The 71,896-nt window shown below is 37.0% G+C and overlaps 1 protein-coding gene, 3 long non-coding RNA genes and 1 gene segment (V, D, J or C); 2 read left to right on the top strand and 3 right to left on the bottom strand.

The window, feature by feature from the left end:
- Positions 1–15,259: 15,259 nt before the first annotated feature.
- LOC311087190 lies at positions 15,260–16,494 on the bottom strand. The gene is made up of 3 exons (XR_014607182.1): positions 16,438–16,494; positions 15,693–16,307; positions 15,260–15,541 (listed from the first exon to the last, which is right to left on the bottom strand). It is a non-coding gene; the product is annotated as an uncharacterized lncRNA (long non-coding RNA).
- Positions 16,495–22,369: 5,875 nt separating this feature from the next.
- Positions 22,370–25,786, top strand: LOC311087085 (uncharacterized protein; the record flags this gene model as incomplete). Its single annotated transcript, XM_084120331.1, has 12 exons — positions 22,370–22,443; positions 22,957–23,087; positions 23,331–23,510; positions 23,596–23,688; positions 23,903–23,968; positions 24,436–24,501; positions 24,590–24,682; positions 24,778–24,825; positions 24,901–24,978; positions 25,063–25,125; positions 25,382–25,432; positions 25,521–25,786. 12 exons carry the CDS (start codon positions 22,370–22,372, stop codon positions 25,754–25,756), a joined length of 1,179 nt encoding a protein of 392 aa, XP_083976457.1. The 3' UTR covers positions 25,757–25,786.
- A 6,215-nt stretch (positions 25,787–32,001) lies between these two features.
- Positions 32,002–33,650, bottom strand: LOC311087208 (T cell receptor alpha variable 13-1-like). The segment is given in 4 exons: positions 33,354–33,650; positions 32,908–33,240; positions 32,573–32,724; positions 32,002–32,420 (listed from the first exon to the last, which is right to left on the bottom strand).
- A 4,157-nt stretch (positions 33,651–37,807) lies between these two features.
- LOC311087452 lies at positions 37,808–42,348 on the top strand. Its single transcript, XR_014607287.1, has 3 exons — positions 37,808–38,061; positions 41,224–41,258; positions 41,591–42,348. It is a non-coding gene; the product is annotated as an uncharacterized lncRNA (long non-coding RNA).
- A 17,370-nt stretch (positions 42,349–59,718) lies between these two features.
- On the bottom strand, positions 59,719–63,331 carry LOC311087450. Its single transcript, XR_014607285.1, has 3 exons — positions 63,113–63,331; positions 61,170–62,924; positions 59,719–61,007 (listed from the first exon to the last, which is right to left on the bottom strand). It is a non-coding gene; the product is annotated as an uncharacterized lncRNA (long non-coding RNA).
- Positions 63,332–71,896: the final 8,565 nt, after the last annotated feature.

The raw sequence follows: 71,896 nt of genomic DNA, 5'->3' as shown, positions 1-71,896 counted from the left end.
CCCTTTTCTACCCCTTTTCTGATGTGCGTCTGAGAGCAACTCGTTTTGGTGCGGTCTCTTTAAATACAATTGAGACACTTCATACCCCGCCCACACTCGGTATCAACTCCACCCCGTTCGGCCATTTTTGTAGTTTGATAGCAGAGATACGATTATCTAGCGGCACAGAAACTTTTTATTCACACGTTATTAACAAAATGTCAACAACGGAAGACTTGTCCAGCCAGCCTTACATGTTCGAGCCAGAGTCGGAGCAGGAGCGAGATGAAAATGAAGACGACGAACCTGTAGAACGTCTTCATATGGATGTATCGCAATGGTGTGTACTGTATTTACACATGAAACTTTGGTCTTCCGACCTTTTACCACCGTGTCAATTTATTTTGATTAATATGTGCGAGGGAGAGAGAGCAAGACAGCGTCTAGTTTGGAGACGGTGATGTCTTGTTTACACTTTCGCCTGGCTCTGAAGAGAGAGAGTGAGCGCGCGCGCGCGACCGGGTCTCTCTCTCTGCTCGTTCTTTCAGTTAAACATGCGTCCTGTAACAAGCGCAGCAGTTCACATTAAACGGTGTAATGAAGCGTGTGGGTTATACATCCAACAACCGAACATTTTAACTTACCCTCTCGTAACTTCTGCATCCTTTAGCTTGGACTACAAAATTGCAGCGAGAAATAAAAATGGCGGATTGCTCGAAGTGTTGGGCCGGAAGTCAATGTCCTTATTTGGCAGTTCCGCTGCAAATACTGTGACGTAATAGTTCAAAAAATGTCATAGATAACAGAAAAATCGGAACAGGTTGAAAAATATGACCAAAACAGAATATAAAGATATCAACGAAGCACCTGAAGAGAATAATTTCATATTTTCTGTACTTCTAAACACTCCAAATATACAACAAAATGCATTTAAGGGCTAAAAAAGTGCATTTGGCATGATATGTCCCCTTTAACGTGTTGTAATGAATGTGTCTCTCAGTCTTCTGACTGTAGATCTGTTTCCTCTGTACTGCTTTTCTGTTGATATTTCAGGTCTTCAAGTCATGTCTCTTTGAAGACACTTTGAGGAATACTGCGTCCCTGTGGTGAATTTATATATTTCTAACATTTTTATCCAAAGTGACAATGTGAAATAAAATCAAAGCAATAAACCAAAGCAGTAACACAATATACCAGAATACCCTGTCGCATGCTCCCGGAGGAGGTGTGGAGGCTGTTAGGGATATTGCAGTGTTTTAAAGATTGTGACATACAAAAGAAACTAGGGACTATATTTAAAGGGGTCCTATTGTGCTTTTTTACTTTTTCAACCTTAGTTAGTGTGTAATGTTGCTGTTTGATCATAAAAAAGATCTGCAAGGTTACAAAGCTCAAAGTCCACTCCAAAGGGAGAAACTTTATTTTACAGAATTCACTTTCCAAGAAATGAAAGCTTTAGCATAAGTTCTGCCAGGAAGACTCAATTGTTACGTCACTTATTACCTTCTCATCTAACCAATCGTGTTCTAATACTCGTAGTAATTACTCTAGTCAAATTTATCAAAATGGTTGCGATGAACAACAGTAATTCAGTAAGTATTCTACTATATTAAGTTTTTCATTTCCCTTACAGTAACCACACACAGGTGTTTCAACAAGTGTAATTATATTATGTGAATTATAGATTGTGGGTTTGATGTGGCTTGACATCAAAGGGGGAAAATTAATATGAGTTTTTGTACAACTTCACATAGACTTTGTATCACTGGGCTCCAACTCTTAGAGCACAGTAATAGAGAGCTGAATCTGACAGAGTTACTCCGGTAATCTTGAGTTCAGTGGATGAGTGTGATGTAGTCGACTGAAATCGAGGATCAGAGGGGCTCCCACTTGTAGAAGCTGATCGGGCAGCTTTAAATATTAAATACTGAGGTTCACTATTAGCATACTGTCTGTACCAGTAAAGATAAGCTAAACTGCTGCTAGTATCATATGAGCAGCTGAGAGTCACAGTCTCGTCTTCCTTCTTCATTATGAGAGTTTCTTTATTTGGCCCAATCTGGTCTGCGGTCATCACACCTAAAACAATAAAAAGCAAAATCATTTGTAAGTCAATAATTTGGATAATTCGGAATACCACTGTAAGTAATTAAGAGTGATATTGTACCAGAAATTAGAATTAAAATCAGAAAAAGGTGTTTTTCCATGTTTATAGGCTAGATCAGTTGTGTGTTAATTTTCTCTCTGCTCTGAGCTGTAGCTTTGTGTTACTGAGCTTCTGCAGTTTCACTCATAAACACACCGGAACTGCTTTCAGTGTGATGCTCCGCGTCTCATGTTTTTGCTCTGCCATTGCCTAGAGGAAAACTTTTGCAACTGCGATACATTTTTTATATATATATATATTTATTTATCAGATATAGACACAAATATGAATGATTAATGAGCCAATAATAATATTAGTGCTTTGATACAAGATCTTAACATGTCTAGTACTGATCTAGAGTAGAGGTGTATTAAAAAGTATAATTATAATAGTTAGCAAGGTCAATGTCACAAATTTGATAATAGTGACCTAAAAATAGTTATATGAATCTTAAATAATTCTGGGCTGCAGAACACAGTAGTACAATTGTCAGAGGAACTGATCTTGATGTGGAGTCCAATGTCCAAAGGAGGAGCTAATGATCCTGTAATGAGGCTTGATAATGAATATGTGTTGCATATGGTTACCCAAAAGCATTACAAAATGAGAATCAAGTTTAATTTTTCCTCCTAAGAAAATAAAGTCTGCATACTGTTTCTTCTCTCCCTGCATATTTTATTTTGTGTTGTTTTGTTTTTTATAAATGCTGGTAGAAGTTACAATGTGAAATTTTCACTTTCACTTACAGCACATAATAATGACTTTAATGTGAGATGTATTAGCATACAATGCAGTATGCAATATAAAGGAATATACTTTATACTTGACAAGTATTCTGGCTGCTCAGAATAATTGGTGTAGATGCAAAACACAAAACACTTTATTACTTGCATGAAAAGGCAGAAAGCAGAAAGATAGAATGGAGTATCATTGTGTGTGTTTCTTATGGTCTGTCTTAAGTTTAACAATATCTCACCAAATTTCAAAGCTTTAAACCCTCCCTCTTCCAGAGAGCTCTATGAGAGAGCAAATCAGTTTAATGTAATCCACAGTGTCATCACTACTGCAATAGTGAATAGCACCCTCTTGTGGTTACTTACAATCTCTGTCGTATAATATAAATCCACAGATCTCAACCTACAGAATATGATCTGCCTTATTTTGCTCATACTTTGGCTGTTACAGTATTTTAGATACATAAACCATCAGCAGATATTCTCAGTTTAGATGTGTATATGGACACAGCACAAATTTAGGGATTTATTTTTAGTGGTGCTAAAACAGGTGTTCATCTGGTTCTGTATAGTTGGCACAACATAGACAAAAAAGCAAGTTGAACTGTTTAGTCAGTGATTTACATCCTAGAGTACAGTGTGACTAAATATCATTAATAGTATTAAGAAAAATAAGCATACTTTATCATATCACTGCTTCAATAGTTTTCACCTTCACATGTGACCCTGGGCCACAAAACCAGTCACATGGGTCAATTTTGTTTAAATTGAGATTTATACATCATCTGAAAGCCGAATAAATACGCGTTTTATTGATGTATGGTTTGTTAGGATAGGATCATATTTGGCCGAGATACAACTATTTGAAAATCTGTAATCTGAGGGTGCAAAAAAAATCTAAACATTGAGAAAATCGCCATTAAAGTTGTCCATTTATTTTCGCGCTTTTGCGGCATTCATTCACAAAAATAAATGTTTTATATATTTAAAGTTGGAAATCTACAAAATATCTTCATGGAACATGATCTTTACTTAATATCCTAATGATTTTTGGTATAAAAGAAAAATCGATAATTTTGACCCATACAATGTATTGTTGGCTATTGCCACAAATATACCCGTGCGACTTGTGACTGGTTTTGTGATCTAGGGTCACATATTTATTTATATATTATAAATTCATAATCTACCTTTAATTCAGATAGATTTCATGGTAGGAAATTAGTTGTGCACGTTCAGCTGTCAGGTTTTTGTACAGTGTTCTTGTGTTTCCTGTGACTGTGGGCCTCAGAGCACAGTAATACACAGCAGAGTCTGACACACGCACATCTTGGATTGTCAATGGAAATGATTTGGAAGTTGTGTCGAGATCGCTGTTAAATCTATCCTTGAACTGGTTGTCATTAGTACCGAATCTGTTCAGCATGTATTCTGGAAATCCATTCACTTTTTGCTGGTACCAGAAGAGATATGGCGAAACATCAGTGGTTTCATATCGACAGCTGATTGTTACAGCTGCTCCTTCAACAGCAGTTTGAAATGTACTTTGTTCAACACTGTCCTGAGAATCACATCCTGTAATGTATAACATCACTGATGAGGATCTCATATTCATATTAGAGGATTATTACAGAATGTACTGTATATACTTACAGAATTTGACTTACCCCAGAAATATGTGATAAAGAAGGCTACAATTTTGTGCCAGTTTGCCATCACATTAATTGTTAAATAATACTTGTTTGAAACAAAAACTTGTTGAAATCTACAGTAGACTTTTGTTTCAGCCTCTCTTTGATAAGGTTGTACTAACACTGTCACACATGCAGAGAACTTCATGAGTCTGACTGCACCACAGTTCCTGATATTGAATGTCTCCTCCTCCTTAAGAGTTTTTGGTCTGTTTTTGAGACTTTTCAATGTTCTGATGTTTGTTTTCTCAGTCTCTTCACAGTTTTTGGTTGAAACACAGATCCACTATTTTTCTAGAAGATAGAAGATGGAGCACTTAACATTATTGTACTTACAGTAGGTATATGTGAAAAATAAGAGACTTGTACATTAAAAGATTGTATTTAATGTTGCTCAACTATTGTTTTTACTATAATTTAATTACTATGGAGTATTGATTCATTATGGTTTGTCACCAATATATGTCAGAGAAATGTGTTTTTGTATGAGTGTTGAGTGTGTTTGAGTCACAGTGGGCTTCAGAGCACAGTAATACACAGCAGAGTCAGACACACACATCCTGGATTGTCAGAGGAACTGATCTTGATGTGGAGTCCAATGTTGCAGAAAATCTCCCCTTAAATTCATCCTCAGTATTTCCTTTACTAACTGTAGATTCACTCAGAATTAATGTTGGTGATTTGTTTAGTTGTTGTTTGTACCAGAAGAGATAAGCATTTGCAGAACTCGTGAGTGTATAATTACACCATAAAGTCACTTGATTTCCCTCAGCTGAAGTCATTTCTCTTAAAGGCTGATCAACACTGTCCTGTCCCCGGCACACTGGAGGAGATGAAGCATAAATTAACAATCATTTACAGATACTCAAATAAAGTGTAAATGATGAAAGACTGTTCTTACCTAAATCATGTGCCGTAAAGAAAAGAGTAATAATTGCCCATTTTGACATTGTTGCTCTGAGTTGAAGAGTGTGAGAGAGAAACAACTAATGCGACTCCTTATGGAGAATCTCTCTATCCTTAGTAGCTTCTCTTGATTATTTTCAGCAACTGCACAATCACACCAGAATTTAAGAGGTACTTCCCCCTGGTGGTGAATTCATTGAATTAACCACCTCAGTTTTTTGTAACCTTTGGAATAATTTGTGATTATGCAATGTCCCTTTTTTGTACAAATTGTGCATAATATGACATTACTGTAAAAAGCTGTTGCATAGAATACATCTCTATGTATCTAAATTGAGATGTAGTTAGATGAGATGACAGGATAATGTGATTTTCAATCAAACATCTCTTTTTTTTTCTTAGTAGTTTTAGATTCTTCATAAGGTTCAGGCTTATATAAGAATTGGAGAAATAGCACATTCCTCTTACGTTTGCTGAGCTGGACAGTCTACATTACATATTTTCATGCTGCCAGCAAAGGTTTCTTAATTTGTTTTTGTCATTTAATCTTAAAATGTGTTTGTTTATGGTTTGTTATATGTCTACATCTATGATGTTTTTTTTTATCACAAATTTGATTAGGGACTTAAAAAAAATTATTTTTTGTCATAAAACTTCTTGTTTTTTTTATTTTCAAAGTGTGAATAGTCTGCTTCAAGATCTAAATTAATATTTGAATCCCAGATTCACCGCAGGACATGAATGCTGATCCAGTGGCAGTTTTAAACAAGTTATTATCTATTTCATGTTTTTGTATGAGTGTTGAGTGTGTTTGAGTCACAGTGGTCGTCAGAGCACAGTAATACACAGCAGAGTCAGACACACACACATCCTGGATTGTCAGAGGAACTGATCTTGATGTGGAGTCCAATGTTGCAGAAAATCTCTCCTCAAATTCAGGCTCTGTAGTTCCTTTCCCAAAGGAAAATTCACTCAGAATGAATGTCGGTGATCTGTTTGATAGCTGTTTGTACCAGAAGAGATAAGCATTTGTAGCTGTGGTAGAATAATTGCACAGTGACTTGATCTTGTTCATTTGCATTCTTTTCTCTTGAAGACTGTTCAACATTGTCTTGTCCATGGCACACTGGAAAAAAGATTTAACTATTTATAATTTACATATATTGAGTACTGTAACTAAAACAGATACTGAGGTGTAATTGATTGTCTTTCTTACCAAAGTCCTGTGTTGTGAAGAAAAGAGTAATAATAATCAGTTTTTGCATTGCTGAGATAAAGAGATTATTTTAATATATTCTAATGAATGCGTATCTCTGTCTTTACTGTAGCTCTCTGTTTCCTCTCTGCTGCTCTTCTCTTGATATTTCAAGTCTTCAAGTTGGTCCTCACATGCAGAGTTGATGGCACTTTTAAAGGATGCTGCCCCCCAGTGGTGAAATTATGTATCTCTAACACATAACCACTTTATGTATACATTTTGTAGCAGTGGACATACAGACGACACACTTTTTGAAATAATGCCATAGGGCTAGATTTACTAACAGCGTACACTAGCGCAAACCCTCTTTTGGTGTTAAAAAACGTCAGGATTTCCTAAGACATGCAGTGAAAAATTAGCAAAGAAAGGGTGTGGACAGTTATTTTTGCAGCTGACCTCATTGCATGTGCAGGGTTGCCAACTTTGGGACTTTGGCTGGGGTGAGACTCTGTAAAACATCAGTGTGCACGCGTAACCCTAACCCTAATTTTAAAAACATCAGTCCTTGTTTACTTAGTATAAACCCTGATTTATGAAAAAAAAAGTTTTTTCAAAATGTACAATTAATTTATTGATTGCACTATAAAAATAAATAAAGATAGAGGTGATTAAATAACAAACATGTAAAACAACAACATCAAAACAATAAAAAATCTCAAAACAAAAGGGACACATAATAGTTACTCCACCTCCCCAGAAAACCACAACACACAAGTTTCACACATTAGGCCTGTTGTGCCACAGTGGCAGTTTGGCGGGTGGAGACGAACGGGATTTCGAAAAGAGGACACATAGGAAATTACGCCCGTGAGTGAAAGGCTTACCTGCTTTTCCTTGATTGTCATCCAAACTTTAAAACGCGCATCAGTGGCTCCGACTCCGAACCTATGCTCTGAACCCGGTTTTCAGCGAATCAACGATCAGAATACTGCTGTGAGAACGTTGAAGGCAGATATTACAGCTGTGGGCCTTAAACTCCTCTACTGTAATTAATACGCAGTGGTCTAGTCATCAACAGAAAATTTACGAATTGAGAGGGGAGAAAAATGGATTTTGGTGTGACATTTCTTGCGTGTGCGTGAGAGCGTGAGATTGATGCTGAAAGCGTGAGTGTCACGCCAGATGCGTGAGAGTTGGCAACCCTGCATGTGCTTTTAGGGGAGCTTTCCTTTCAGACGCAAAATGTGGGGAGAGCATTTAAATAAATCATGCAAGGTGATTTACTAAAGCGAATTCAAAAAACGAGAGGGAAAAAATATCGGGATAGCTTTTCCCAGGTGGAAAGAGCTAATGAAGGAGAAAGACTTTGAAAGGGACGCTGAAGTTGCCTGCTTTCTTCTCGACAGGTAAGTCAATGTTACGGCCTAAATTACAAGCTTTTTTTTCATTGCTTGGTTGTGTAATTCATTATATAGGCAGCATAACAGTAGAACATATAGTTAAACTCGATGACGTGCTATTGTAAGACATGTAGCTTATTGGTACATAACGGCTACCGTAGTTGCAACACGCATTTGAAAAGCGAGGCGCTAGACAGCACTATTCATTTGAATGCAAAATACAATTTCACCGCTAGATGGGAGAAATTCCTATACAGTGTACCTTTAAATTTGCGCATTGTCTGTAAATCACCCCGGAACTTTCCAGTCTCATATCCTCTTTAATAGAATTGTGGTCTAATTGGCCTTGTTTAGTAAATCTGCCCTTTTCAAAAGAGTCATTTGTCATGGGTTGGGTGTAGTTAAGTCCAAGGATAATGCATGATGCAGGATGAACAACAATAATAGACTTTTAATAAACACAAAGAGTGATAGCATAGCCTACACATAGCTATGTAACTTTAACAATGAACTGGAGACCCAGAGGGCTTAGGAGGATGGCATTGGCAATCGAAGAAACAGGAAAAGGTGAGAACAAATGAGAAAACCACGACAACTAATGAATGACTCAAACACAGGCAAATACAGACAATGAAATCTAAGACTAGAAACTAAACGGGTTCGACATGGGCGTCGGAAAAAAAAAAGTGGGTGGGTCCTCCCCCAGAAAAATGTTACTGGAGTAAATACCATTTCATGTATTCTGGTGCCTTTTAATTAAAACAAGTAAACTAAACTCCACGTCACGTCGGGCGGTCCTTTCCTCCACGTCGTGCATTAAATGCACAGCTATCCGTGGATTATCCCGCTAATACCATGGTCATTTGCCAGCAATGACAACTTAAAGCTGTAATTGATGTTTGCGACGCAGTATTTGACTGAAGGGTACAACGGGCGGTTACTTTCGTCAGTTGCAGCTCGTTGAGAAATATAATGTAGCGATTCAGCGGAAATGGAGTTTAGGGAATTCCTCAAGTGGAATGGATTTGACTGACGGCGAACAGACAAATGCGAAATAGAGAAATTTGAAATAGAGACGGTAAAAGTAAGTGGGTCCAATATCATTGGTCTTAAAAAGTGGGTGGGTCTTGTCCCACCCATATACAATGGTTCCGACGCCCATGGGGTTCGACTTAAAGCAGCACTGCGTAGAACGATCGGTGTATGACCTCAAAGTACCGCGAGAGCGTTTCAAAAGCATACAGAGCCGTCTGCTCTCTTATCGCTCTCGCGGTACTTTGATGTCACACACCAATCAGTCTTTCCAGCGACCGCTTCAAGTCAAACACACCTAGAACATGACTGTGACATCATGCTGTTGGCAATCGGTTGAGGAAATACAGAGAAATGAAATAAATCAGCAGGTGTCACAGTTAAAAACAGAACAGAGGCCACAGGTCTTCATCAACACTGATGATCAATTTTACACTTGAATGTGCACTTTTATAATGCTCTGTAGTCAGTAATAATCTCTTACATATACCATACACTGGTGTTGCATGAAATATTATGGGTAGCAGTTACAGTAATGTTCAAAGTGAAAATTGAATTTGAGTTTTTGTACAGCTTCACGTAGACTTTGTATCACTGGGCTTCTACTAATATAGAGCTGCATCTGACAGAGCCAGATCATTATTAATGAGTTCACTGCATGATTGGGATATAGCCGCCTGAATCATTAAATACTGAAGCTCTCTATTAGGATACTGTCTGTACCAGTAAAGTCTAACATTACTGCTGCTTGTTTCATATGAGCAGCTCAGTGTCACAGACTCTCCTTCTCTCATGATGAGATTTGAACCCAATTTGGCCAAATCAGATCCTCGGCTGTCACACCTGCAAACATGAACAGAAAGAAACGTTACAAACATTCAGTCATGTAGAGAAGAAGTTCTGGTTTGGATCTCTGATACTGGCGTTACCACAGTAGATTGTAAACAGCACCACTGTAGTTACAGGAGAGAGTAACACTGTTACCATCTTGAGCTTCTTTTTCAGGACCATGAGAAGTTATTAGATCACCAAGAGAGTCTCCTGAAGAAAAAAAAATACTAAATTCACTAGTGTTAACAGATAAATGTAATATTAACATGTTTAAATGAAAAGTGTGATGATAAATAGAATAAATCTCACCTGCTAGTACTGAAAATATTACAAGTGCACAGAGCAGCATGATGGAATGAAATGACAAACTCAGATGTGTCTTTTCTTCACTGGAACACTGTGATTTAAGTCTGGAGCTCCACCCTGTGGCAAGATTTGATCTTTCATGATGAGTCTTGAACTCTTTGTGTACAGAACTACAGAAATGAGAAGAACACACTCTTCTGGGTGAAAACAAACACATTCAGGCCTTCATGAATCACCAAGGACTTGCACAGTTTTTGTATTTTTACCCTCTAAAAAAGACTTTGATCGCGATAGAAGGTTCTTACATGCATCTATCTTAAAGCTGTTGTCATGATTTATAGATTTTTCAGTTGTTGGTTTTTAGAAAAAATTAACAAAAGAAAATAAAATTGTAAAAAATTAGAAAACATTCATTTTAAGTTATTGAAGCTTTCTTATAAATGAGACAAACTAAAATGTGTGTATGCACATGGAAATTACTGGAACACCTCATGTGAAGATACATTGCATATTTCTTCTCCATTTTTAGAAATTTAAATCAAACATCATATTAAAACTTTCCACACAAATAAAACTTAAAGAAGCTTTTGGATTATTTATTGAGATGTCAAACTGAACTGTAAAATCAGTAACAGCACAAAGGCACATGACTGGAATCAGGGTTTTCGTACAGTGTTTCTGGGCTTTCTGTCACTGTGGGCCTCAGAGCGCAGTAGTACAGAGCAGAGTCTGACACCTCAGCAGAAGAGATTGTAAGATTCACTTGTTTTTTGTCTTTTGAGTCTTTTGCCGACAGACGAAGAGAAGGCTCAGAAGACTCTGAATTTTCACTTACAAGTATCAGGAACTCCGGTCTTGATCCCACATATTTCCGATACCATTGCAGGGTATATACAAGGCCACTGTAGTTACAGGACAGGGTCACATTGTCACCTCTGAAAATATGTCACCACTTTTTTTTTTTTTAATAAACAAAAATAATATAAGAAATGATTTACCTATGAATAATGACAGTGGTATCCAACAAAAGAGAAACATGATGGTTTCTGATGAAGAGTGATTGTAAAGATAACAAAGCAGGAATACTTCAACTGAATCAGCCTTTCACACTTTCAAGTCTTTGTGAATTTGCTCCACCCTCTTGCTGAGACTTTATTTTCTCTGATGGGATGTTTTTTCTCAAAATGAAAAGACTCAACAGCGTTTTATTCATCAATAATTTATTGTAGGTGATTGGATGCTGGCGTGTCACAATTTTTGTATAATACAAGATGTGTTAATGTTTTATGTTTTTGTACAGTGCAGGTGTGTTTCCTGTCACTGTGGGCACCAGGGCGCAGTAATATACAGCAGAGTCTGATACTGTAGCAGAAGAGATCTCCAGATACACTTCTGTCATTTCTTTTTTGGGTATCGCTGTGAGACGTAAAGTAGGTTCGGATGAAACAGCAGTCTCTGAATGAAAAATAAGGAACTCTGGTCTGGATCTTGGATATTGGCGATACCACTGGAAGCTGGGCCCAAGTCCACTGTATTTGCAAGAGATAATAGCACTTTCTCCAACTGAAACATGCTTTTCTGGTGAGAGAGATTCTATTGTATATGCATCAGCACTCTCTGTAAAAGAAGAAGAGTATTACTGCTCAACAGAACTGTTAAATACTTGATACAGATTGTGTAACAAACTAAGTTACTGTTACATGTTTGGTCAGCTGCTGTTGACACTAATACAGCAATCAGAATTAAAGTATTACTTACCCTTAAACAGTGAAAATACAAACAAGACTACAGTAGACCTGGCCATTGTTCAGCAGAATTCACTCAACCTCAAGACTCGAGTCAATGAATGCTTGAAGTGTTACACTCAACCTTGAGTCAGTCACATTTAACTTGAGCTGCTTTCTAACATCAGGCTGCAGCGCTCCACCCTGTGGCAAGGAAGTGAGCAACAACACTTATATTCTATTGAGACTATTCATAAGGAAATGTTTTCTATGGTGAAAGATTTACTGTAAAATAATGAATACAGTTATTTTCAGTGACTAATGTAAGAAGAACTTCAAAGATTGAGTAGCAGGTGGAATAGTTTAGTCATAAATTATACAGTGAAGCAGCTTCTGCTTCTGAATGACTGCTTCAGACGTTTCAGCTTCATTATACAGTAGGCTCCAAGAATCTGAAAAATAAATACATTTCTTGGTCTTCTGGTGCTTTTTGGAATATTCTCAAATAATGCTGGACATCACTGAAAAAAGTATTATAACTGTATTAAATTTTTTGACACCACTGTGTAATATTGATAATACATTATGCCTCTGTGTTTTGTTTTTTTTGATCACTTGTATTTATTTGGTCATTTTTAGTTGGTGTTGCTGCTGTTTGATTGAAAGACACTGGACAAATGTTCACAACTGAAATGTTTTATTTAGTATTTAACATCAAGCTTTTAAATGCTAAGGCTTTCAAATGCATGTTAAATCTGACTGAATATATCACAGGTTTTTGTACAGTGTTCTAGTGTTTCCTGTCACTGTGGGCTCCAGAGCGCAGTAATACACAGCAGAGTCTGACACTTCAGCAGAGGAGATCATAAGATCAACACGTTTGATTTCTTTTGTAGCTTTTGCTGACAGACGGAGTGAAGGATCAGGTGGTTCTGAATACTCTGTGATGAGAATGAGGTGCTCAGGTCGAGATCCAGGATACTGACGATACCATTGCAGATTATTTACATCAACGCTGTAGTTACAGGAAAGAATCACATTTTGACCTCTGAAAACTTGCTTTTCAAAGGATAATGGGTATATTGTGTTTGCAGAGGAATTTCCTGTAAAAAAAGGGTCATACATCTTTATTCATTAAACAGAAAACTTATTTTGGCATTAACACATGTATAAATTGCTCCACTTAATGCTGCTACATATACTACATTTTCATTTTATAAATCTTTATCAAGCTTTTAAAAATGAAAACACCTACCTATAAATAAAAACGATATCCAACAAAGGAGAAACATGATGGATGGTCAATGAGGGAGTGATGGCAAATTCGAGTGACTCTGAGACAGCCTCTTGCACATTAAACACTTTGTGAGAGAGCTCCACCCTCTGTCCCATGTGTCTTTCCTCTACCTGAAAACACACACACATTTTGATTGCTAATTTATTAGATGTAAAGTTTATTAGAATACATTTATTAATGGGTAATGGTTATTGTGTTTTTTTTTTTTTGTTTTTTTTTAAGCAACATGCACTTCCATTTATTAAAGGACATATTGCACATGCTATGGTATATAAAAGACATAGCTTGTTCCTTTGTAAAGTTTAAAAGACACACATTGTGTAGTTTGTCAAAATGGAAAAGAAAACAAATAATAAAAAAATAAAAAAATTCTGTTGAAGAAAACAAATCCTGCAAGTTTAAGAACACTGAAGGGTCAGTTTAATGCTGTTGATCACAGCAGATTGAGACAGTTTTGTGATATGAACTTGCAGTATCATTTTTGAATATTTTGCATGGTTGCGGGAGAGGTGTTGTTGTTCAGATATTTTCTGAAATGAGGATCGTACTCAGGTTTTTGTACAGTGTAGAAGGGTTTCCTGTTACTGTGGGCACCAGGGCACAGTAGTATATTGCAGAGTCTGCTATCTCAGTTTTGGAGATCTCCAGATTTAGTTGTTTTTTGTCCTTCAGCGCTTCAGTGGCATAGCGGTCCTTCTCCACGGGACCCAGATTTTCAAAAGCTTGCAAGAGAAATTCAGGGGCAGTGTTGTAAGACTGTCTGTACCACTGAAAACTGTTAATAGTGAGTCCACTGTAGTTGCAGGAAAGAGTCGTCTTCTCTCCTTCTAAAGCAGGCTTTTCAGTAGACTGGGATGTTATTGCATTTGCAAGAACATTGTCTGGAAATACAACAACAGCAGAAAAAACTAACATTAATTCAGCATCAGAAAAAAATATTTTTATATGCTCAAAGACAACATTTACAGCTTTGAAATAAATATAAATCAATCACCTGAAAGAAGTGCCATGACTGTGAAGTAAAAAAACAGCATCCTAATACTGGGATAGAGAAAGAGCAAGTGCCTTCTGTGTTTCTTTTGTAGCCACACCCTGTGACCTGTGAGACTTTTCTACTGTAAGTTCTCAAATCTTATTCACTTTCACAGGCCTACATTCAAATCTAAGTGAAATCTATATGAGATTTGTGTGCTGTTGTTTTCTGCTCCGCCTTCTTCTCCTTATATGGTGTACTGTAGAGTGTCTGATGTATTGGAGAAACGTGAGAGTGAGTATATATACAGAATTTTTATTTTGAGTCAATTATTTAGGCTATTTTGTATCACGCCTGCAAAGCAGTATCACTTTATTTATTAATTAATGTTGGGATAAATATCATCTGCAAGCTCCAAAAATATATTAAGTGCACACTGCACAGAGCAGCATGATATGACAGACTCTGACTGACTAAAACAATTTGAGTCTAGAGCTTCACCCTTTTGGCAATTTAAAAAGTTTTTTACTTTAATCTGAATTAAGCACACACACACACGCACGCGCACGCACGCACGCACACACACACACACACACACACACACATATATATAGCCTACAGTAGGCCTATGCAATATTTTTATGATTTATCTGAATATCAAAATTGTTCAATTTGAAAAAATAGTGATGAATGGATCAGGATTTAGATTTCTATAATCATCATTGACTATAATGCTATGCTCTGAGGAAATAACTGGCTTGCTTCTGGATGTCAAAGACTTGTGTGATCATGATATGCATGAGGACTACAGTGTGTGGAGCACAGCGCCCTCTTCTGGGCTGAGTGACTGACTTTACTTTTGAAACACCAAACAAACACATTAAAACGGTTTGAAATTAACTGGTTTGGAAATATATTTTTAGTCTATGATGTCTTTAATCGTTTCTGCTTTAAAAAAAAAAAAAAATCAATGTTAACACAAATGTAATACATCCCACGTTTTTGTACTGTGTTCCCAGGTTTCCTGTCACTGTGGGCCTCAGAGCGCAGTAGTACAGAGCAGAATCTGTTTCTTCAGCAGATGAGATTGTAAGATTCACTTGTTTTATGTCTTTTTTAGCTTTTGCTGACAGACGATGTGAAAGAACGGGTTCTGAATATTCTGTGATGAGAATGAGGTGCTCAGGTCGAGATCCAGGATTCTGGCGATACCACTGCAGATTATCTACATCAACACTGTAGTTACAAGTAAGAATCACATTTTCACCTCTGAAAATATGCTTTTCAGAGGATAATGGGTATATTGTGTTTGCAAAAGAAATTCCTGTAAAAAAAAAGAGAGAAATGCATGTTTGTTAATAAAACAGGAATTAGATATTAGGAATTAGATAACTCATGCATTGGTTGCTCGAAATTTACTTCACATTCTTTAGCATATTGGGGGATGAAACCCTGAAAATTAGAACATCTCTTACCGATGAATAATGAAAATATCCAACAAAAGAGAAACATGATGGGTGATCTTTGGAGTGATGACAGTAAACATAGAGAAACTTTGTATCACCCTCTTAGTGAGAGAGCTCCACCCTCTTTGAGGTCTTGAGTCGTTTTTCTCTGATAAATACTGGACTTACTTGTATATGTGACAAGACTTCAAAGAGATAAATATTTTGTTTGGTAACAGATGTTGTTGTTCTGATATTGTTTAAAATTTGAGAAAGTTTGTTCAAGATGTTATTAATGTATTTTTCATCATCTCATGTTTTTGTACAGTGTAGAAGGGTTTCCTGTCACTGTGGGCACCAGGGCACAGTAGTATATTGCAGAGTCTGCTATCTCAGTTTTGGAGATCTCCAGATTTAGTTGTTTTTTGTCCTTCAGCGCTTCAGCAGCATAGCGGTCCTTCTCCTCTCGACCCAGATTTTCAAAAGCTTGCAAGAGAAATTCTGGGGCAGTGTTGGGATACTGTCTGTACCACTGCAAACTCTGTATATTAGTTCCATTGTAGTTGCAGGAAAGAGTCGTCTTTCCTCCTTCTAAAGCAGGCTTTTCAGTAGATCGGGGTGTAATTGCATTTGCAAAAACACTCTCTGGGAAATTATAAACAACAGAGGAATAGTATTATTGGGGTACTTTCAGTATTTTAATTCTTTAATTCTTTATATACTTTTATAGAGGTATATAGATATATGAACAAATGTAAATATCAAATGTAAATACCTGTAAGAAGTGCCAAAATGGTGAGGTAAAACAAAAACATTATGACTGTTGGAGAATGACATACAAAATGAGATCTGGGGAAACACAGGACTGCCCTCTGCTGTACCCCTTCTCACCAAGCTCCGCCCAATGGATTGTGGGACCCTCTACTAGTCTATTGATTCTTAGAAATTACCGAAATTACCTCTCACTTCTTTATTGCAATTGCAATTGCAAAAAAAGAAAAGAAAAAAGATTTGGTTTGAAAATGTTCTCATATTTATTGGTAATTGAAAACAACTCATTCCAACAAACAAGTAAAGACATCCACATAATATAGGCCTACATCTTAAATGTGTCATAAGGGCATCTGTGAATTAAGAAGAAGTGTGTTGTTACATAGTTTGTGAAGAAATGTTGTTTTTCATTTATCAATTTGAATTGTTATGGTATTGGAATTGACTCCAAATCATGTCCTGTATGAATTTGAAATCTCCAAAAAAAAACAAAAAAAAAACACCTCTGACATGTAATGCCTTAAATCTAAAGTATATTATGTTGTTGTATGGTAAGCTCTTAGTGTTCTGTGACTGTGGGCTGCAGTGCGCAGTAGTACACAGCTGAATCTGGCCAAGCAACATTTGAGATCTTTAGATCCACTTGTTGAAGGTCTTGATCAAATTTGGCAGAAGATCGTGCTATGGTTATGGGTAAGGCTGGACCTCCCTGTGGATAGCTGTAGACAATAAACTTTAGTTTTGATCTTCCATATTGTTTGTACCACTGTACATTTAGCACACTTCCATTGAATCCTTTGTAACTATAGGATATAGTTACATTTCCACCTACAACAGTGCTCTTTATAGGTGATAGTGGGAAGATTGCATTTGCCTCTGTCTCACCTAACAAAATAAAATAGCTTGGTTATAGAAGCAGCTCGACAGGAGTCACTGAATAAAATTACATAAGATTCCGATTTAATTCAACATTAATTATATTAATTTAGAGGAAGGCAAAATGTGTGTGCATGAGTTTATCTCACCCAGATGGATCCATAAAGTCATAAGTGTGTAAATAAACATAATGGTTGATGTATTGGATGCCAAAATCATGATGTCTGTTTCATCACATACTGTAATATGGGCACCTGCACTTTAGTGAGATCCATTCAGAGACACAAAACTCCACCCTCTGAGTCAGATGAATGTTTCTGCATTTCTTGTCCCACTCCAGGTCTAGATCGGGGTGTTTCACTTCATTACAGGAGCTCTAAATAAAAACAATTTTTTTCTTTTGTAGCTTTTACTAATAACTTTTCACAGAAGAAGAAGAATATTAGGGCACCTTCAGTAATTGTATCTGTTCATTAATATGCATCTTTTATAGGATTATAGATATACAAAAGAGATTATATACAACATAAGATTTAATTGGGGGAACATCTTTTAGAACAGGGTCTGTCACTTCAGTAATAGATGAGAAAAAGCATCTATATTGCCACTTGATTGACAAGTAACAGTTTAATCACTAGAAATGCATGATAGTGGAATGTACTGTATTGCCACATCAACTTTCAAAGCATTTAGATATGATATATTTTAGATTATTTGTTTTCACCTGAAACGGTTTAAACAATTTAAAACCGCTCGACCTTCTGTTTAGCTTTCCAGTTATGTACATGTTGTGGTTGCAGTTTAACGCAAATATATATTTAAGAGCATCATGCTCTATTTAGTGTAGTTCGTCATTTTAGATGTTTCATCTTAATTTTGTACAGGGGTTTTGAGTTTCCTGTCACTGTGGGCTGCAGGGCACAGTAATACGTTGCAGAGTCCGTAACTGAAGCAGAGGAGATCTTCAGATCCACACGATTTTTCTCCTCATTTAATTTAGCAGACACTCCAGGTATTGGAGGGTCAGCTGGCTGCTCAAGATTGGGTTCACTAACCAGAAACAAAAACTCTGGTTTAAAGCTGCTGTATTGACGATACCACAGGAGAGAATCACTGCTGTAAGACCCATTGTATTTGCAGGCCAAAGTGATAGAGTCAGCAGTGCTAACAAGTTCAGATGAGGAGAGAGGCGCTATTCCTTCTCCACTTATATCACCTGAAACAGGCAGAACATTACAGTTTATTACCCATTCAACACAAATAATTGATGTCGAATGATGACTTATTTTTGGAAGGTTTACTTAAAAATGTCACATAGCTTACCTGAAAAGAGAAAAATGAACCAGACATTGCATAGAAACATCACGGATCCTCGCAAGCAGCCCAAACTTTACAACTAAGAGATTTTGGCTGATTCTGGGCACTGTTACACCAAGGTTCAAATCTTCTGTAATCTGAGTGAACGCTGCCATCTGCTGTACATTTTATGCTATTACTTTACTGATTACTGATTAGTTTGTATTACTAATTTCAGTAGCTATTTAAGGACAAGTAGTTTGCCTGATGTAAAAGGTATATTTTACTGTTGATTTTATACCAGTTTATATCAGTGCTATAGATGAAACATAAGCATCACTAATGGCAAGGCTAGTGTGTTATGAGGCTTATGTATGGACATAATGCCACCTTGTGGCTGCAATAATGAATTTAAATCAATCAGCTGTGAGAGAACAATGTAATGCAAGGTACAGCATCTTATTGGACATCTTAAATGTTTTGCTTTCCCAAACAAACTTTGCATTCTTACGCAAAATGTTCGTGTTCCCCCAAGAAATTGAGCGTGGTCTTTCAAAACATTTTAGTTCTTTGTGACCCCACGCAAAGTGTCTTGGGTGAATGCGAAAGCCTTGAAATATATTCTTTCCTCCAATCCCATATTTTTTCAACCACCATGTCCCTTTTGGGGCTCTGTAATTTTCATATTCTTGACACTAAGACTTTTTTTGTTTTGTTTTGTTTTTTTAAACTGTTCACTGGAAGGTTCTTTGGGGAATCCAAAAATGGTTGTTCTATATATCCCTTTTGGGACCTTTATGTTTAAGAGTGTAAGGGTGTTGTATGAGGGTTTTGAATTCGGGCAACCAATTTATATAAAATAAAGTTGTTGGGCACAAAGAACAGTGTTACTTTACTGGACCACTAAATCCACAATTTTGTCCAGAAAGTTTAGCTATCTTTCTTTTTAAAGTGAAAGAGATTTAAAATGATGTGAAAGAGATTAAAAATGAAGAGAGACAAAATAAAAGGGTGACATGACAAAATACATTCACATTCCCTTTATTCACTCATGTAAATGTAAACCTAAAATCTTGCCCACAAAGTATTATCTATTCATTTTACCATGTTAATGTTAAAATGTCCATTATTTTGTACATTATTTATAAAGCTATTTTTTTTTTGGAATTTCTTATTTATGGAAAGTACTCAAGCATTTTGACAATTCCAATCTGTTCAATCAATTTAATCTGCTCAATCTGCAAACAAACATGAGTCTATGATAAAATACAGATATTATGTTATTTGTCTTTCTTTAGGTTTTTGTACAGTGTTCTAGTGTTTCCTGTCACTGTGGGCTGCAGGGCGCAGTAATAAAGAGCAGAGTCTGATACTGTCCCTTACGAAAAAGAAGTTTATTCAAGTGTTCTATTAGTATACTTCTTTTAAACTAAAAATAAGAAAGTATACTTTCAGTCTACTTTTTATATACTTCTCGGAAATATACTTTATGTACTTCTCAGAAATATACTTCAAATTGCACTTAAGTATACTTGACTTATACTGACAGAAAAGTCTAAGTATATTTAGCCTATACTTGTTGATCGAGATATACTTAAAAGTATAATTAAGTATTCTAAGTATTCTTGGCTTGTACTTGTGTTTACTATTTTGATTGAGTAGCTTATTAAATACTTTTTTAAAAACATAATATTACACACCGTCTTATAAACTAACATGTTCAGCTTTATATAGTAACAAACTTTCGGGTGGAATAGCTTAATATAGAGTAAATAAAATAAGCATGGAAAATAAGTTTATTCAAGTGTTCTATTATACTTCTTTTCAACTAAAAAGAAGAAAGCATACTTTCAGTCTACATTTTATATACTTCTCAAAAATATACTTAATTACACTTAAGTGTACTTGACTTATACTGAGAGAAAAGTCCAAGTATATTTGGCCTATACTTGTACTCAATCTTTTGATCGAGATATACTTAAAATTTTAATTATTCAAAGTATACTTGGCTTGTAGTTGTGTTAACTCTTTTGATTGAGTAGCCTATTAAATATACTTTTTTACATCGTTTTTCATATACAGTTTTATGAAACTTTGTTTGAAAATATTAATTAAAATATTGATATAAAACAGATATGTTTCTAATTCTGCGTATCTGAATGTTTGTGTCGGCTAGTCCACTGGTAGTGTACATATTTACTTTAATTAAACTTTTCCCCACCATTGACTGAATTTTCCAGCTATCCATGTTTTCACTGTTATACGGTAGGGGGCGCTATGACACATCTTCTAGTACAGATTCTCCGGATCAAAACACAGGAGAAGAAGCTGAAACAAGTGATAGAAGATTGCTCACTCAAATGTAAAATAGTGTGATATCAAACATTAAACAGCTTGTAAATCAAAACTGCTTAATGTTTCCAAATGAAATGAAGCGTAGGCCTAACCCATGAAGAGAAAACGACTGTGAAGCTTTGGAGGTGTTGTTGGACTCGATCTACTCCACCTGTGTTTTGATCATCGTTCTGGATCTGATCAAGGTGTAGTCTTTGACAAAAATGTGATTTTCTCAACTATTTTGTTTAAAATGTTGCCTTTCTTTATGAAACTTACTGACATTCAAGTGTTGATAAAAAGGATGCATGAAGCTAATAAAATGTTTTTAAAATTAAAGTAGAGTTAAAGGTATTTTTCAAGTATAAAAAATTACATTTGAACATAGTAGTATAGGCCTACTGCAACTGCAAAAATTGTATATAAATAGTAAACTATAAGTATAATGTTAAGTTCACTTAAAGAAAACTTGTAGAATAAAACTACTAGTAAAACTACTAGTACACTAAAAGAGTAAAAATAATATATAAATGGTAAATGGTATATAAATGGTAAACTATAAGTATGATGTTAAGTTCACTTAAAGAAAACTTGTAGTATAAAACTACTAAACTAGTAGTTTACTGAGAGTATACTTCAAAGTTGCTACAAGTATTAAAATAGTAAACTACTAGTATACTCATAAGTTCACTTGCAGTACAAATGAGAAACATAATTATGAACTAGTTGTGCACTTAAAGTTTACTACTATTACACTTATAGTACACTTAAACATATACTTTTATATACTTCAAGTGGGCCAATTTAGTCCCAAGCGGTATTAAAATAGTACACTTACAAGTTTACTACTAGTACATATTGACATTAGTATACTTACTACATAAAGTATACTTAAAAATATACTTGAACATTACTCAAGTATACTTCATAAAATGAACTTGAAGGGTTGTGTAGATCTAGGAGTGACTAAGCGAATGTTGATGCTGTGGAAAGAAGGACCTTTGGCCCATAGATTATCAGCTGGACATCTTAGCACCATTACTTATTTTCATCAAGCTGTCCGACATCACATACCTCCTGAATTCAATAGGAAACCCAGGGGGTTAGATGAACTGAAGCACTGGAAAGCAACTGAATTCCGAACATTTTTGCTTTATACTGGACCAGTGATTTTGAAATATGTTCTCGATAAGGAGAAGTATATTCACTTCCTTTCACTTAGTATTAGAATGCGCATCTTGTACAGTGAAAACCTAATGGAGCATCGTGATTATGCAGATGAGCTGTTAACATATTTTGTTGAAAAAGGTAGCAGCCTGTATAGCATGAGTTTCATCTCATATAATGTGCATTGCTTGCTACATCTCACTGATGTTGCAAATTACAACAGATCATTACACTATTGTTCAGCGTACAAGTTTGAGAACAATATGGGTCAAATCAAGAGGTTTATCCGCGGTTCAAGTGATCCACTGATTCAAGTAGCTAACAGATTGGCAGAGAGGCAAGCAATATCAAGTTCTAAGAAATCAAATGTTAACTCTGGTACGCCAAAGACAAAAGAATGTTACAGAATGACCAATGATAGCTACTGCCTTATACATGGAGTTCAAGAAAATCTGATTTTTTGTGAGGTTTTTTGCAGAATGGAACCTTTGTACACTAAGCCATGTGACTCCAGAATAATTGGCATATTCAAAGGATTTCGGAATCACACTAAAATGTTACATACTGATACCACTCAACTGAGACATAAAGCAATCATGATACCTTTGTCATTGATTGATAAAGATGAATACAATGCGGTAGCGCTTATACCGCTCATGCATTCAGTTTGATTAGTTAGTCAAGTAAGTCAGTAAGGCAGGGTTTTTGCCTTTTTTATTGCATGTTATCCTGATTTTGATTTGAAAGACTATGAATAATGTGTGTGTGCGTGTGCGTGTGCGTGTGCGTGCGTCTTTCAGTATCGAATTTGTTTATTCGGTGATGGACAGACATCTGTTGTACCAATCAGTTGGATTTTTGATGACAATGGAACATTGAAGTGTCAATGGACATCATCACTCTCAAACATTAAAAACAATTCTCCACCAAACCCTAACTGGAAGGTTTATGACATTGTGAAGATCGTTGGACCATCAATTGGTAAGAAATTGCAATAATGGTGCATTTGAATTGAAAATGAATGTGATGCTGAAATGTGGGTATAAGAACACAAATTTTAGTTTTACATAAGTATTTAACATTTCTGGAAGATTTTTTTCTCAATATTATGATAGGTTGTCTTATAAATTTGCTAATCATAATATATTTATGTATTCTATGATGAATAAATAGTTGACTGAATTTCCATTATACACATAGTATACATAAATTTACCACTTACAGGAGACTATGATCAAGCAAATCAATACATCTCAGATTACACAACGGGGGTCTCAGCAGCAGAGGACTCAATTACTTATTCAATGACAGACCCTGCAGTTGTGGAATTACCTGAGAAGAGAAAAAGGAAAAATAAGCTCTGTGATGAAAGTGACATCAATTCAGAGACATCTTCCTGTGAAGGTCTGTATATATTGAAATGATTGGTATGCAGAAAACAATTTAGCCATAACTCTGTGATCATTCTTTATTTGTATGTACTAAACAGATGATATGAACTTGAAGCAGTCAGGAAATGAAGTGAAGCAATCTGGTCTGAAGTCAAGAAATGTCCCACTGCCCAAACCTCCTATATACCATGGTTAGCCTGTTTTAACTTTGATGTAGAACTTTGAACTTGCTAAAGCACTTTTATGTTTTTTCAATCCATTTTTTATTAGTTTGTTTTTTTCTTCTTTTGAACATTAGTCAATATTCAGCTCATTCAGAAAGTTCAGTGTGACAGTGTTTTAACTTTTTAACTAAACTTTTATTTAATAAAAAATATTTTTCTTCTGCATGATCTATCTTTAAAGATACTCTTCAGAGAAGTGGGAAAAAAGATGAGGATGATCCCAAGCCCACAAGCTCTGATGTCTCAGGTGATTTAAACATATACACACATATACAAAAGATAAATTCATGTATTAATGGTGTGTATAATGTGTTACTATGCAGAGGTTTTTACACTTTATATTGCCAAAACCCACCATATATGATGAACCTTTAGCTAAGGAGTAATGTTGGACATGTAAACCTGAAGATAAACATTTTTAGTTCAAATTTATTAGTTTTATAGAAGCTTTACAAAGAATTCTGTTTTACAAAGAAATACAAATCCCATACTACAGATAAAAAACAAATATAAACTTAAATGTCTCTATCAAGAACTTAAAAATGTGACTGTAACAATGTTTGAATATATTAATATTTATGTTTTTTATGAATTTTATGAAGACCCTTACAACCCTCTGGAGGCCTGTTGTGGGTCCCCTGACCCCGGTTAGAAAACCCATGCATTCATGTATTGATGTACATTAAGCCACTTACTTCTATATCTTCCTCTCAGAATTTCATGATCTTCAACAACATCACATGACTTATAAAGAAATTACAGTGCAAACCAGGATACCAGGTGTGTATACATTGTTTATTCATTGTGTAGACAAGGTTTGTTATGGCAAAAGATTAGGTGATCATACTAATTTTAATGTGATAAACAGATGATGTGCATTTAAAGAAGTCAAGAAATGCAATGAAGCGAGTTGGTCTGAAGACAAAGAATGTTCAGCTGGCCAAAACTCCCAGATACCATGGTAGGCTTGTGTTTTAACTTATCTAAGGAACTTAGCAGAATCAGCTTTATAATTTTATTTGCAGATTTTGAATGTCTTATGTCTTTTCTTGAAAGTAGTCAAGAGTCCACTTATTCAGAAAGCTCTGTGTGTCAAAACATCTGGTGAGTATGAAACACTTTTTCTCTTAAATTGAATCTGGTTAAGCTAATTTGATCATTCTAATTCACATTGTTCAGGTGACTGTCTGGCTGATAACAATGAAAGCCCTGATGACAGTTATTTAAACTCAAGCCAGCCCAACCCAGTATTCTTAGGTGAGACAATAGATATTCCCTTTAACACATGCAAACACATCACAAGGTACCTTATAAGAGAATTTTGTGTCATGACTCTCACAGATACTCTTCAGGGAAATGTGGCAATGCATGAGGATGATCATCCCAAAAGCTCTGCTTCTTCAGGTGAGTTATAATTTAATATAATTTATTGTGTGTGTGTGTGTGTGTGTGTGTGTGTGTGTGCGTGTGTGTGTGTTTTTTTTTTTTACATTGTACCAAATGTCCCCACAATTAAAGTGAACCACCTACATGTGCATTGTGGATAAAACGATCAGGGAAAAAACGGTTTAATTGATGTAGAAAAATAAATATAGAAACAATATAACTGATTTAGATAAATGCAATTTCACTGACCTTATGTATGTAATTTTGATAACAGGGAAGGAACCAAAGGAAACAAAATGCAAAGTCACCATGGAGAAATTGTTTGGTATGTGATATATCAATTAGACATTATTTATTTATACAGACATAAAACATCCTTTGCTATATAACAATCTAACTTTACAATTTTTCAGATCTGAATACTAAGATACTCCAACAAATTCAAATGCTGGAACAGAGACAAGCTGTCATCATGAATGACTTGGCAAAAGTTAAGTCTGTTCTCATGAAGCGGGCAGAAGAAGATGCCCATGAGGAACTTTTTAAACAACAACAACAGTGCTCCAGCTTTGAAACGTTTGAAGCCTTCTGTCAGAGGCTTGAAGAAGACAAAAATTATCGAGAGCTTTATGTTAGTACTACTATATAAATTTAGCGTTTATTTTTACAACAAAGCCACAGTTTTATTTTTTTTATTTTTTTATTTTTTGCAGCAGATACCATGTAAAAGAAATGTTGAAGCCTGGTATATTTTAATCATGACAATATTATGTATGTTTTTGTCAGGTACACTATCTCATCCATACTCACGGCAGCTCCAATATAGGTGAGATGGTGAGACAGGCTTTAAAAAGCATAGCGTCAGACAATGTTCTCTGTCTGTATAACAGAACGGGGAAAGATGGGAAGAAGGTGTTGCCACCTGTGCTCCTGACATGTTTGAAAAGTAAGTGTTTAAGTTTTGGTTTGTGCATCTGGATGCTGCTATAGAAATTGTAATGTTAACACCTTGCTCTTTGTGTTTTTAGAATGTGTCAGGTCTTTTCACAAACAAAATGAAATAGAGGTGAAGAAGCTAAAAGTAACCACCAGAACAACACCAGACGCGGAATGTATTCGCCAAGTAGAATTTTTTTTGTCCAATGCCAACACCAGGCTGAAAAGGAAACCAAATAAAGGAAAAAGCTGACTTTTTGTTTGATTGTTTTTATTGATGGAAATAAAGAATGTGGGTGTAAAAGTTTGAGTTAACTGAATCATTTTAGATAACAGTGAACTAACACAATTATTGCATAGTGGTGTTATATGGTGATCTCACGGTATGAGCACACAGTGATCACAGTATGAGCACACAGTGATCACAGTATGAGCACAGTGACCACATTATGATCACACAGTGATCACAGTATGAGCACAGTGACCACATTATGATCACACAGTGATCACATTATGAGCACACAGTGACCACATTATGATCACACAGTGATCACATTATGAGCACACAGTGACCACATTATGATCACACAGTGATCACATTATGAGCACACAGTGATCACAGTATGAGCACACAGTGACCACAGTATGAGCACACAGTGATCACAGTATGAGCACACAGTGACCACAGTATGAGCACACAGTGATCACATTATGAGCACACAGTGATCACAGTATGAGCACACAGTGACCACAGTATGAGCACACAGTGATCACAGTATGAGCACACAGTGAGTGCGCAGTGACCTCACAGTGATCACAGTATGAGCACACAGTGAGTGTGATGTGACCTCATATTTTGACCACAGTATGAGTGCACTGTGATTGTGCAGTGACCTCATGTTGTGAACAAAGTATGAGCACACAGTGAGAGCTCTGTGTGGTTACACTTTTAGTTCACTGTGACACTCACATTATGACCGCACCATGAGAATATTGTGAGCTCATAGTGACATCATTGTGAGATCAAATTGTTGACTGGCCCTCACTCTGGCAGAATACAATATCTGGTATATTTTTATCATTTAGTAAAAACATTTTCTAAAGAAATGTACCTTGTAGGCAAAAAATGTGTAGTATTGATGGGAATAACCAATTAAATGAACAAACGTAAACTTAAATCTAAAGCAAACTAACAATATCTTGCAGCTCAAATGTAAACATGTCAATCTCTGACCTTTGAGCAGACAAGAATCAGTCTTAAGGCAAAATCTAACCTGCGCAAAAACTAAAATGACAGCAAATTAATCTGCATGTAAGATAAAACTCACATATTGCAAGATAATTATTTTGGAAAAACTCACAAAATGAATACAGTCATACAGCACCACCTCCTGGCAAAACAGTTCAAAGTTTTCTGTACAATTTCAGTCAGATGGGAGATCTGTAAACCTTTGACTATATGAATGTTATGACTTGTTTCAGCAAAAGGACAGACTATTGTGGTGATGATGCATTGGCATTTAAGACCAGATGAAGCAAGTGTTTAGAGCTTCATCTTGAATGATGGCATGGGAGGTTTTTGTATGTTGCTGTTAGATTTCCTGTCACTGTGGGCACCAGGGCACAGTAATACATGGCAGAATCTGCCTGTACAGCAGAGGAGATCTTCAGATCCACTTGTTTATCTTGAACTTCAGCAGAAAATCTGTCTGGTCTATCACCCATATCTCCACCTGGGAAGATGTAAAGGAGGAACTCCGGTTTGGATCTGGGATATTGTCTGTACCATTGTAAATTATTTACAAGACCCGTATAGTCTTTGTAACTGCAGGACAGAGTAACAGTGTCACCAACAAGTTTATTTTCATCCCCTGACAAGGGTTTTATTGCATCTGCCTCTGTGTGGCCTATAAATTGAGAATAAACGCCTGGTTAGATAAATCAAACAGTAACTTAACCGTAAAAAGTATAGCAGTAAATAAATAAAAAGTAACTGATCCAGATTGGAGAGAAAAAAAACTTTATCTTACCAATAAATGTCCACAAAAAACTGAGGAGAGAGAAAATAATCATGATAGCAGATATCTGAAGAAGAATATGAAAGACTACAGAGTATCAAGAGTTTCATTCCGACTGGATGCCTTTGAATTCTGACAACCTCCTTCAGATGAAAATGCTTCTACATCATGATATTAAGCTCCGCCTTCTGGCACAATGATTTACTTCTGTATTTCTGTCTTTATGCCCTGTCCCAAATGGAACCCTAATCCCTTGCAGTCTTCCTCCAAGTACACACTTTCGTGACGTAATGCAGGTTTGACTGTCAGGTAGAAGTCTGCTGTAGAGAAAGTGAAGACAACTAAATACATTTTTGATATTTGGTTACAGAGAGAGAGATTTGTAGAGTCCTATTATTGAAGGAAGAAGGTTTAACTAGATTTATTTTCCCTGGCCTTTCTTTATGTGCTCAGGATTCCACTTGTAAGGAAATTAATACAGTTTATAAGGTTGTTGGCTAATTTTTGTTGAAAAATAAACATCACCAGCTTCAAATAAATGTGTCTGGTAAGAAATCTGAAGAAGTGTTGGAAATGCTAGATTATGTGGATATATTACTTTCAAGATTAGAAGTAAGGGGACACAGTGACTGAAGGGCCCCCAGGGTCCACTCATGGTGCCGACACTGCCCCCACTTGTGTGTGTGTTCTGGAAATATGTGTTGTGTTGGCAGGCCTACTTGTGGATTCATTAAGAGATCTTACAGTTACTGATGGCTAATGCAGTCACAGAAACACACAGAATACTTGTGCTTGTTAAACATTAATGAAAAGCATGGCTAATATGCAGGAAGATTATGTACTGAGGAAAAGGGTTTCCTGTCACTGTGGGCTCCAGGGCACAATAATACTGTGCAGAGTCTGTTACTTTAGCAGGGCTGATTTTCAGCATGAGCTTTCTGTGTTTGTCAACTTTAGCAGAAAACCAGTGGGCTGATGGATCTGCTTTAACTGGATCTCCAGATTCAGTCATGTAGAGAAGGAGTTCTGGTTTGGATCTCTGATGACGATACCACAGTAGATTGTAAACAACACCACTGTAGTTACAGGAGAGAGTAACACTGTTACCATCTTGAGCTTCTTTTTCAGAACCATGAGAAGTTATTAGATCACCAAGAGAGTCTCCTGAAGAAAAAAACATACTAAATTCACTATTGTGACCAGATAAATGTAATATTACCATGTTTAAATCAAAAGATGTGGTGATAAAATGCAACTGCTAGTACTGATAATATTACAAGTGCACAGAGCAGCATGATGGAAAGAAATGACAAACTCAGATGTGCCTTTTCTTCACTGGAACACTGTGATTTAAGTCTGGAGCTCCACCCTGTGGCAAGATTTGATCTTCCATGATGAGTCTTGAGCTCTTTGTGTACAGAACTACAGAAATGAGAAGAACACACTCTTCTGGGTGAAAACAAACACATTCAGACCTTCATGAATCACCAAGGACTTGCACAGTTTTTGTATTTTTACCCTCTAAAAAAGACATTGATCACGATAGAAGGTTCTTACATGCATCCATCTTAAAGCTGTTGTCACAGTTTATTGATTTTCAGTTGTTGGTTTTTAGAAAAAATTAATAAAAGAAAAGAAAATTGTAACAAATGAGAAAACATTCCTTTTTTGTTATTGAAGCTTTCTTATAAATGAGACAAACTAAAATGTGTGTATGCACATGGAAATTACTGGAACACCTCATGTGAAGATACATTGCATATTTCTTCTCCGTTTTAAGAAATTGAAATCAAACATCATATTAAAGCTTTCCACACAAATAAAACTTAAAGAAGGTTTTGGATTATTTATTGAGATGTCAAACTGAACTGTAAAATCAGTAACAGCACAAAGGCACATGACTGGAATCAGGGTTTTCGTACAGTGTTTCTGGGCTTTCTGTCACTGTGGGCCTCAGAGCGCAGTAGTACAGAGCAGAGTCTGACACCTCAGCAGAAGAGATTGTAAGATTCACTTGTTTTTTGTCTTTTGAGTCTTTTGCCGACAGACGAAGAGAAGGCTCAGAAGACTCTGAATTTTCACTTACAAGTATCAGGAACTCCGGTCTTGATCCCACATATTTCCGATACCACTGCAGGTTATATACAAGGCCACTGTAGTTACAGGACAGGGTCACATTGTCACCTCTGAAAATATGTTTTTCAGAAGACAATGGCTGTATTATGTCAGCAAAGGAATTTCCTGTAATGTACAAAAGGCATCTGTATTTATTAAACTGATACTAAAGCCTCTATTTGATATTATATATTTCACATACAATGTTTTTTTTTAAATAAACAAAAAGTCACCATTTTATATAAAATATACCACATCATTTTTTTTTAAGCGAACAAAAATAATATAAGAAATGATTTACCTATGAATAATGACAGTGGTATCCAACAAAAGAGAAACATGATGGTTTCTGATGAAGAGTGATTGTAAAGATAACAAAGCAGGAATACTTCAACTGAATCAGCCTTTCACACATTCAAGTCTTTGTGAATTTGCTCCACCCTCTTGCTGAGACTTTATTTTCTCTGATGGGATGTTTTTTTCTCAAAATGAAAAGACCCCACAGCGTTTTATACATCAATAATTTATTGTAGGTGATTGGATGCTGGCGTGTCACAATTTTTGTATAATACAAGATGTGTTAATGTTTTATGTTTTTGTACAGTGTTCTAGTGTTTCCTGTCACTGTGGGCACCAGGGCGCAGTAATATACAGCAGAGTCTTTCACTTCAGCAGAGGAGATCTCCAGATACACTTCTGTCATTTCTTTTTTGGGTATCGCTGTGAGACGTAAAGTGGGTTTGGATGAAACAGCACTCTCTGTATGAAAAATAAGGAACTCTGGTCTGGATCTTGGATATTGGCGATACCACTGGAAGTTGGGCCCAAGTCCACTGTATTTGCAAGAGATAATAGCACTTTCTCCAACTGAAACATGCTTTTCTGGTGAGAGAGATTCTATTGTATATCCATCAGCACTCTCTGTAAAAGAAGAAGAGTATTACTGCTCAACAGAACTGTTAAATACTTGATACAGATTGTGTAACAAACTAAGTTACTGTTACATGTTTGGTCAGCTGCTGTTGACACTAATACAGCAATCAGAATTAAAGTATTACTTACCCTTAAGCAGTGAAAATACAAACAAGACTACAGTAAACCTGGCCATTGTTCAGCAGAATTCACTCAACCTCAAGACTCGAGTCAATGAATGCTTTAAGTGTTACACTCAACCTTGAGTCAATCACATTTAACTTGAGCTGCTTTCTAACAACAGGCTGCAGCGCTCCACCCTGTGGCAAGGAAGTGAGCAACAACACTTATATTCTATTGAGACTATTAATAAGGAAATTGTTTTCTATGGTGAAAGATTTACTGTATAATAATGAATACAGTTATTTTCAGTGACTAATGTAAGAAGAACTTCAAAGATTGAGTAGCAGGTGGAATAGTTTAGTCATAAATTATACAGTGAAGCAGCTTCTGCTTCTGAATGACTGCTTCAGACGTTTCAGCTTCATTATACAGTAGGCTCCAAGAATCTGAAAAATAAATACATTTCTGGGTCACTAATAAAATAAAACATAATAAAACAAATTTGTGACACTGACCATGCAAAGATCAGATTTTCCTGTTTCCACTGAACAATGTGCTTTTTGGAATTCTCTCAAATAATGCTGGACATCACTGAAAAAAGTATTATAACTGTATTAAATTAAACAAAAATGTAAAAGTGGCATTTTCACTAGTGTCTCAGACTTTTTGACACCACTGTGTAATATTGATAATACATTATGCCTCTGTGTTTTTTTGTTCACTTGTATTTATTTGGTCATTTTTAGTTGGTGTTGCTGCTGTTTGACTGAAAGACACTGGACAAATGTTCACAACTGAACATTTTTATTTAGTATTTAACATCAAGTTTGTAATGCTAAGGCTTTCAAATGCATGTTAAATCTGACTGAATATATCACAGGTTTTTGTACAGTGTTCTAGTGTTTCCTGTCACTGTGGGCTCCAGAGCGCAGTAATACACAGCAGAGTCTGACACTTCAGCAGAGGAGATCATAAGATCAACACGTTTGATTTCTTTTGTAGCTTTTGCTGACAGACGGAGTGAAGGATCAGGTGGATCTGAATACTCTGTGATGAGAATGAGGTGCTCAGGTCGAGATCCAGGATACTGACGATACCATTGCAGATTATTTACATCAACGCTGTAGTTACAGGAAAGAATCACATTTTGACCTCTGAAAACTTGCTTTTCAAAGGATAATGGGTATATTGTGTTTGCAGAGGAATTTCCTGTAAAAAAAGGGACATACATCTTTATTCATTAAACAGAAAACTTATTTTGGCATTAACACATGTATCAATTGCTCCACTTAATGCTGCTACATATACTACATTTTCATTTTATAAATCTTTATCAAGCTTTTAAAAATGAAAACACCTACCTATAAATAAAAACGATATCCAACAAAGGAGAAACATGATGGATGGTCAATGAGGGAGTGATGGCAAATTCGAGTGACTCTGAGACAGCCTCTTGCACATTAAACACTTTGTGAGAGAGCTCCACCCTCTGTCCCATGTGTCTTTCCTCTACCTGAAAACACACACACATTTTGATTGCTAATTTATTAGATGTAAAGTTTATTAGAATACATTTATTAATGGGTAATGGTTATTGTGTTATTGTGATATGAACTTGCAGTATCATATTTGAATCTTTTGCATGGTTGCGGGAGAGGTGTTGTTGTTCAGATATTTTCTGAAATGAGGATCGTACTCAGGTTTTTGTACAGTGTAGAAGGGTTTCCTGTCACTGTGGGCACCAGGGCACAGTAGTATATTGCAGAGTCTGCTATCTCAGTTTTGGAGATCTCCAGATTTAGTTGTTTTTCGTCCTTCAGCGCTTCAGTGGCATAGCGGTCCTTCTCCACGGGACCCAGATTTTCAAAAGCTTGCAAGAGAAATTCAGGGGCAGTGTTGGAAGACTGTCTGTACCACTGAAAACTGTTAATAGAGATTCCACTGTAGTTGCAGGAAAGAGTCGTCTTCTCTCCTTCTAAAGCAGGCTTTTCAGTAGACTGGGATGTTATTGCATTTGCAAGAACATTGTCTGGAAATACAACAACAGCAGAAAAAAATAACATTAATTCAGCATCAGAAGAAAATATTTTTATATGCTCAAAGACAACATTTATGGCTTTGAAATAAATATAAATCAATAACCTGAAAGAAGTGCCATGACTGTGAAGTAAAAAAACAGCATCCTAATACTGGGATAGAGAAAGAGCAAGTGCCTTCTGTGTTTCTTTTGTAGCCACACCCTGTGACCTGTGAGACTTTTCTACTGTAAGTTCTCAAATCTTATTCACTTTCACAGGCCTACATTCAAATCTAAGTGAAATCTATATGAGATTTGTGTACTGTTGTTTTCTGCTCCGCCTTCTTCTCCTTATATGGTGTACTGTAGAGTGTCTGATGTATTGGAGAAACGTGAGAGTGAGTATATATACAGGATTTTTATTTTGAGTCAATTATTTAGGCTATTTTGTATCACGCCTGCAAAGCAGTATCACTTTATTTATTAATTAATGTTGGGATAAATATCATCTGCAAGCTCCAAAAATATATTAAGTGCACACTGCACAGAGCAGCATGATATGACAGACTCTGACTGACTAAAACAATATGAGTCTAGAGCTTCACCTTTTGGCAATTTAAAAAGTTTTTTACTTTAATCTGAATTAAGCACACACACACACACACACACACACACACACACACACACACACACACACACACACATATATATATATATATTTAATTATTATTATTATTATAGATGGTGCTGGTGCTGCATACAAACCGTTTCATTTAAATATATACAGTAGGCCTATGCAGTTTATGATTTATCTGAATTTATCACAATTGTTCAATTTAAAAAATAGTGATGAATGGATCAGGATTTAGATTTCTATAATCATCATTGACTATAATGCTATGCTCTGAGGAAATAACTGGCTTGCTTCTGGATGTCAAAGACTTGTGTGATCATGATATGCGGTTCAAATCTACCTTTTATGTCTAAAATACTAGAAAAAGTTGTGTCCGCTCAACTGGGCTCTTTCTCGCAAGAAAATGATATCTATGAAAAGTTTCAGTCAGGATTCAGACCGCATCATAGCACTCAAACTGCGCTCGTTAAAATCACAAATGATTTACTCTTAGCTTCTGACCAAGGCTGCATCTCAATACTAGTTTTACTTGATCTAAGTGCTGCGTTCGATACTATAGATCATACAATACTCTTAGATCGACTACAAAATTATACTGGTGTTCAAGGACAAGCATTAAGCTGGTTCAGATCATACTTATCAGACCGCTACCATTTTGTCTATTTAAATGGAGAAAAATCGATCATAATTCCAGTAAACTATGGAGTGCCGCAGGGATCTGTGTTGGGCCCTCTGTTATTCTCAATATATATGATACCACTTGGAAATATTATAAGGAAACATGGAATTAGTTTCCATTGTTATGCTGATGACACTCAAATATATATTTCATCACGGCCGGATGAAAACGCTAAATTATCCAAATTGACAGAGTGTGTTAAAGATATAAAAGATTGGATGACGCATAATTTTCTTTTATTAAATCCAGACAAGACAGAGGTAATACTTATCGGTTCAAAAAACCGCCCACAGAACCTCTCACAATACAACTTTGACATCGTAGGATGTCCTGTTACTTTATCCTCTACAGTAAAAGACCTGGGTGTTATACTCGATTGTAACCTGTCTTTTGAAAATCATATTTCGTATGTTACAAAAACAGCCTTTTTCCACCTTAGAAACATTGCTAAGCTACGTAATATGCTATCAGTTTCTGATGCAGAAAAGTTAGTTCATGCATTCATGACCTCGAGACTAGATTACTGTAATGCTTTATTAGCCGGTTGTCCTGCATCCTCAATAAACAAGCTACAGTTAGTCCAAAATGCCGCTGCTAGAGTTCTTACTAGATCAAGAAAATATGATCATATAACACCGATTTTATCATCACTACATTGGCTACCTATAAAGTTCCGTATTAATTATAAGGTATTGCTACTGACTTATAAAGCCCTAAACGGCTTAGCTCCAGTCTATTTAACGGATCTTCTATCACCCTATAATCCATCGCGCTCTTTAAGATCAATAAATTCAAGGCTTTTGGTCATACCTAGGATATCCAGATCCACCAAAGGAGGGAGAGCATTTTCACATTTGGCTCCAAAACTCTGGAATAGCCTTCCTGATACTGTTCGTTGCTCGGACTCACTCTCCCAGTTTAAAACTAGATTAAAGACGCATCTTTTCAGCCAGGCATTCATATAATATTGTTAATCTCACAGTTTCAAACTACAATCCGGCCTCTAGTTCATAAATGCCAGAGGAGAACTGGCCCCCGACTGAGCCTGGGTTCTCCCAAGGTTTTTTTTTTCTCCATTAGGTCACCTGATGGAGTTTTAGGACACCATTAGGTCACTTGATGGAGTTTTTCGGTTCCTTGCCACTGTTGCCTTTGGCTTGCTCAGTTGGGGATATTTTGGGGATATTTAATTTTATTCTATCAATCAATAAATTCCACTAGAAACAAACTTTGTTGTATTATTTTATTTTAATACTGTGAAGCTGCTTTGATACAATCTGTATTGTGAAAAGCGCTATACAAATATACTTGATTTGATTTGATTTGATTTGATATGCATGAGGACTACAGTGTGTGGAGCACAGCGCCCTCTTCTGGGCTGAGTGAGTGACTTTACTTTTGAAACACCAAACAAACACATTAAAACGGTTTGAAATTAACTGGTTTGGAAATATATTTTTAGTCTATGATGTCTTTAATCGTTTCTGCTTTAAAAAAAAAATCAATGTTAACACAAATGTAATACATCCCACGTTTTTGTACAGTGTTCCCAGGTTTCCTGTCACTGTGGGCTGCAGGGCGCAGTAGTACAGAGCAGAATCTGTTTCTTCAGCAGATGAGATTGTAAGATTCACTTGTTTTATGTCTTTTTTAGCTTTTGCTGACAGACGAAGTGAAAGAACGGGTTCTGAATATTCTGTGATGAGAATGAGGTGCTCAGGTCGAGATCCAGGATTCTGGCGATACCACTGCAGATTATCTACATCAACACTGTAGTTACAAGTAAGAATCACATTTTCACCTCTGAAAACATGCTTTCCAGAGGATAATGGGTATATTGTGTTTGAAAAAGAAATTCCTGAAGAAAAAAAAAAAGAGAGAAATGCATGTTTGTTAATAAAACAGGAATTAGATATTGTCGTCATAAACTCATGCATTGGTTGCTCAAAATTTACTTCACATTTTTTAGCATATTGGGGGATGATACCCTGAAAATTAGAACATCTCTTACCGATGAATAATGAAAATATCAAACAAAAGAGAAACATGATGGGTGATCTTTGGAGTGATGACAGTAAACATAGAGAAACTTTGTATCACCCTCTTCGTGAGAGAGCTCCACCCTCTTTGAGGTCTTGAGTCGTTTTTCTCTGATTAATACTGGACTTGTACTTGTATATGTGACAAGACTTCAAAGAGATAAACATTTTGTTTGGTAACAGATGTTGTTGTTCTGATATTGTTTAAAATCTGAGAAAGTTTGCTCAAGATGTTATTAATGTATTTTTCATCATCTCATGTTTCTGTACAGCGTAGAAGGGTTTCCTGTCACTGTGGGCACCAAGGCACAGTAGTATATTGCAGAGTCTGCTATCTCAGTTTTGGAGATCTCCAGATTTAGTTGTTTTTTGTCCTTCAGCGCTTCAGCAGCATAGCGGTCCTTCTCCTCTCGACCCAGATTTTCAAAAGCTTGCAACAGAAATTCTGGGGCAGTGTTGGGATACTGTCTGTACCACTGCAAACTCCTTATATTACTTCCATTGTAGTTGCAGGAACGTCTTTCCTCGTTCTAAAGCAGCACTGTAAAAAAAAAGCGTAATTTTACAGGTAATTGTCTGTATTTTTTTACAGAATTTTGCCGTTTTGTCATTATACAGCAAATATCTGTAAAATAAAAGGCATTTGCTGTAATTTAAAGGTCCACTGTTAAATTTACAGATAATTGCTTGTATTTTGGTTTTACAGCAATTTTACGTTTTTTAAAAGGAACTTGTCTGTATTTTTACAGAGTTATGTGTAATTTTACAGAAATTATTAAGTAATATTTTACAGATTTTTTTCTGTGAAATTAGAAAACAAAGAAAAGAAGGTATAACTGCGGAAATCAGCATCTATTCAATGTTTTCCTTACATATTATTAAGCATGTGGGGGTTAAAGTGAGTTTTTTTTAGGTTAAATAATAGTATTTGTAACATACATACAGTAGCCTAACCTACATAGGCTACAGTAGGCCTGTATTTAATTATTTTTTATTTCACATTTTATTTTATACTCATTTTGATCATTATTTCATTGTCTTATTCTCCAATAATTTTAATGTATATTTTATGAATATTTTTCCAAATCTCCGTTGCTTCACATTCAGGGCTTTGTGTGTGTGTGTGTGTGTGTGTGTGTGTGAGAGAGAGAGAGAGAGAGAGAGAGAGAGAGAGTGCGCGCGCGCGATGACGCAGATTCAAATTCATTTCCGCTGTTTACTCCCGCTCACAACGGTTAACGTTAGCTGATCAGTCGAGTTTGGGCAAGCGGGAGATTTGAATTCAGTCTACAGTACTCTCTCGTGAAGTGGATTGTGAGATCAACAGTGGTTCAAAGCAATCGTATTCGTCAAGAGCAGCCGTGAGCAGGAGCCCTTTTGTCAGTCAGTCCGTTTGGATTCTTCGGAAATAAACGCCCTTTTCAGTGAGCCTTGTTCGTAATCGTCACAGCGGACATCATGCCAACCGATCACCGGCTGAGGTAAGAGTCTCATTATACTAACGTTACATGTGAACAATATTTTATATTACATTTGTGTTAAGTTTACAATTTTTGTCTCAATACAATTTGTCTCAATTTGTCTCAATCCTTGTCTCACATTACACTATCAACTGGAACAAGTCAATTTTACTACCACTTTCAGATGATGCATGGGATTCTGGAGCTCAGGACACATCCCTCCACCTTCACACAGGCAACATCAAGTACCTAGGGATTCAGATTTCCCCCAGGCTGTCAGAGCTTTTCACCCTCAACTATACTCCACTCCTAAAGAAAATTGAAGATGAATATAAACGCTGGTCTAAACACCCACTCACACTCATCGGAAGAATAGCTGCTGTCAAAATGAAAACCCTACCCCAAATAAATTACCTTTTTTCTATGATCCCTATCACTCCTACAGATAAATGGTTCAAAACTCTTAATTCATTAACAACACAATTTTATTGGAAAAACAAAAAACCCAGGATATCACTCTCAACACTACAAAATAAAAAATCACATGGGGGGCTTGAGGCACCAAACTTTCATCACTACTTCCTGGCTAATCAATTACAGTACCTAGCTAAATGGATCAATATACACAAGCATAATTATCCTTGGCTAGAACTGGAACAAAACAAATGCACAAATATCTCAGTTGCAGATCTCCCCTTCCTTTCACAATCAATCAAAAAATCCAAACTCTGCCAACACATTACCATCCATTCAACTCTGACAGCCTGGTGGAAAACGAACCAAATCACAAAATCATCACTAGAATTAAACAGGTACACCCCACTCTGGCACAACCCAGAATTCATGATACAGAACAAACCTCTTTATTTCCCCACATGGGCACAAAAAGGAATCACACATCTTCACCACTTATTTGAGAACCAACATTTCATGTCATTTAACACACTCACACAGAAATATGGGGTTGGGAGAGAACAATTCCTTCAATATCAACAACTTAGACTTCAAATTAAAGATAAAACCACACTTACAAACAATACATTACAACCTTCCCAGCTTATAGAAGAAATTTTGAAAATTAATAACTTCAAAAAATTAACCTCCCAACTATATACATTAATCTCCAACCAAAACACAACAATAACACTCCCAACAGCCAAGTGGGAAACCGACCTGGCCGTCTCTTCCAACCCTGAGTACTGGGAACAAATCTGTAGGAATACATTTTCCATGACCGATAACACAAACCTGCAGCTTATACAATATAAAGTCATTCATAGAACTCACATCACCCAAAGTAAAATGTTCAAAATGGGCCTACACAACACCGAAATCTGTTCACAATGCACTTTGGGTAGCACAGACGACTATTTGCACGCCATGTGGCACTGCCAACCAGTTCACTCTTTTTGGATTACAGTCACTGAGACACTGTCCACTATCCTGAGCCACAGAATCCCATCATCACCAACACTTTGTCTCATAGGCGACTCTTCCGAAATCCATATCCCGCAAAAATACAGGAATCCGTTGCTCATCTCTCTAGCTGTCGCTAAGAAAGTAGTTCTCCAAAACTGGAAATCAAAAAAATCTTGCCACATCAAACACTGGACAAATTTAATCTCAGAATACATTTCAATGGAAAAACACAATGCATACAGAAGGAAGCAAACATCAGCCTTTGAAGACACCTGGTCACCATTTTTGACATTTCTTAATACCACACAAACATAACTACAAGCCGTGTACATTACCAACTTTTGTTTTTGCAGCCATCACTTCATACATACACATAGGCATACACTTACGCATAACATGTTTCCAAACCCTTTTCCCCCTCAAACACCCTAGCCATGACCAACTAATATAAATCTTAGATTAACAAATAAAATTTGCTTAAGATCATTCTACTTAATCAATAATAATACGTTTTTGTGTTTGTCAACTGTCTTGTCCCTCTGTTGTCTGTCTATCACCTTGTCATGTCTTATATGTTATGTGTTACACTCTGTTCGTGGTGTTATAATTCCCCCCCCCCCCCTCATGTACCGAGGGTCTTACTAAATTGGTTGAATGGTCACGCACTGTATATAAATCTGTCATCAGTATTGTAATATATTGTGTATATAATTTGCTTTATTAAACAATAAAGTTGTCCTCCGAAGAGGGGGGGTGGTGGCGGGCCAAAAAAAAAAAAAAAAAAAAAAAAAAAAAAAGTTTACAATTTTCAAGCTAACGTTAGCATTCTTAAATGATGTTCAGTTAACTGGCGAGAGCTGGAGGGCAAAACACTGAAAGTAGCATAAGTTACGTCTTTACATTTTCCATCTGTTTTAAGAACGATCAGTTGAACCCACACCTCAAAAGACCTAAAACAAGCTTTCGTAGACTTGTTATACATATCAAAGTCCGTTTAATTGTGTATAAAATCTTCGTTAATACGCGATAGTATCTGTCAGTAACGTTAAATCAATTTCTTAAATGGCGGGACATTTTGAAACACCGTCTGGAAGCTGAAAACTCTTCTCTTAAAAAATATCCTTGGTTTTAATTATAGTAAAATTATAGTAACCACGTTTTTGGCGGATTTTTATTACCATTTTTAATAACCACAGTTATACTACAAATAGGCCTACCATGTTGTTTGTTTTGTTTTTTCTTTGTGGTTAAACCATAGTTAATTAACGTTTACGTGGCTATCAAGACTGTTAAGAAAACTAATTCAGTAAATACTGTAAGTTACTTGTTGATAACTTACAGGATAGCACATGAGACTAGAATATGAACACATGATAAATTGCATATTCTGGCTGCATCTGCTTGCCAACACGTAGCTATAGAATGCATACATGTGCATATATTAGGCTTATAAAATAAAAGTTGATAGAATGTTTGTGTTCTGATGAAGAAATGAACGTATCTACATTTTGGATGGCCTGGGGTCATCATAGAAGCCTTTTTCATAGGATACTTTTGATCATTGGTTATGAAAATTGCATTGATCCAGATGAACAGAAAGTTACACCCCTAGGTGTCTCAGCTCAAAACCTCACCGTTAGCCTTTCCTGCTCAGCTTCCAGATCATAGTCAGTTGAGGTTTTGCATTGTCCCAGTGGAACATATTCTGACATGTGTAAATGTAATACTGAGTTGTTAAAAAATATTTTTTTTTTGTGATTTCAGGTCAAGTGGAAAGCAGAATGATCATGGCAAACAAGGTATGGGAAGAAGTAATTTAAAATATTGTAATGGTCGAGTCTTCTGATGCCATATGATTGCACTAAAAGTGGCAGAAAATTTAATTTGTTTTATACTGTATATTTTCCCATGTGAATATTCATTTGATCCTTGTGAGGCCACTGTAGCTGTACAAGGTTTGGTTTTGCTACAGTAAGACCACGATTGTGTTAGATTCCACCCATCTATTTAATTTTTTGTAGTATAGTGTAACTAGGCTCTGTCATTTAGAAACATGACTTTTCCTATCACTTAATGACACACATCTTCACTTAATGACACGTAATGACACATACTCTACTTTTCATTCCAGCCAGAGGATCTGACGGTTATCTCAGCCTACCTGATGGAAAATTCTTGCTGGATGAATGACCTTCACCTTCAACTTAACCTTGCCAAGACAGAACTGCTTATGATTTCAGCCAAACCATCCTTGCTTTGTGATCCTGCTGATTTGCCTTATACAACATCAGAAAGATCCGGCCCTTCCTATCAGAGCCACACAACTCCTTGTCTAAGCTCTTGTTCTATCCAGACTGGACTATTGTAATGCTCTCCTGGCAGGCCTTCCAGCATCAGTCAAACCTCTGCAACTGATCCAGATGCTGCAGCAAGACCTAAACTCACTGCTTCAGATCTATGTGTCTCCAGAAGCTTGTGTTCTGCAAGTGAACGGCGCCTTGTGGTGCCATCATCCCAAAGAGACACAAAATCACTTTCACTGACCTTTCCCTGGACTGTTCCCTGCTGGTGGAATGACCTGCCCAACTCAACACATTTTCAAGAAACTGCTAAAGATCCATCTTTTCATAATCACTTGACCCAATAATACTAAATCTTTGTTTAAAAAAAAAAAAAAAAAAGTGTACTGTGCTACACTAACTGGGACTTGTCACTGCACTTGTTGCTTCTATTGTTCTCTTAATTTTAAGTCACTTTGAATAAAATGTAATTGTAAATGTTTAAATTATAACTATAATGTTTAGTTATATTAGAGTATAAAGGCATACAGCAATTGTCTTTTAATGTAGATATTTTTGCATGTTCTAAATGATATACTAAGCCTGTATTTCAAATCATTCACGTATCTTGATGTTCAGTGTTTGTTTAATTAGTAATACTGTAAATGTGCAGGTCTTCCGTACTTGTACGTTTAGTTAATTTAACAGAAATTGACTGTACATTTGCTATTAAGTTGTGAAACTGGATCTGCAAAAATTAAAACTGTAAATATACAAACTTTGTATTTGAATTCATGTACTTATTGCATTTTTATACATAACTTCATAGTTATTTTACACAGAAAAACTATATATTAAAATATAATTACTGTAGATAGACAGAGCATTATTATAAAATAACTTTATAAAACCCTAAATTTACAGTTTTACCTTAAAGTTAAATGTTCTTTTTATGTAATTTGACATAATTTATCTGTTTTTCTACGGTTTAATAAGTCATTATCAACGGTAATGTACTGTAATTTAATTAATTTTGACCGTAAAGTCAAGTCTGTATTTTTACGGTTTTTGCCTGTAATTTTGTGAAATGGTAATTTGCTGTAATTTAACAGAATCCGTCTGGAAACTTTGCTGCCAGAGATTTACCGTTTTTTTACGGGATTTTTTTTTACAGTGAGGATTTTCAGTAGATATGGGTGTAATTGCATTTGCAAAAACACTCTCTGGGAAATTATAAACAACAGAGGAATAGTATTATTGGGGTACTTTCAGTATTTTAATTCTTTAATTCTTTATATACTTTTATAGAGGTATATAGATATATGAACAAATGTAAATATCAAATGTAAATACCTGTAAGAAGTGCCAAAATGGTGAGGTAAAACAAAAACATTATGACTGGTGGAGATGACATACAAAATGAGATCTGGGGAAACACAGGACTGCCCTCTGCTGTACCCCTTCTCACCAAGCTCCACCCAATGGATTGTGGGACCCTCTAGTCTATTGATTCTTAGAAATTACCGATTTCCCTCAACAGACATGAGGAAATTGCATCTCACTTCTTTACTGCAATTGCAATTTTTTTTTTAAAAAATTGCAAAATTGTAAAGTTTAAAAGACACACATTGTGTAGTTTGTCAAAATGGAAAAGAAAACATAGGTAATCAAATAATAATTCTGTGGAAGAAAACAAATCCTGCAAGTTTAAGAACACAGAAGGGTCAGTTTAATGCTGTTGATCACAGCAGATTGAGACAGTTTTGTGATATGAACTTGCAGTATCATTTTTGAATCTTTTGCATGGTTGCGGGAGAGGTGTTGTTGTTCAGATATTTTCTGAAATGAGGATCGTACTCAGGTTTCTGTACAGTGTAGAAGGGTTTCCTGTCACTGTGGGCACCAGGGCACAGTAGTATATTGCAGAGTCTGCTATTTCAGTTTTGGAGATCTCCAGATTTAGTTGTTTTTCGTCATTTCGAACTATAGCAACATAACGGTCCTTCTGCTGTTGTCCCAAACTTTCAAAAGCTGGCAAGAGAAATTCAGGGGCAGTGTTGGAAGACTGTCTGTACCACTGAAAACTGTTAATAGAGATTCCACTGTAGTTGCAGGAAAGAGTCGTCTTCTCTCCTTCTAAAGCAGGCTTTTCAGTAGACTGGGATGTTATTGCATTTGCAAGAACATTGTCTGGAAATACAACAACAGAAGAAAAAAATAACATTAATTCAGCATCAGAAGAAAATATTTTTATATGCTCAAAGACAACATTTATGGCTTTGAAATAAATATAAATCAATAACCTGAAAGAAGTGCCATGACTGTGAAGTAAAAAAACAGCATCCTAATACTGGGATAGAGAAAGAGCAAGTGCCTTCTGTGTTTCTTTTGTAGCCACACCCTGTGACCTGTGAGACTTTTCTACTGTAAGTTCTCAAATCTTATTCACTTTCACAGGCCTACATTCAAATCTAAGTGAAATCTATATGAGATTTGTGTACTGTTGTTTTCTGCTCCGCCTTCTTCTCCTTATATGGTGTACTGTAGAGTGTCTGATGTATTGGAGAAACGTGAGAGTGAGTATATATACAGGATTTTTATTTTGAGTCAATTATTTAGGCTATTTTGTATCACGCCTGCAAAGCAGTATCACTTTATTTATTAATTAATGTTGGGATAAATATCATCTGCAAGCTCCAAAAACATATTAAGTGCACACTGCACAGAGCAGCATGATATGACAGACTCTGACTGACTAAAACAATATGAGTCTAGAGCTTCACCTTTTGGCAATTTAAAAAGTTTTTTACTTTAATCTGAATTAAGCACACACACACACACACACACACACACATATATATATATATATATATATATATATATATATATATATATATATATACAGTAGGCCTATGCAATATTTTTATGATTTATCTGAATATCAAAATTGTTCAATTTAAAAAAATAGTGATGAATGGATCAGGATTTAGATTTCTATAATCATCATTGACTATAATGCTATGCTCTGAGGAAATAACTGGCTTGCTTCTGGATGTCAAAGACTTGTGTGATCATGATATGCATAGATATCATATATAAACGCTAGATGTCTTATGGCGCAGTCACTTCCGGCATCACCGTTCGGCCATCTTATGTCAGTGCTCTGTGCATTAAGGTGAGTGATCAGCATGCACACAAATCCTCATATCTCGCTGAAATATTGACGGATTTACAAACGGTTTGGTTTCTTACAAACGTTATTAACGTGGCTATAATTCCGAATGCTTGAACATGTATGTTATAATTTTTCATATGTATGCAGTGTATGTATGTAGTGTCATAACTACATCTCTGACGTTTATAACAAACCAAACCGTTTGAAAATCGGTAGAAAATTGGGCAAGTTATGGTTATTTAAAAGTATTTGCACCATTAAACGAGTGAGCGAGCGCACTGCCGCAAGATGGCCGCCACGTGCGGACGTCGACCTCCATTGGCCAGCAGCGCGCACGAGACATCTAGCCTTTATATATGATATCTATGATGATATGGATGAGGACTACAGTGTGTGGAGCACAGCGCCCTCTTCTGGGCCGAGTGAGTGACTTTACTTTTGAAACACCAAACAAACACATTAAAACAGTTTGAAATTAACTGGTTTGGAAATATATTTTTAGTCTATGATCGATGTCTTTAATAGTTTCTGCTTTAAAAATAAAAACCTGTTCCCAGGTTTCCTGTCACTGTGGGCTGCAGGGCGCAGTAGTACAGAGCAGAATCTGTTTCTTCAGCAGATGAGATTGTAAGATTCACTTGTTTTATGTCTTTTTTAGCTTTTGCTGACAGACGATGTGAAAGAACCTTGTATCACCCTCTTAGTGAGAGAGCTCCACCCTCTTTGAGGTCTTGAGTCGTTTTTCTCTGATAAATACTGGACTTGTACTTATATGTGACAAGACTTCAAAGAGATAAATATTTTGTTTGGTAACAGATGTTGTTGTTCTGATATTGTTTAAAATTTGAGAAAGTTTGCTCAAGATGTTATTAATGTATTTTTCATCATCTCATGTTTCTGTACAGCGTAGAAGGGTTTCCTGTCACTGTGGGCACCAGGGCACAGTAGTATATTGCAGAGTCTGCTATCTCAGTTTTGGAGATCTCCAGATTTAGTTGTTTTTTGCCCTTTAGCGCTTCAGCGGCATAGCGGTCCTTCTCCTCTCGACCCAGATTTTCAAAAGCTTGCAACAGAAATTCTGGGGCAGTGTTGGGATACTGTCTGTACCACTGCAAACTCTGTATATTACTTCCATTGTAGTTGCAGGAAAGAGTCGTCTTTCCTCCTTCTAAAGCAGGCTTTTCAGTAGATCGGGGTGTAATTGCATTTGCAAAAACACTCTCTGGGAAATTATAAACAACAGAGGAATATTATTGGGGAACATTCAGTATTTTAATTCTTCATTAGTATACTTTTATAGAGGTATATAGATATATGAACAAATGTAAATATCAAATGTAAATACCTGTAAGAAGTGCCAAAATGGTGAAGCAATACAAAAACATTATGACTGTTGGAGAATGACATACAAAATGAGATCTGGGGAAACACAGGACTGCCCTCTGCTGTACCCCTTCTCACCAAGCTCCGCCCAATGGATTGTGGGACCCTCTACTAGTCTATTGATTCTTAGAAATTACCGAAATTACCTCTCACTTCTTTATTGCAATTGCAATTGCAAAAAAAGAAAAGAAAAAAGATTTGGTTTGAAAATGTTCTCATATTTATTGGTAATTGAAAACAACTCATTCCAACAAACAAGTAAAGACATCCACATAATATAGGCCTACATCTTAAATGTGTCATAAGGGCATCTGTGAATTAAGAAGAAGTGTGTTGTTACATAGTTTGTGAAGAAATGTTGTTTTTCATTTATCAATTTGAATTGTTATGGTATTGGAATTGACTCCAAATCATGTCCTGTATGAATTTGAAATCTCCAAAAAAAAAAAAAACCCACCTCTGACATGTAATGCCTTAAATCTAAAGTATATTATGTTGTTGTATGGTAAGCTCTTAGTGTTCTGTGACTGTGGGCTGCAGTGCGCAGTAGTACACAGCTGAATCTGGCCAAGCAACATTTGAGATCTTTAGATCCACTTGTTGAAGGTCTTGATCAAATTTGGCAGAAGATCGTGCTATGGTTATGGGTAAGGCTGGACCTCCCTGTGGATAGCTGTAGACAATAAACTTTAGTTTTGATCTTCCATATTGTTTGTACCACTGTACATTTAGCACACTTCCATTGAATCCTTTGTAACTATAGGATATAGTTACATTTCCACCTACAACAGTGCTCTTTATAGGTGATAGTGGGAAGATTGCATTTGCCTCTGTCTCACCTAACAAAATAAAATAGCTTGGTTATAGAAGCAGCTCGACAGGAGTCATTGAATAAAATTACATAAGATTCCGATTTAATTCAACATTAATTATATTAATTTAGAGGAAGGCAAAATGTGTGTGCATGAGTTTATCTCACCCAGATGGATCCATAAAGCTAAGTGTGTAAATAAACATAATGGTTGATGTATTGGATGCCAAAATCATGATGTCTGTTTCATCACATACTGTAATATGGGCACCTGCACTTTAGTGAGATCCATTCAGAGACACAAAACTCCACCCTCTGAGTCAGATGAATGTTTCTGCATTTCTTGTCCCACTCCAGGTCTAGATCGGGGTGTTTCACTTCATTACAGGAGCTCTAAATAAAAATAAAATGTTTTTCTTTCGTTGCTTTTACTAATAACTTTTCACAAAAGAAGAAGAATATTAGGGCACCTTCAGTAATTGTATCTGTTCATTAATATGCATCTTTTATAGGATTATAGCTATACAAAAGAGATTATATACAACATAAGATTTAATTGGGGGAACATCTTTTAGAACAGGGTCTGTCACTTCAGTAATAGATGAGAAAAAGCATCTATATTGCCACTTGATTGACAAGTAACAGTTTAATCACTAGAAATGCATGATAGTGGAATGTACTGTATTGCCACATCAACTTTCAAAGCATTTAGATATAATATATTTTAGATATATTTGTTTTCACCTGAAACGGTTTAAACACAATTTAAAACCGCTCGACCTTCTGTTTAGCTTTCCAGTTATGTACATGTTGTGGTTGCAGTTTAACGCAAATATATATATATTTAAGAGCATCATGCTCTATTTAGTGTAGTTCGTCATTTTAGATGTTTCATCTTAATTTTGTACAGGGGTTTTGAGTTTCCTGTCACTGTGGGCTGCAGGGCACAGTAATACGTTGCAGAGTCCGTAACTGAAGCAGAGGAGATCTTCAGATCCACACGATTTTTCTCCTCATTTAATTTAGCAGACACTCCAGGTATTGGAGGGTCAGCTGGCTGCTCAAGATTGGGTTCACTAACCAGAAACAAAAACTCTGGTTTAAAGCTGCTGTATTGACGATACCACAGGAGAGAATCACTGCTGTAAGACCCATTGTATTTGCAGGCCAAAGTGATAGAGTCAGCAGTGCTAACAAGTTCAGATGAGGAGAGAGGCGCTATTCCTTCTCCACTTATATCACCTGAAACAGGCAGAACATTACAGTTTATTACCCATTCAACACAAATTATTAATGTCTAATGATGACTTATTTTTGGAAGGTTTACTTAAAAATGTCACATAGCTTACCTGAAAAGAGAAGAATGAACCAGACATTGCATAGAAACATCACGGATCCTCGCAAGCAGCCCAAACTTTACAACTAAGAGATTCTGGCTGATTCTGGGCTCTGTTCCACCATATTGAAGGTTCAAATTTTCTGTAATCTGAGTGAACGCTGCCATCTGCTGTACATTTTATGCTATTACTTTACTGATTACTGATTAGTTTGTATTACTAATTTCAATAGCTATTTAAGGACAAGTAGTTTGCCTGCTGTAAAAGGTATATTTTATATGAGATACTGTTGATTTTATACCAGTTTATATCAGTGCTATAGATGAAACATAAGCATCACTAATGGCAAGGCTAGTGTGTTATGAGGCTTATGTATGGTTCTCTTACGAGAGGTTCTCTCGTATTGCGTAAGTAGCTTACGCTTCGGGAAAGTTCTCTTTCTTCGAGATCTGAAGCCAAAAAATTATCCTTAATTTTGCATTTATTGTCAACGCAGTGCAGCAGCAGGCAGACCAAAGCAAGCTGTATAAGCGTGCTCATTGGCTGCCAGGCGGCAACTGCTTAAGCCTATCAGTGAGCCCGGTGTGACGTCGCTTCGCGCCCTCCACACCCTTCTAACCGTCAAGAAGGGTGTGGCCAGTGTGTATATATTGCGGGCTCACAGGCTGAGTTCTGATTTTCTTGTCTTCAGCGAAGCTCTTCGCATCGCTGGATCTTGAGAAGCCGCCGTTGAAACCAGCGACCAGCAAGCCTAGGACAGCGCCTGAGGAAGCCGGCCACCTTCGCCGCCTTCAGCCATCCGTGCCTGCTACGCTATCCGGCGACATATCCTTTTTCTCTGCTTTCTCTGTGTTGTGTGTGTGCTCGCCCTGCGACACGCACTTTTTCTAAAAGAGCGCGAGGCGTTTTTGTCAAAATGCCTCGTTTTTCCTGCGGTTCGTGCCGCGCCCCGCTCAGCAACGGAGACCGCCATCTCACTCTCTACGGGCGGCTGCCCCGAGTGCGAGGAACTCTCAATGTTGACCCTGCAGGCTCGACTTGAGGTTTTCGACCAGGCTGTCGCTCCGCATGTCCCTGTTGGGCCGCGCAAGAAAAAGCGCCGCTCGCAGCGACCAACGGAGACAGATGCGGCGTTCAGAAGCTCGCCGGAACCTCTCCCTCAAGCTTCTCTCTCGCCCTCTCCGCCCCCCCTCCCGGCCGCTCACGACGGTCAGGTATATCAATACACCGTCCTACCATTCGGCCTGTCTCTAGCACCCCGTACGTTCACGAAGTGCATGGACACGGCTCTCGCTCCCCTGAGAGGTCAGGGAATGCGGATTTTGAATTATTTGGACGATTGGCTGATTCTAGCACAGTCAGAGGCCGAGCTCATCGCTCACAGAACAGTGCTCCTCAGCCACCTGGAAAGCTTGGGGCTTACGGTCAACTGGACCAAGAGTTCATTGGTGCCCAGTCGTTCAACCTCCTTTCTGGGTTTGGAACTGGACTCTGTGGCAATGACGGCCCGTCTGTCGACACAGCGCGCGCGCTGCATTCGACGCCTGGCCGCTTCCTTTCGGTCGGGCAGCACCGCTCCTCTAAAGACATTTCAGAGGATGCTGGGTTGTATGGCCTCAGCTGCAGCAGTGCTTCAGCTGGGTCTACTGCGTATGCGCCCGCTTCAACGCTGGTTGAACGCCCGAGTGCCTCACAGAGCCTGGGCTTCTGGCGGCATTCGAATCAGAGTGACTCAGAGCTGCGTTTCAGCACTGAAGCCCTGGTTAGTGGCCGACTGGTACCAGCGGGGAGTGACAATGGGAGCCGTCTCGCACCGCAAAGTTATCTCGACGGACGCTTCCACCTCAGGCTGGGGCGCTCTTTTCGAGGGCAAACCGGCATTTGGCCTGTGGTCGGACCAGGAGAAATGCTTCCACATAAATTGTTTGGAGATGATAGCGGTCGAGAACGCTCTCAAGCGCTTCCTCCCATTCATACGGGATCACCATGTGTTAGTCCGCTCGGACAACATGTCAGTGGTATCCTATTTGAACCGACAGGGCGGTGTCAGATCCAAGAGCCTGTGCAAACTGACAGAACGCCTTCTCGTGTGGGCTCACCGCTCGTTGCGCTCGCTGAGAGCCGCGCACGTGCCGGGCCACTTGAATGTGGGACCAGACAGACTGTCCAGGGACATCATTCCCCCGGGAGATTGGTCCCTGCATCCTCAGACAGTCCAGCTCCTCTGGCGCCTATTCGGCAGGGCGGAGGTCGACCTTTTTGCGTCGAAAGACAACGCTCACTGCCCGATATTTTTCTCGAAAAGCGAGGACGCGCTGTCCCAGACTTGGCCCAGCCTCCCGCTGTACGCTTTTCCCCCGATCTCCCTGTTACCTCAGGTTTTAACAAGGATCAGGGAAACACAGCACCCAGTGCTCCTTATAGCCCCGCGCTGGGAGAACCAGATTTGGTACCCAGAGCTGGTGAGGCTGTCGCACTCACCCCCATGGCCGATCCCGGTGAGGAAGGATCTCCTCTCTCAAGCCGGCGGGTCAATTTGGCATCCCCACCCGGAGCGGTGGTCTCTGCATGCATGGGTAATCAACGGATATCCGTTGACCTGCCAGAAGGGGTTGTGAACACGATCACGCAGTCTAGAGCTCCCTCCACGAGGCGGCTCTATGCGTCTAAGTGGTCTGTGTTCTCTAAATGGTGCGCTGCTAAGAGCTTTGATCCACGCACATGTGGGGTTTCGCAAGTGCTCTCCTTCCTACAGGAGCTGTTGGAAAAGGGTAGGTCCCCTTCCACGCTCAAAGTGTATGTGGCGGCTATTGCAGCGTTCGCTGAGTCGACGCGCAGCCGGGCAATCGGTAGGAATGAGCTTATTATCCGTTTCCTCAGAGGAGCCAGGCGGATGAATCCCCCGCGGCCCCCCTCGGTTCCTATTTGGGATCTGTCCTTGGTCCTGGAGGCCCTGAAGGCTTTTCCTTTTGAACCGCTTGAATCTGTGGATCTTAAGTACCTTTCGCTCAAAACCGTTTTTCTGATAGCTCTGTCTTCAGTAAAACGCGTGGGGGACCTGCACGCGCTATCTACTAGCCCTGCATGTCTCGAGTTCGGACCGAATGACTCTAAAGTCATTCTCAGACCGAGACACGGTTATGTTCCCAAAGCGATTGGTACCCCTTTTAGGGCACAAATCATCTCCCTCTCAGCTCTGCCATTATCCGATAACGGGGACAGTGATAACCTCCTATGCCCTGTTAGGGCGCTGAGAGTTTACATCACGCGCTCCGCCGCTTTCAGGCGGTCCGAGCAGCTCTTTGTTTCTTTTGGCGGACGCACCAAGGGTCTCGCCGCCTCGAAACAGAGCCTGTCCAGGTGGATAGTGGACGCGATTGCAGCAGCTTACGCCTCCAAACACCTGCAGTGTCCTTTGGGTGTCAGAGCCCACTCCACTAGAGGCATGGCCTCTTCGTGGGCCTGGTCCAGCGGAATTTCGATTCACGATATTTGTATGGCGGCGGGCTGGGCCTCCCCATCTACATTCGTGAGGTTTTATAACCTGGAAGTTCCCGCCCTGCAGGCGACACTGTTATCAGTATAAGTGCAGACTATGTCCACTTACTGGCTTATTTTTCTGGTTGGCACCAGGGGAAGGATTCTTTCCATAAATAGACCAGTGTTTCTGCTCTATTTTCTTTCCCTATGCGTGTTTATGCACTGTGTGGGCCCGCGCTGCCGGCCACACCATTTACAATGATGTATACAGACCGGCTATGCTGCTCTGTCATTTGTGTGAAGTGAAGTGCTTGGTACAGGTGTTGGCCACCGGCCACCTGTTTCAACGCTATGTTTTTCCCCGGTCTCCCTGGGATTCATGTGTTGGATGCAAGGCGCGCACGGCGTTGACAATGGGTTCCCGAAGCGTAAGCTACTTACGCAATACGAGAGAACCTCTCGTAAGAGAACGTACTCGGTTACCTAATGTAACCTCGGTTCTCTCTAGAAGAGGGAACGAGTATTGCGTAACCTGCCGTGACGCGCCACGAGCTTTTGCGCTTCAGACTATGAAAACCAGAACTCAGCCTGTGAGCCCGCAATATATACACACTGGCCACACCCTTCTTGACGGTTAGAAGGGTGTGGAGGGCGCGAAGCGCCCTCATTGGGTGTGACGTCACACCGGGCTCACTGATAGGCTTAAGCAGTTGCCGCCTGGCAGCCAATGAGCACGCTTATACAGCTTGCTTTGGTCTGCCTGCTGCTGCACTGCGTTGACAATAAATGCAAAATTAAGGATAATTTTTTGGCTTCAGATCTCGAAGAAAGAGAACTTTCCCGAAGCGTAAGCTACTTACGCAATACTCGTTCCCTCTTCTAGAGAGAACCGAGGTTACATTAGGTAACCGAGTACGACATAATGCCACCTTGTGGCTGCAATAATGAATTTAAATCAATCAGCTGTGAGAGAACAATGTAATGCAAGGTACAGCATCTTATTGGACATCTTAAATGATTTGCTTTCCCAAACAAACTTTGCATTCTTACGCAAAATGTTCGTGTTCCCCCAAGAAATTGAGCGTGGTCTTTCAAAACATTTTAGTTCTTTGTGACCCCACGCAAAGTGTCTTGGGTGAATGCGAAAGCCTTGAAATATATTCTTTCCTCCCATCCCATATTTTTTCAACCACCATGTCCCTTTTGGGGCTCTGTAATTTTCATATTCTTGACACTAAGACTTTTTTTGTTTTGTTTTGTTTTTTTAAACTGTTCACTGGAAGGTTCTTTGGGGAATCCAAAAATGGTTGCTCTATATATGGCATTGCTGCAAAAATCCCTTTTGGGACCTTTATTTTTAAGAGTGTAAGGGTGTTGTATGAGGGTTTTGAATTTGGGCAACCAATTTATATAAAATAAAGTTGTTGGGCACAAAGAACAGTGTTACTTTACTGGACCACTAAATCCACAATTTTGTCCAGAAAGTTTAGCTATCTTTCTTTTTATAGTGAAAGAGATTTAAAATGATGTGAAAGAGATTAAAAATGAAGAGAGACTAAATAAAAGGGTGACCAGTTACAGGACAAAATACATTCACATTCCCTTTATTCACTCATGTAAATGTAAACCTAAAATCTTGCCCACAAAGTATTATCTATTCGTTTTACCATGTTAATGTTAAAATGTCCATTATTTTTTTACATTATTTATAAAGCTAGTTTTTTTTATTTATTCTTATTTATGGAAAGTACTCAAGCATTTTGACAATTCCAATCTGTTCAATCAATTTAATCTGCTCAATCTGCAAACAAACATGAGTCTATGATAAAAGACAGATATTATGTTATTTCTCTTTCTTTAGGTTTTTGTACAGTGTTCTAGTGTTTCCTGTCACTGTGGGCTCCAGGGCGCAGTAATACAGTGCAGAGTCTGATACTGTAGCAGAGGAGATCTCCAGATCCACACATTTTTCACTCATACTCATTTGTCCATCCATTCCAGGGATACGGGGAGTTGCATATGTTACATGTTTTGATGATGACTCCATGACGAGGAGCACAAATTCAGGCTTGGATCCAGGATACTGTCGATACCAATGCAGACTGTTTGCACTGCCATTATATTCACATGAGAGAGTGACCGGCTTCCCCTCAGTTACATGCACATTATTCTGCAATGGTCTTATTGACTGCGCAAATGTATCTGCATAGAATAGAAAACATTCAGTTAGGAAGAATAACAAGATGAAGGCATTCAGAAAATGTAAATCAAATGGCAAATGAATACTATGAACTTGCATAAAATACAATTAATTACTATTCCAGTTTTAAACAAAACTAATTACATTGCATTACTGAAAACACAAGCAGAGAGCACAGGAGCATCATCTTGAACCACGAATGAAAACTGCAGACAGAACTGTGAGATTTTTGTGAGATCCTTCAAAGCTCCACCCATAACAATCAGTGAAAGCATTCAGAGACATAGCGCTATCTTTATCAGATTTAGTTTGGTCTTGAAATAAGATTGACACAAATACTATTTCATTAACTGAAGAATGATATTAAAAAATGAGGCTAGAATTCTATAATTAAATTAAACTTTTCTGAAAATGCCAAGCTTTGCAAGTGTAAAATCTTCCTCTTTTTTTGTTTGAAAGCAAAAAATTTGTTTTAATATATATATTTTTTACCTTTCTTTCAAACTTCAAAAGAAGAGAAAGCAATATATTAAAGTATATTGTTTAAGTCAAAGATCCAAAATTTTTATTTAAGTGTATGATCACAACAGTGACGTTAAACCAATACTATTAGATTATATGGAAGGCTAAGAACACATGATATTGTCTTTCATTTTAATTATATTATATTCTTACAGGACATTTAAAGTCTCCATAAAATCAAAACGGACAATTCGTTTTTTTTTTTTTTTTTTTTTTTTTTTTGAATATTGTAATATTTAGTGTATACTGTATGATTCAACTGTGCACATCATTTTTTTTTATGTGTCCTCATAATCTTTGATCAAAATAACTTTGCCTTCTTGGCAAGACATCTCTTGCCATCTCTGATGAGGTGTTTTCCGACGTGAAGGCGGGACAACCTGTCACTCACATGAGATCACAGCAATAGCAAACCACAAAGATCCAGTCAATTTCCAATGGACAAAATCAAATCTCGCCCTACATTTTTTCTTGTTTAAGTAGCTACATCACTCAGAGATGCGTCACAATAGGGAAGAAAAGTTGTATGCTGACTTTAACATTAGTTTCACATTACTCCTCATAGAGGTTTTTGTACAGTGTGGCTGTTCTTCCTGTCACTGTGGGCGCCAGGGCGCAGTAGTACAGCGCTGAATCTGTGACTGCAGCGGAAGAGATCTGCAGATCTACCTGCTTCTCCACCTTATCCACACTGGCATTCAGTCTTGGGAAAGGGGGTTCTGCGTGTGTTACACTGCCTGATTCATAAACAAGGAGCAGAAACTGAGGTCTGGATCCAGGATATTGTCGATACCACTGTAAAGTACGTGCTTGGCTATCATATTTGCATGAGAGAAGGACTTGCTCTCTCTCAGTGGCATGTTTTGTGGTCTGCAATGGTGTTATTGACTGGCCAAAGGATTCTGCAAATAGAGCATGAAAAATAGTCATCAGAAATTTTACTATGTATTTACATAAACAAATAGTATTTTTTTTGTAAATATACAAGAATTCAAATAGTATTAAATAATGAAGAAGTTACTTAATCCTACTCACCCTGAATGGCTAATAGTACAAGTAGGTAAAAAAGCGATCTCATTTTTGCACTGCTGAAGAACAGACTGAAATCATAAGAGATGAATGCCAACTCAATCTCTTGAAGCTCCACCCACATATCTCAGTGTGATTATGATTACACAAAACATGTCATACATGGAAGAATGTGAAATACATTTTGGCTATATATATGATTATATAGATAGATAGTTCTACCAGAAAGACTCGGGAGAATAAATACTGTGACAATTATACATTTATTAACAGCCCAGCAAGCAATAAAGTTATTTGGCGTAGGCCCCATCCGTAGCTCGCAATCTGAGGGTCCGGACTCTGCATATCCTGCCTGAAGACAAAGGCAGGGGCGCAGCTGACCCCCTGTGAGGTATGGGAAGGGGCTATCCTGGTGGTGGTGGGGAGGGTGGAGGGAAGGATCCGTCTTGGAGGTGGAGCTCCCCACCACCTCCCCACCACCTCCAAGACGGATCCTTCTCAGATTGCGAGCTACGGATGGGGCCTACGCCAAATAACTTTATTTGACTTTATTGATGGAGGTGAATGGAAGCGTCAGCATCTGCGAACTCAAACGTGTGTAAGTACCAATCTTTTATACCACGAGTATTAGAATGTGATTGGATAGATGAGAAGGTAAAGTGACACAACAATTGAGTCTCTTCTCTAATTCTCTCTAAGGTGAGCCAGGCCTTCTCGTCCAACATCACAAATGCGCTTCTAGAATAATGGTCAAAAATTCCCATAAACACACTTCTAAACCTTGTGGAAAGCCTTCCCAGAAGAGTTGAAGCTGTTATAACTGCAAAGGCTGGGCCGACTCCATATTAAACCCTACAGATTAAGAATGGGATGTCATTAAAGTTCATGTGCATGTAAAGGCAGACGTCCCAAAACTTTTGACAATATAGTGTATGTTTTTCCATACCTCCCTGCACACCGCTCGAGCAGACATCACACAACATCAGAACGTTCTGTAAAGCGATGCACAGTTGTAGACAGTCAGTCACAGAGCGCCATAAACAAACAGCTGCCGCCTTCTACAGTTCCTCCTGAACCAAAACAATGAGCTTATGCTGTTCACGCCATGTCATATCCATAATTACGAGATGGCAACCAGTGACATTCTACCCGGAGCTCATACTCGGATTTATGTGTCTCTATGTCAACACTATCAATGCTGAAATTAATCTGCAGCAGTCAGGTGGTACAAGTAAGAGCTCTGTAAGTTGCTTTCGTTCATTAGTATTGTAATGTTATGAAGTAATTTAACGCCGTCTCGTGACGCTTTGCAGAATCTGCTGTGCGTTCATGTCTTTTGGAGATGTGGCTTTAGATGCTCTGAAGTGAGGGTTGGATCTCATGCTTTTAAAGCTAGCTTGCTATTGCTAGCCACTCTGAAAATTGCTAACCCTACCTTTAAAGTTGCTAGATCAAAATGCTTGAATGCAAACATGGATAATCATTCAATACTTCCAGCCATTGAGTAGAGACAATGAACACAGATTCCAGCCTCTATTTTCGATGTGTCTCATTTTTGTACAGCGCATGTATGTTTCCTGTCACTGTGGGCTGCAGGGCGCAGTAATACAGAGCAGAATCAGTTAATGCAGTGCCAGTGATCTCCAGATCCACACGATTCTTCTCCTCATTTAATCTAGCAGATATTCCTGGAACTGGAGGGTCAGCTGATTGCTCAAATTTAGCTTCATTAATCAGAAACAGGAAGTCTGGCCTGGATCTCGGGTATTGACGATACCAATGGAGAGCATCTGTAGCAGCTGATCCAGTGTAATTGCAGGACAGGGTGACTGTTTTACCTTCTGAGACAAATTCATTAGGAGAGACTGGTGCTATTCCCTCACTAGAAGCATCCCCTAAGAGAAAGAGGGGAAGAAAGATAGGAATAATGAATGGAGATGAAGTGAAGTATACTTTGAATTGTTTTCTCTTCTCAGTTATGCTTATTTGATTAATTGCATTTATCTTACCTGTTAAGATTGAGATAAGCCATAGACAAAAAAGGGATATCATTTCTGACGAGGAACAAATGAGAGCCACTATTGAACTATCTCTGAAACCTCTGCATGCCTGAAGTAATTACCTTGTATCTCCTCCTCTAACGTGCCTTTGAAGATTTGGTTCATTTTATTTTCATTTTTGGTTGAAGAGCGCCCACTTGTGGATAATTTCAGACATCACATCACAGTTTTCTATGGTGGCAGCTGTAGAAATTTCACATTGGCTTGATGAAAAAACATTTCAGTAAAATATTTGTGGATATTTGAACTTTCGATGCTTTTAAAGAACCAGAAAATTAGCTGACTCCAGTTAGTACCACATATTACATCACATTACAGTGCATACTGCGTGGTGGTTATTGGTTTATTTTAAGCAAGTTTATTAAGTTTATTTATTGTTTTGTTTATTTGATCAATTATTAATTGCACTTTACAGTTCATATACTAATAAAAAAAGATTCAACTGCATGTAACTGTTAAATGCTTTAATCTCATTAAGTTAGCAAGCATTTATATTTTAGAGAAGGCAAACTATTGTATAATATATTTTATATAAAGAAATAATAAATAGTTCCTGCACTAAAACAATAATCTGTAGAGTCTGTGTTGGAGTATGAGTTTGATGTGTAATTAAACTCGAGGTTCTGTGGGGTGCGGACTGGATTGATTCCATTCCTAGAGCTTCCGAACAAATGGGTTTTTGGGGTGCGGACTGATGGGGCAGAGAACCCGAGGTTACCCCGTGAGTCAGTCCTAGAGCTCCTCCTGTCCGATTTTAGGGGAAAATCGGGTCCATTGGAGACGTCCAATAGATTTCTTAGGCGCGCCAAAAGAAAGAACACCACAGACACAGTGTAATCACCATGGGAAAATCTCAGAGTAAAACTGGGAGTTGTGAAAAATATGATACACCGGTGAAGTTTATCTATGTATCATCTTTTTACTCTTTTAATTAATTTTATAACTGTATCATATATCTCTTTTAATTTATTTTATAACTGTTTTAATTTGCCTTGCTTTTATTTTGTGATTATTTTAATTCCTTTCTGTAAAGCACTTTGAATTGCCATAGTGTATGAAATGTGCTATATAGTGTATGAAATGTGCCAATAAGCAATTAATTACCATATTTAAAGCAGGGCCATGGAGTTTAATTAGAAGAAGATATAAATGGTTTGAAAGTGATTTAATTTCAACATTATTAATTTATTGCATATGGAGTGTGGTTGGAGGTTTTTGTACAGTGTTATCATGTTTTCTGTCACTGTGGGCCTCAGAGCGCAGTAATACAGAGCAGAGTCTGTCACTTCAGCAGAGGAGATCTCCAGATCCACTTTCTTTTCTCCCATGTTCATGTTGCCGTCCAGTCTAGAAATTGGGGGATTTGCATATGTTACAGTCTTCTTGGATGACTGAACGACAAGGAGCAGAAATTCCAGTCCTGATCCAGGATATTGTCGATACCAAAGTAAATTCTGTACACTGACATCATATTTGCATGAGAGAATGACTGTTTCCCCTTCAGTAACTTGTGTTCTGCCCTGCAGTGGTGTTATTGTCTGTGCAAAACATTCATCTGCAAAATGTGTAGAACATATTCATCAAAAATAATGATAATTGTCAAAAGTCATGGAAAATTGGTGAATCACAAAATCAGATATTTGACATTAACAGGTGCATTATAATTATATAGTTCTAAATATATTTATATTTAAACCAGTCTCTTACATACCCTGTATTACTGTCAGCAGAAGCAAAAGTAGAGAGAACAGGAACATCATGAATGCACTGTAAAACCTAAATGGATATTGAGATATGACAATTTATCTTGAATGTCTTTGAAAGCTCCACCCACACATCTCATCATCTGAGGGTTCAATATTTAAATGAAATTGGCCAGGAGAAATGAATGGGAGAGAAACTATGAGAAAAGAATGCATGATTTTATTCACTTTGTGAAACCAATGCTGAATATTTTGAAGTATACAGTTTTTTTTTTTTTTTACATCACATTCAGTTAGACTTTCTTCTTAAAAATGTTCTGACGAGAGTTGAACAATGTAAATTTAGCACTGTTGCAAAAAAATAGACAAACATAAAACTGAAATAAAATGTCGAACCACAAACATTCTGATTTACTGATTTACAAGTAATGCTTGTTTTGGGTTTTCATTTATTTTGTTCTGAGAACAAATTAAAACTACAGAGGACATTAGAGCTATATTTTCAGTGAAATTAGACACCATCACTGTTTTTTAACCAACATTTATAAATAAATTCCATATTGTAGTAATAATGCTTTAGATCATAGAACCGATTATTAGCTAATTCCTTTCTTAATTACTTTTAAACAGGTTAATGAAGCATTGTTAATCAACCAAAAAAATTGACAAACAAAACAGGTTTTTTTTGCTATTATATAGATTAAATATTTTTAGATTTTTTTACAGTAGTGAATGTTTTTCTTAACCCCCCTTCCTTTTGAAATATAGCGGATGTATAGCGTTAACGTACATGTCTATTTTAGTTTCAGACACCTGCAGGTGTTACCAAAAACTCATCATGTCCTAATTTATCTGTAACCCAAATCAGGTTTGGTGACTCCTCTTCTCTTCAAAGACAGCACTAGACAGAGATGGATATCAGTTCTAGAACTGTGCTAAAAATTCAAGTTATTCTTGAACAAGAAGCAGCAGAGTGACAACCTAAACTTATATGATTAGGAGATGCAGCTTTACATCTTTTTACTTTACAATAAAACAAATTAATGAAAAAATAAATAAAAGTAAAATAAAAGCACAGTAATGCACAAATTCAACTGAATTGATATTGAACAGTATATGCAAAACACGAAATTGTGTTATATAAAATAATGATTTTTTTTTCCATATGTTTATCTATTTTGTTTAAAAATATGGAGTACAGTGCTCCACTTGTTAAATACATTTCTCTCTGTTTGAAGTTTTCGTACAGCGTAGTTGTGTTTCCTGTCACTGTGGGCCTCAGAGCGCAGTAATACAGAGCAGAGTCTGACACTTTAGCAGAGGAGATCTCCAGATACACACGTTTTGTATCTTTATTAATTCTTGGCGTTAAACGCTCTGGTATGTTGTCACTTTTCAAGCCACTTTCATAGATGTAGAGGAGGTACTTTGGTGTAGATCCGGGATATTCAATGTACCACTGGAGAATATCAGGTACTCCGCTGTAGTTACATGTGAGATTTACGCTTTCACCTTCTAAAACTTGTGTTTGTGAGTCATGAGACGTTATCATGTTTGCCAGGATGTTCCCTGTGAGAAACAATGAAATAAAATGAAACAAATAAGATGTAAAATTGCATAGTAAAATAAGAAGCATATTTATTAATTTAAATATCTGTTAAAAGCAATTCTAATCAATACAATTATTATATAATTGAAGTAATTAATTCTGAGAAATGAATCAATACTCACCTATATGAAGAACCAAAATTACAAAGACAGCAAGGCACATGTTGGTTGATGCTCTTACAGAGAGTGACAATGATGTGATTTCATTCTACAACAGAAAACAAGCCATGCAAAGTCAAGTCAAACTAACCAGAGAGCTCCACCTCTTGACACAATGATGTACTGTACCTACGGGGAGGGAAAAAAACATTGATACTGAAATGATCCTAATGTTGAGTTCTCATTCATGTGTGACAGGAGCTGATGCACAGGCTCTTTGATCATGACAATCAGATTCACCATTGTTAAAACAGAATATAAAGATCAATATGGAGATTTTTAGACTAAGCACTAAAAATAAACCACACTGTATATAACTACAAAAACTTGCAACATATTGCGATATATTCAGTGTAAACAAACAAGAATTGCGGCAGGTTAATGTTAAAAAAAGTAGAAAGGGAAAAAAAGCAGCAACAATGCACATGCAATTTTTTTTTACTCATTTGTAAATATAAATCCTGCATTGAGGGCATAGATATTATTTTCATTCGTCAGATATTTTAAAATGTGTGCTGGGCTGTGTGAAATTAAAATCTCTGCTTATGTATCTGAATATCATTGTCAGATTTATTATCAGTTGTGCACAAAGAGAGAAATGAACAGCGAAACAATTCGTTTTTAAGTAGGGGTATAACAATAAATCGTGTCACAATATATCACAATACAAAAATGCAACAATATGTATCAATATGTACCTTTTATCATATGTCTTGGTGTATCGCAATAATGTCGTATAGTGAGTTCAGTGTCGTGATATGTATTGAATCGTGACATGAGGGTCTCGTTGCACCCCTAGTTTAATGTCAATACATTTTGACCTCTCTTAAAAAATACAAATGGTCTTCGGTAATGATTCTCAATACATCATTTTAATCTAATATAATACTGGCAATTAATTCACTTCGGTCTCCCCAATTTCACCACTAAATATTGAATAGATGAAAAAAAAATGGTAACACTTAAGCTTTCATTATAGTTAACATGCATTAATGCAGTAACTAACATTAACAAAAAAAATAAAAAATTAGCAATACATTTGTTAATTTATTAATATTTTTTTTAACGTTAATTAAATACAACTATTCATTGTTAGTTCATGTTAGCTCAGGTCCATTAAATAGTATTAACAGATTCAACTTTTGATTTTAATAATGTATTGGTAAATGCTGAAACATTAACTAAGATTAATAAATGCTTTAGAAGTACTTTATAGTTTATGTTAAAAAAACTAAAGTTAACAAATGGAACCTTATTGTAAAATGATCACCAAATAGTGCTAGTGTGATTCAGAACAGATGTGGTAAAAATGTATATTCAAGAGGATGCAGTGTTTGTATAGTATTAGTATTTTTCAGTTCTTAAAAACACTTTGTCAAGCCAGATTCAGGTTTTTGTACGGCGCTGACGGGTTTCCTCTCACTGTGGGCTTCAACGCACAGTAGTACACTGCAGAGTCGGATACTTTCACAGAGGAGATCTCCAGATGCGTAGACGTTTTCTTTTCATTTAATTTCACTGACATGCCAGACTGCATGATTTCAGACTCCCCGCTGTTTTGCAGGATCAGAAGAAGGAAATGTGGACTTGACCTTGGATATTGACGATACCAGTACAAAGAAAGGGCTGAAGAGTAGTTGCAAGACAACGTGACTTTATCCCCACTCTTCCTATAAACCTCAGTTTGGACAGGAGTGATGACATCTTCACAACTGCCACCTGAAAAAGAGAAATTAGTATTTGTAAGGTTCATTATGGTCTTGTATTTTGGCTGATCTTCGTGAACCTGACCTATGGAGGATTTATTGTACATGCAGGGATTATAAAGATCACATAATGAAATATCTGAAAGGTTTGTGGTTGCAAAATGGAAGTTATTAAATATAATCAAATATTGAGCTACTCACCTCCGAATGTAGATAGAAAGCTAAGTAAACAGAGTAACATTGTTCAGGCCGATGCTCTGACTGACAGCTCAGTTTGTAGCTAATCTATTTCAAAACCACATCCTCAGGATGGCCTAGATGGTGTCAGAACACTAAAGCCCCTCCTTCTGACCCCAAACACACATGTTTTAGGAGTTGGGGGTCCAGCTTTTGAAGACAGCCCCTAAATTATTAGCAGAACAAACTTTAGAAATTTAAGGTGAACTTTCTGATTTTATTTTTTATTATTTTTTATTTTATTTTATACCGAACTTACAGCAATCAAACACAACTCAAAGCCCAAACTTATATGCAAAATAGGATATCTAGTCTTAAATTTTGAAACATAATATGACTAACCTCAGGAGACAGACACTATATGTTTTAGTAGCATATGTTTCATACCTTTAGCTTATTGTGGGTTCAAACTTTAATACTAACCACAAGGATTGCATCTTCCAGATTGATTACACTTAGCTGTTTTCACTGTACAAATGCTGCTTCATTAAATCTATTATTCTTTTGGTTTTGGCTACCGTATCAGTCGCAGGTGTTCCCACATACAGTAATGGTTATGGCTGATAATTTGTCTTGGTTTGGCTAATACTTTGATGTTTTTGAGTTCAAAGTATGTGTGTTTTTGTACAGCTTCTCTTAAACTTTGTATCACTGGGTATTTGAAAAGCACAGTAATAGAGAGCTGAATCTTTCAGAGCAACTGCTTTGATAATCAGTTCAGTGGATGTTCTGGTTGTAGATGATTCAAAATGAGGATCTGGTATATTACTCCTGCCGTCTCTTGATCGCGCACCTTTCCACAGCAAATACTGTGGCTCACTGTTAGGAAACTGTCTATACCAATAAAGATCAACATATTCACTGCTTGTTTCATATGAGCATCTTAATGTCACCCGGTCCATTTCATTTCTAATAATAACAGCTTCATCTGGTCCAATGTGATCACCAAGAGCAACTGGAAAGGAATTAAAAATTGTTATGTGAAAGCTTTGTGATAAATTCTGATTTATTAAGCTTTGAAATTATACATTAATGTTAAAAATTCATACATTTTACAGGCTTTCAAATACCTGATGTAGCAATGAGAATTAGTACTAGCGATCTCCTCATCCTGAATGTACTGATCAGTTGTGTGCTTCTCTTCACAATCTCTTGAGGTGTTGATTTGTTTCTGTGTAGTCTCAAGTGGTTGATAGTATAACTTTCAGCTTTATGCACAGACACGCTTATGTTGTTGAGAGTCATGAAAAGTGCTTCCCTCTTGTGGTGTGTGTGCAGACTCTCTGATCTCATGGTTTCTAACACAAACCTTTTAGCTTTTAGCAGGTTTTTGTATGGAGTTCATGGTGTTTCCTGCCACTGTGGGCTGCAGTGCACAGTAATACATTGCAGAATCCGCCACATCTGCAGGGAAGATTTCCAGATTCACCGTCTTGTTTTCTTTATCAACTGAGGCTGTCACCCGAGGATGAGGAGGTGTAGCGTTCTGCGTTTGTCCCGACTCCATGATTAGAATCAGGAATTCCGGTGGGGTGTTGTGGAGGTGTTGTCGATACCACTGTAGATTTTTCATTGACACGGTGTAATGGTATTCACAAGAAATAGTCACTTTTTCTTTGGCCTTTGTATGGACAACCGGAGCTGTTGGATTAATTCTGTCTTGTATACTGTCACCTGGGAAGAATGTTGAATTAGCATTTGAAAGCAAATCAAGTCACATTTATTTGTAAAACTCTTTAGATAGTTTCAAAGCAACTTTACAGAAATAAGCAGGAAAATAACAGCATTACAAAATTTAAATTACTTAAATTCAGCTATAAAGCAGCTCTACAGAAGGCAATATTATCATTATTCAGCTCAATTGAATTCATTGTTGATTTAATTCAGTTCATTCATGTCAATGTTGCAAAGCCACCAAAGTTAGCATCAAATATGCACTACTAATGTGGAAAGAAAGTAAATGCATGTAGATATAGAACAGAAATCTTACCAATAAATGCCATTAAAACTATTAACAAACAGAAAGACATTGTTTTAAACGATGGTTTCCTCACTGAGCTTCGCAGAACTGCCATAACAGAATCCTTCAGACAACTGAAGCTCACAGTCAGTGCTTTCAACAACCAATCACAGTGCAGTGATGTCACTGGCAGGTGTCACAGATGCTAGACTCTAGATAGGGCTGTTACAAACTCTTAATTTGATGTTCTTGTCATCTCCAGTGCTCTAAAATAAATTTTCAATTCAATTCATATTAATTTTGTATATCACTTTTCACAATACAGAAAATGCATGTGTCTACATTACAATTTAGAGTGATCTGTTATCACAGGTTATTGTGTCAAAGTACATACAAATCACGCTGTTAGCTAACAATGTATTAATTTATAGCAGAAACAATGAGCTCATTTAAGTCATTATTACAAGTTGTGAAAATAATGATTATATAGAAATTTTAGCACTGGTGATTCAGAGTTTGCATCATCTGTTGTCCTCGCAGGAGTTAAAGTCATCTCTTCACACTCACAGGTGTTAGGGCAATTCATTTAAAATAGGGCATTATGTAAATTAATATAGCTGATGTATGTTTACCAGCTCAATAACTTTTTATAAGTGCTGTCCATATAAGCAAAACATCACAATCAGACGATGACAGATTTCTAATTGGTGTTGCGTTACTGGCCTCTGTCTGACATTTTAGGTTATATCACATTGGTAGAACAGAAGACAGAAGTTTTAATCTGTGGAAAGTCTATTTTATTTTCATCATTTTCTCCCAGGGAAAATTTGTGTAAATATGCTGATCCAGAACATTTTAAGATTTATTATACATATTATCTTAAGATATTGTGTTGATTTACACATTTTTTTATATTATTTATATAAAATTATATATTGGATGTACTACAGTATTTGTTATTGTATGATCCATTGTTTTATTAAACCATTTTAAGTATAAAAAGTGTATATATCATTTTATAAATACTGTTTATATATATATATATATATATCAGCAGTGTTTTATCATACACTCTTGAAAATGAAGGTTCTTTTTTGGCATTGATGGTCTCATTAAGAACCTTAAACATTCATGTAAACTTTCTATTAACAAAAGGTACTTTACAGTAAAAAAAAAGGTTCATCAGATTATTAAAAATGTCTTTGCTCAAAGGAAACCATGCTTCTTTTAAGAACTGTTCAGTGAAAGGTTCTTTGGGAAACCAAAAATGGTTCTTCAATGGCATCACTGTGAAGAAAAAAAAAAACTTTTGGAACCTTTATTTTTTAAGAGTGTATACAGACAATGAGAGTGGCAACAAACTGTAATATGTGGGCTGTGAAGTTCAGGTTTATGTTAGAAAACTCAATATCGTGCTTTCACAGTGGGCCTCAAAGCACAGAAGTACACAGAAGAGTCAGACAGATGAAGGTTCTGGACAGTCAGTGTAGTTCTTCTTGCTGCAGAATCCAGCAGGGACTGAAATCGCTTGTAGGGGAAGTCTTTGGAATTACTTCCATTTCCAAGATTGTGTCTTACTAATATATATTCTGGAGGTAAATGCTTAGTTTGCCTGTACCACAGCAAAGCAGGCATTGTGTCTGTTGTATTATATTCACACTTCAGGGTTACAGTCTCTCCAATGCGAGCTGAAGTTGTTGTTGTTGGTTGACATACAGTATGTTGTCCTCTGCATTCTGTGGAGAGCACATACTGTAACATTATTTAACTCATACTGCCTCTCACAACACATTCTCAAACAGCATTTTCCTAAAAGAATGAAATTAATAAAAACGTGCAACATCACCTAGACAGAATATAACAATAAGGATATCCCTCAGCCAAGTTCTCATGATTGACCAAAAAAAATCTGCTAAAGAACTGAAACAATAGCTAAACGTAGACCTGACACCTGCTCTCACAGTCTGTTCAGCCTCTGAACTATCAGGGTTCTGTATCCTTTCACACAACATAACCGACTTTCATTGTAGATCAAAACTCTGGGTGCTCCCTGCTGGTAAAATATAAAAATGCAGAATCGTTCTCATGATCATTTCATGAACTTTTCTCTAAATCAGACTCAGGACCAAAGAGAAAGCTTAGAAAGACAAAAAAGTTTAAACATATTCATTTCAGAAACCAAGAAATTATGTTCACAGTGACAATCACAGTTACATTGAAGTGCTGAAATGTGCTGAAATCTGTTTTTATGCATATCGAACTGGTTCTTGTACTTGTACTCTGAACTATAAAACACATTTTAGTTTTATTCGGCAAAAGTCTGACATCATTTACAGTGTAATTATATTCAAATATGGTATATTATTAAGACAAACAAATAAAGTTGACTAAGCAATATTGAGTTATACTCACTCCCAACAGCACAGAGCAGGATCATTGTGATGAGCAGCATTGTGCTGAAATGGCACGTCTGTGATGGCACTTGAGATCTTAAAGCAGCTTGAAGCTCCTCCCCCTAACTAAGAGTGAATAATGAGCATGATAAACTCTCATGCATGCTGTTAGGTTTTTGTACAGTAATGTTTGATTTCCTGTCACTGTGGTCTGCAGAGCGCAGAAATACAGTGCTGAGTCTTGTACTGTGGAAGAGGCGATTTCCAAATCTACACGATTTTTCTCCACGTTCAGTTTTCCTGACAAGCGCTCGTCTGAACTCTGTACTACTTTTCCAGAGCTTTGAAGGATGAGCATGAGGAAATGAGGAGCTGAACTGTGATGCTGTCGATACCAAAGGAGACTGTATGCTGAGGAATACCTACAGGATAGTGTTATGTTCTCGGTCTCATTTGCATGCACTTCTGTGTGTTCTGAGGTAATGGTATCTGCAAGAGTGACATCTTAAAGATAAAAAAATAGGAGAAATATGTTGATTTCCACAGCTCAGTTGGCATTTAAAGAAGCATATTTCAGTAATACAGTCACACAAACTAGGTAAAGATGTACAGCAACATTGTGAGCCTAAGCAGAGCAAAATAAAGTAACAAGACAAGTGACGAATCTGAAGTCTCCTCTGGAAGCTCCGCCTCCTTCCTTAGTATGACATTTGTACAGTCTTATGTTGTTTGAAGTATTTCTCTACTTTTTATATTTACAAGCCAGCCATAGACCTGTAGCAATTATTGATTAATTGTCTAATGGCAGTTATTCGATCTAATAGCAATTATTTGAGATAAATGCAATAATTGTGCAGTTAAAATTTCAATGACATTTTGCCAAAGAATATAAAACACTGTTGTAAAGTACATTAAGTTAGTCAAAGGTATTACTTTCCTACAAAATATTTTTTGTGTGTTTAATCATCTGCAGTATTATATTATATTATATTATATTATATTATATTATATTATATTATATTATATTATATTATATTATATTATATTATACATTTTCACAGCATTAAAGTAAATCATGTAGGCCTATTTTATTATAATTTTTGTTATTCTAAGTCATACAATGACTTATTTTACACTAAGTGACATAAAAAAAAAAAAACAGAATTAACGCACAATTATTTGTATGACAATTAATAATCAACTCAAAATTCATGATCATCAGGCCTAAAGGTTTATACAGTAAATTTGTAATCTTCCATTTTCCAGATGTGACCACATCTCTTGCTGCAATACAGTAAATAGTAGTCTGACTCTGAGCAGCAAGAGATGTGGTCACACCTGGAAAATACGTGCAACTCTTTGTTTATTTCCAGCAGGTGTTACCAAATCCTGCAATTTGGCTCTGTGGTTTATACAGAAAAAATGTGGTTTTATATTTATTTGATAACTTAATGTTCAAAGTAAGTTTTCTGAGTGAGTTTTTGTAAAGCCTCCCAGGCATTTTGTATCACTGGGCTGTTACTCTTAGAGCACAGTAATACAGAGCTGAATCTGACAATGTTACAGTTGTAATGGTCAGTGAGGTGGATGTCTTGGATGTAGTTGATCCAAATCGACGGTCTGGTATATTCTCATATGTCTCTGATCGTCCGCCTTTCAGCAGTATATATTGTGGCTGTGTGTTAGAAAACTGTCTGTACCAATAAAGGAAAACATTGTTGCTGCTTGAATCGTATGTACACTCCAGTGTCACTGAATCTCCTTCTGTACTGATAACACTGGTCTTCTGGCCACTGGGTCCAATCCGATCCTGACAGATAACACCTGGAAGGAAGTTGTTTTAATAAGATACATTTGTTTAAATTAAGATGTGTATAGATATTTAAAGATCTGAATAAGCATTTAAATTATGTATTGGAACTGTGGATTGTACCTGATACTATAAGGAGAATCACCAGATATTTTTCTATTTGTTGACTGGCCATTTGGACTCTTTCCATGATCACATCAGATGAGTCTTAATGTTTCTTGAGATGTTGATCTTTAAATGTCTTGGGGTGAATGCAAAAGCAGGAAGTACAAATGATGTCAACTGTTTGTCATATGATTCATCTGCACTTCTCTTAGACTTGTAGGTTCCACAAAGAACAAAAATATCAAATATTTAAATGTGTTAACTGTTCCTACGATTTCCAGCAGGTGGCGAGCTACTTCTGAGCATAATTTGTACTCTTGTACATAAAAGCCTATTATTACTAAAAGTTGTAGTAGTTGGTGAGTTATGTATTTGAGTAGTATTCTTGTGATTCAGTTTCTTTCCATATGGACAAGTTTTTTTTTTTTTTTTTTTTTATTTGCAGATATTTTTTAAAGACATGCAATGCATTGTACATTAATCTACACAGTGTTGCTGTTGAGAGGGTTTTTGTACAGTGTTCTTGTGTTTCCTGTCACTGTGGGCTCCATGGCACAGTAATACATTGCAGAGTCTGTCACTTTAGCAGTGGAGATCTCCAGATGCACATGGGTTTTCTTTTCATTCACTTTTCCAGAGAACCGAGGATCTTGATCCACAATTTCTGACTTTTGTGAAACTTTTCCTGTGGACTGTATAATGAGCAGAAGAAATTCTGGAGCTGATCCGGGATATTGTCGATACCACTGTAGTGTTGATGCTGAGGTGTAGTTACAGGACAGAGTAACATTTTCTCCCTCTTTCTTATAAACTTCAGTCCGGACTGGCGTGATATTTGCAAAACTGCCACCTTCAAAATTTAATCAAAATTCATGGAAATTTAATGTACATAAAAACGAAAACACTAACTAACACAAACAACACACTTATTAATAACAAGACATATAAGAATAGAAGTGACAAACAAATATTCTGCCTGCAATGGAATACTTACATATAAGAGAACAAATCAGGCCAGTTAAGAAGAGCAACATGTTGATAAGCATGATGAAGTTGTAGTTCTGTTGTTCAGCTAAACTTTGCATTCTTTCCTTGTCAAACAGAAGATGTCTCAAGCAAGCTCCTCCCCTTAAAGCTGCAATTGAAAAACAGACTGAGCGACAGTATTATGAAGGTAAAAGAGCAGCAAAACTCAAGAACAAGAAGATGTGAATTTGAGAACTTGTACAATAAATATTCATACTTGTACCCTACAATTTACACTCACAGCTCCAATGTGAAAACCTGTAATATAAAAATCTGAAGTTGAATGTTGAGATTTTGCACTCGCAGACATTAGTCACAAACCTGTATTCTGAATTTGCAGTTGCAGACAAGTAGTCACAAATGTGTAAAATGCCATTCACAAAAATACAATGACAGACACAAACTTGTAGTACATAGTTGCACTTATTCTTTCATTCACGTTCGCAGTACAATCACAATTAGGCACTTGCAACTTCTCAAATCTGTCACTGCGATTTCAAATTTCACACCTTGACTTTTGCAACTATTTTTGCGATATATTGCACTGAACAAAATTATAAATGCAACACTTTTGTTTTTGCCCCCATTTTTCATGAGATAAACTCAAAGATCTAAGACTTTAACCCTTTAGAACCTGAAGCTAAAATAGGTGTTTGTCACATATTTAGATTTTTTTACTGTAAAATTCTAAAACAATGTGCTATCTTCATGTGTAAGGTGTCATCTTTTTCAGAAGACAAATAGCTTTCTACAAATTACAGTTATTGACCATTACTGTGTGTGGTGAGTTTGTAAATAGAATTTAAATAGACAAAAATAAAAAAACGAGAATAAATTTACTGATTTTTATTTAGAAAAAAAAACAGAAAAATCACGAACGAAATTAACTAACAATTTAAAAATTGAAAAGTGAACTATAATACATATATACAAGTCTTTTTTTGTGACATTGGGTTGCACAGTTTTCATTTAGGACACTTTTTCATATATAAATGCATGCATACATAGGCACGAACACATGCTAAGATACGTGAAAGAGTAACGGCCATCCCCCTCCCAAGTTTAATTAAAAATCATCCAGATCCCCTCTTCTGCTGTCTACCACTTTTTTCGCCATGTATTTGTTCATTTCTTTTATTATTTTATGCAATCCAAAACACTCTAACCTGCCGCGCTTCGTATCTCTGTTTAAATCAAATCCTTCCCGCTCTGCCAGAAAGCTGCTGTCATTTCAGAAAATCAGTCAGTATCTGGTGTGACCACCATTTGCCTCACGCAGTGCAACACATCTCCTTTGCATAGAGTTGATCAGGTTGTTGATTGTGGCCTGTGGAATGTTGGTCCACTCCTCTTCAATGGCTGTGCGAAGTTGCTGGATATGGGCAGGACCTGGAACACGCTGTCGTATACGCTGATCCAGAGCATCCCAAACATGCCTTTCCGGCACGGACACC

Source organism: Abramis brama, assembly GCF_963993115.1.
Source record: "Abramis brama genome assembly, chromosome: 7".
Classification (NCBI taxonomy): Eukaryota; Metazoa; Chordata; class Actinopteri; order Cypriniformes; family Leuciscidae; genus Abramis; species Abramis brama.
This window is presented reverse-complemented; position numbering and strand designations above follow the sequence as displayed.